This window comes from Ciconia boyciana, chromosome 3, assembly GCF_034638445.1.
Source record: "Ciconia boyciana chromosome 3, ASM3463844v1, whole genome shotgun sequence".
Lineage (NCBI taxonomy): Eukaryota > Metazoa > Chordata > Aves > Ciconiiformes > Ciconiidae > Ciconia > Ciconia boyciana.
In genome coordinates this window covers 60,876,357-60,944,406 of record NC_132936.1, presented here as the reverse complement: position 1 = coordinate 60,944,406, position 68,050 = coordinate 60,876,357, and the positions used below count along the sequence as shown (strand labels likewise).

General features: G+C 42.1%; 2 protein-coding genes across 8 annotated transcripts; both read left to right on the top strand.

The window, feature by feature from the left end:
• The first annotated feature begins 7,434 nt into the window (after positions 1 to 7,434).
• Positions 7,435 to 42,125, top strand: MTCL3 (MTCL family member 3). Of its 4 annotated transcripts, none has more exons than XM_072855820.1 (8): positions 7,435 to 7,961; positions 10,203 to 11,200; positions 11,560 to 11,784; positions 15,241 to 15,399; positions 38,677 to 38,748; positions 39,380 to 40,546; positions 41,457 to 41,471; positions 41,845 to 42,125. In XM_072855820.1, the coding sequence occupies exons 2-8, from the start codon at positions 10,277 to 10,279 to the stop codon at positions 41,953 to 41,955; spliced, it is 2,673 nt and encodes an 890-aa protein (XP_072711921.1). In that variant the 5' UTR covers positions 7,435 to 7,961; positions 10,203 to 10,276; the 3' UTR covers positions 41,956 to 42,125. The 4 variants fall into 4 exon arrangements, with proteins under 4 accessions (XP_072711921.1, XP_072711920.1, XP_072711923.1 ...); XM_072855819.1 differs by having other exon boundaries at positions 39,380 to 40,555; XM_072855822.1 differs by lacking the exon at positions 41,457 to 41,471.
• A 14-nt stretch (positions 42,126 to 42,139) lies between these two features.
• KIAA0408 (KIAA0408 ortholog) lies at positions 42,140 to 64,645 on the top strand. Of its 4 annotated transcripts, none has more exons than XM_072855825.1 (7): positions 42,140 to 42,180; positions 49,150 to 49,256; positions 53,397 to 53,540; positions 56,321 to 56,659; positions 56,996 to 57,075; positions 58,410 to 59,784; positions 61,715 to 64,645. In XM_072855825.1, exons 3-7 carry the CDS (start codon positions 53,406 to 53,408, stop codon positions 61,886 to 61,888), a joined length of 2,103 nt encoding a protein of 700 aa, XP_072711926.1. In that variant the 5' UTR covers positions 42,140 to 42,180; positions 49,150 to 49,256; positions 53,397 to 53,405; the 3' UTR covers positions 61,889 to 64,645. The 4 variants fall into 4 exon arrangements, 3 of the variants coding, with proteins under 3 accessions (XP_072711926.1, XP_072711925.1, XP_072711924.1); XM_072855824.1 differs by lacking the exon at positions 42,140 to 42,180 and adding an exon at positions 42,776 to 42,899; XR_012041474.1 differs by lacking the exon at positions 42,140 to 42,180 and having other exon boundaries at positions 45,548 to 49,256; positions 53,342 to 53,540; positions 61,715 to 61,947; positions 62,903 to 64,645.
• Positions 64,646 to 68,050: the final 3,405 nt, after the last annotated feature.

Sequence of the window (68,050 nt, the reverse complement as noted above, 5' to 3'; positions counted from 1 at the left end):
TTACGTTTTACTATGTCAATGTGACCCGGAGACTCACGGCCAGACTCCAATCTCACCTGCCCTGCCCTTACTCCACCAAGCCTGATTGTTATTTCACTTGTAATAGAATTACACCAGAGTAGATGTGCTGTGCTGAATAACGTTACTCCGTTGGGACTCCAAACAAGATCAGGCTATCAGCACCTTGTCTCTGCTGTGCTTCTGTGAGACGCAAAGCGTGCAGGAGGGTAGGGTGGAGGAGCCCAGCATCCGCCTGGAGCTTGCCCTGCAGGAATGAGATCTCTCCTATTTCCATTCTCCGATCCTCTGAGACTACCATAAAGGCTACAAAGGTAACGCACTAACTGTGATTTCCCAGGCTCCTCCTTGGAGATGCTCCTTCCTCACCCCCACGTCCTCGCTCCTCTCCCACCCCCTGCCAGCACAATGGCATTGAAGAGGGGCTGCTTGATGGGGTGACATGCGGGTGAAGTCACCATAGAAACGGGGACTCTGGCCTCATTCACGCACCGAGCTGCTCCCCGGCAGCCCAGAGAGAGCACAGAAGCTGTTGTAGTTATAATCACAGCCAATCGACACTGCCCGTCGCTCAAAACCGTGTACAGCAATATCAGTGTACACAAGGAAGGATATTTGGGGCAAATAATTTTCTCAATTGCCCTTCTCATATGCGGTCCCTGAATCAAAAGCCATAAAACAAACCTGTTATATGTACTTCTCGATGCACCTACAGAGCTTTTTCCATGCACGTGTACGAGGTGGAAAATCTGATATCCTGATTTTACTATTTTGATGTGTGCCAGAAGTCCTCTAATTTCTCCAAAAGCACTAGGGCATTATGTAAGAAGCTTGGATATGATCCAGGATGTAGATAGCAGCATAACAGGCTGATAGAAAGCCCAACAAATTGGTAAACAAAGGATCTGATTCACTATTGATTTATTAAATTTCAGCTTGCGTAAGTACAGTGATTTTTCCCTACCCTTTGCAAGTATAAATTAACAAATAAAATGTCAACTCATCATATTCAAAATCCATTAAGACATAGGAATGAAAAAGCTTATTTTTAAAATTACTTATGTTGAGCTCTCACAGGTGTTTAGAAGAATAAAGAGCAGAGATAAATTTGCCAACATTTTCAAAAGTTCCTAGTCCAAGAGTTATCTCTGAAAATGGCATTAAGCTCACAAACGACTTAGATATGCACAAAAATCCACTGATCCTGAAATACAAGTTACAGTGAATAATTACCAGAGAGACTAAAGACAAAATAAAAAGACAGATTATCATTTAGAAGATGACGATAAGGCAGAGAGTAATTCAGTAGGCATCACAGGTGGACAGGCAACCAATTGTCTAATACCAGAGCTTGGAAAATCTGTGTTGAATTTTGCATCTGGAAGCTTATGTGTATGGTAATGTGATGCCACCTGGAACTCAAAGTAGCAAGATACAGTTCCAGCCTAAACAATTATACACATCCATAAGTTATCAAAATGGGCATCCCAAATTAACAAGGAGGAAATAAAAATTAAATTAACATTAAATGAGCAATAAATAAAAAAATAAAACACTCTCAAGCCTCTCAACTAACAAAATGCAGACTGTTTCATCACCTGTTTCCTCATTTCAGCCCCTGCCTTTTCAAAGTAAGGGCCTAAGTCTCCTAGCAATCAAAGGAATTGGGCACTTCAGTGCCTTTAAAGTTGTGCAGCTTCATTTTACACTTGCCTGACTGATGCAATGGCCAACAGCTGGGCTGTAATGGATTAATCAAGAAAAAAGATCACCTACTGTGGAGACCTCTAGAAAGGACTTTGCCTCATTAGTCACCAGGTATATGAGGCTGGGATGACCCTGCTTCTCCCAAACTCTCTTTAGGCACAGAGAAAGGAGTCTGTAAACCCACCCAGATGCAGGCATTGCTGTTGTCACTTACTTTAAGCTGTGGTGGAGCACAATGGGGTAAGAACCTCTGCAACCTGCTTGAGCAAGTCATGATGAGGACTTTAAAGATTAAGATGAGCAACAAAACCCTTATATTGACCATGGACCACTGCTCGGTGCAATGCACGCATTGTGGCACAGCCTCCCTCATGGGAGGAAGCAGGCAGACCCTGCAGTACAGCCTGTTCATGAGTAACTTAAGATCATCCATTTAGTGCTAGAGAAGAGTTCTGAGGTTACCTGCAATCATTGTCCTTTATATTTGAAATCCCTCCCTCGAAATGGCTATTTGAACATATCGGTACTGTGTTAGTGCCCAAACAGGAATACTGTTTTTCTTCAGGAACCAGTGAGCATGTTATACCAAATGCAATGAGACAAGGTACAAGACTGATTAATCCAGAGAAATTTCGTACTTTGGCTTTCATTCCTACAGTCTTAGCTATAAAGTTTTCTGTACCATTCCTCTCCCATTAGCCTCATTAAGTAATCAATGTGCTTTAGATACTAATGCAACGTATAGACTCTGCAGATATATGCCTGCATGATAGGATTTACATGTTTAGTATAATCCTGTCCTCTGAATATGAAAAAGGAGAGTTGCAGGAAACACAGTGATACAGATATCTGTTTTTTTAGTGTAAATAATGTCTTAAGTTCCAAATTCATAAATTACTTTTTTTAAATCATTCTTGTAACAGAAGGTATAGCAAGTCCAGGAGAGACAGAGAGAGACTGGTAGAGGTTGTTTTTTTCTTTAGAAATGGTTGAGCAGCGCTGGCCTGTTTCAGGACATGCTCAGTTTTGTCATTATTTCTGAACAATAGGTACAATTCATTGCTGTACGAATAAAAAGCAGGAATATAAAACTTCCTGCAGCCTTCAGAAGGGCTGAATGCAATGTGTGACAGCAAAAATAGAACCAAGCCTTTATTTTATAAGGATTGAGTTCTAATAAGCAACAGACCTAATTTCACCTCGTTTTATTCTCCATTGACAGAGACAAAGATTCCTCTAATTTTTATTACAATTTCACTTTTTTGTGCCTTGTCACTGCCTGTGAAGCTAAGAAACCAGCCAGGTGTTGGAACGCAAGGGTTAAACCAAGACAGGTATGAGCACAGTGCATGACGTACAGCCTTCCTGAACTGGGATACAGGAAATCCTTTACAAATATGAAGGCTGAAGCTGTTTTCTTTACATAGCAGTGAAAAGGAGCACGACCTACTTCTATTGGGATGAATTGTCAGGGAGGGTGCAGATGGTATTACTGTCCCTTTGGTGGCACATCCTGTCCCCTTGGTGGGGTCTGTGAGAATGAGGACATAGATGAACAGAAGGTGCAGCCTCAATGTGCCATGCTATAGCCATCTCTGGCTGAGGAGCAGCCGCTAAAGAGGAGGAGAAAGGAGAGAGACGTGACAACCAGGACCACCATGATTTTACATAATGATCTGGTCAAACACGTATGCCAAAACATGCCTGTTTTAACAAACTATTTGGTGCTGTTAGCATGTTTCTATCTGATGAGTTGGATGAACTTAAAATGTTGTTTCTTAGCTTTGCTTTTTTACCCAAGTCTTATTCCTCTTTAATATAAAGCTTTCTTCTTTTTGAAATATCATTATTTGGTGCCGTGCAATTCTGCTACACAGTATGTCTGGAAAGCTCTTCCATTTCTAAGTAAATAAGAAAGGAGAACAGTTATAAAGTACTCATTGTTTATTCTCAAATTACTGCTTGGTACAATAGACATGAGGGCCATTTAGTCACCTTATTAGAAACTGGTGAGTTAAAGCCTCAAACTTTCAATTTTCCATGGATAGAGAGAAAGGGCTCTGGTCTGGTGTATAATTAGTTGTGTCCGGCACATCTCCTTGGGCAGGGAGATAAGCTGCAGCCTGTGCCAGCTGGGGCAGTGCCAGTACCATGAACCAGCACAGCACGCTCCAGCAGCTCCTCTTTCTGCCCCAGCATAACCCAGCATATTCCCAAGAGGGCAGAGGAGGTGAGTCAGCGAAGTGGTAGAAGCACAGCAAGTGCATGCCACCCAGGCATCCTCCTGGAAAAGAGTCCTCTCCAACCCGCTTCTGAAATCTGTTATTAAAGTATTCTCTACTGAAAGCTACGAGGTCACGCTTGGGTCATACTTTTAGGGTGTTATGTAAAGGGATTCTCATCTTAACTTAGGAAAAGAAACCTATATGGCTTAAACTGAAACTCTGCTTGGAGGAGAAATTCCTCCTCTCCTTTCTCTTCCTCTCCTCCTCTTTCAGTCTAGTGTCCTTTCACCTCTTGCACAACTACATACAACTAAATGCAATTGTAGGCTGAATAAAAAAATATGGCTCTACGTGAGCAAGCAATAATGGGGACTAGAAAACAAGGTATTCACAGTTCTAATTGGGGTCAAAATACTTTTAGCTATTGAAGGCAAAAAAGTACTGAAAAAGTAATGGGTGTGCTCTACCAGGGTGCAGCAGGTTACCAATGCTCTGCATGACAAGAAATCTAAGGAGGAAGAATGAAAAAGAAATGAAGAAAATAAAAGAAGGTGTAAAGAGAGAGAGGCAAAACTGGAGGGTGATACTAACGGGGTAAGAATTTTCATACGGAGCCAGATCAAAGATCTTTTAGCTTACTGATAGGTATCTGACTGTGGTCAATAGTGGATGCTAGAAGAGAACACAAAAACACATACTGATATCTCTCCCAGACACTTTCCCAGATCAAAAAAAAAAATCATCAGTAGAGACTGTTTTTGAGCTACATGTTTTGCCTTTGTTGTCCCCAACTGATTTTTCTTCCGTGACTTTGTTCAATCACTTTTTAAACCCATGTGACCCTTCTATCCACAACATCCTGTGGCAGGGAGTTAACAGCTTAACCACAAGGACTGTTTTCTTTTCTGGTTTTGTTTTTTTTTTTTTAATCCATCACCTGCTTGTTTCTTTCATTCACATTTGCATCTTTGCACTACTTGTGTGGGAAGAGACCGTGACTAACAGTGAACCTTTTATGCTTGTTTACCTTCCTTACTAAAGGTTGTAGGGACCTGCATCATATTTTTCCTCAGTCACACCGTTTTCAGCCTGAAGACTCCTACCGTCCCGAGTCATTCCTTGAGCAGAGCCACTTCAGACCATGGCCACCCCTCTCTGTACCTCAGCCCCTTCCACCATGCCTGGTTGAATGGGGGACCAGAACTGCTCCTGGTAATCAAAATCTGTCTGTACCATCGAATTATACCGGGGCAATAATGATGTTTTCTGGTTTGTTCTCTACTTCTCCCTAAATAATTTCTAATATTTTATTTCCGTTGGTTTGCCTGCCACTGATATTTGAGCCAATGTATTTATACAACTGTTCAGCATCATGTCAGTGCTTCATTCCTGAATGGTAATAGTCAGCTGAGAGCCCCTTGTTTTCTATGTTAAGTTAACATCTTTCTTTCTGTGTATTATTTCCATCCACAGGTTTTTAGAGAGTCTACAAAATCTGATCATAAATGGAACTTTACTGTATTAACTTTTCCGTATAGGCCTGTTCATACTGGACTTATTCTGGGGTAGATATAGTTATTGTATCTATTATATCATGACCTGCTGGTGATGTAAAATGCCTACAGAGATCTAGCAGCAGATTTCCTAATGGAAATACAGCTTTTATTAGCAAAAGACTGCTTTAGCTTGTGTAGATGATACCTATTCCTCCCAGAAGAGTAAATGATATGAGTAGAAGCATTTTTGTGCCCATGTCAATTTTTATAACTGTGTCAGCACTGAAGTTTTAGCCAGAATAGAAATTTTGAGAATAAAGTCAACATTCCCAAACAATACTGAGAGATGGGTAAATTTTTCTACCATAAGATTAGTCTCTACTATCAGACATATGGCCTGACAATATGGATTAAGATAGTCAAATGACCTGGTTTTTATTTAGACACTACTACGAGAAAATAAGGATCTGTATCTTCCCAAAAGCTCAATAAAACTTGTAGGTGCTATGAGATGTCATCACACCCCATTTTTGGTTTACTGCGGAAAGTCCATCCAGGGATCTCATCCACCAAGGGAGCAGAAAGGATGCTAATTGCTGTCCAGTGCTCAAAGGTAGGGACTGCTGTGCTTGTCCTTCGGGAGGATATTGTGTAGACGAAATGTTATGTTATTGTGATGACCTCATCACTGCTATTCTGTGTATTCACTCAGACAAGAAGCCTAGGTGTTCTAGCAGAATCTATCCACCACTTTCATAGAAAAATTTCTCAGCTCCAGAAATATTTTGTATTTTCATTCCTCATGTTTTCAGCCAATTATTCTGTTTAGTTGGTACGACTGCCGTCGATGTTTGTGAGTTTCAAAGGCCTAACAAATCATTAAATATTATGCATTTTAAAAGTAGCTTTCCATCATCCCAGTGTTTTTCTTCGTCAGCATAAATGTTCCATTTCCTATTTTCTGATTGTCCTCAACTCATCACATCTATATATATCCAGTTCATGCAGTCCCTGGGCTCAACGCTGGAGGACATGCATCTGCATGGGGGGGAGTACCTTTCCAAATCTCAGGATATGCTGTTTCAGACGTGTTGGGTCCTGCTTGTCGTATCAGAAGAGGTGGAGAGGACTGTGGGGCAGGGGCAGCTGGTCTCCCCTAAGCTTGTTCTCCGCCGAGCTTGTTCTCCCCCAAGGGCTGCACAAGGACCTCACAGATACGTATATATATGTACATACAATATATAAAACCATGCATAGATATGTATATTTTATATGTGTGTTCACATGTGTGTATGCACACACATTCACGTATATATGTATGTACAGTGTATTTGTGTATCTATATTTTGTATGTAGATGTATGTACAGATGTATGCATGTATGTATATGCTGGTATACCTATGGGCATGAAATCCTCAGTTAATTATCCCCTGGGAGGAATTTCCAGCCCGGAAACCCAGTCTCCCCCCGGCTGGAGCAAAGTGCTGAGCCAGGCGGGGCCTCCCACCGAGGAAGCACCTTCGGGGGCTGAGGCAGAGCCCAGGACCCCACCGGGACCTGCCAGCTGCTGCCGGAGGAATGAGAAGGACCCCAACCCGAGCACTGCTCCCCCCAGCCTGTTCTTGTGGGGTGTTCACGCAGACACACAGACACAGGTGGGTCCCGCGCACAGCCATCAGATGGAAATGCTCCCTCCTCGGAGGGCAGGGGCAGGCAAGGAAAGGAAGCCTTTCTTCCTGCTTTTCTTTGTCTCTATTTGGGCAAGACTTCAAGCGCGAAGTCTTAAGAGCCATCTAAGGTGCTTCAGAGCAAAGACAGATTCACCTCATGATCAAACGAACAGGTGAAAGAGATGACCACCTCTGGGGTTTGCCCACGACACGAGCAACGCCCAGCGGCACGCCAGTCCTGTATTCGCTCGGATCGCTACGAGCAGGGTCGCTCCCGGCCGCCGCGGAGCGGAGCGGAGCGGGCCGCCTTTGTCCCACCCCGCGCGGGCCGCTGCCGTGGGCCGCCGCCCGTGGGCCGCCGCCGGGACCCGCCGCGCTGCCAGCGCCGGCGAAGGCAGCGAACAAAGGAAAACCCTGTTCCCGTCCCGCTGCTGGCGCGGAAGGCGCCCGGCATCCCTCGGCTGGTCCGAGCAGGCTCCCCTGAAGGGGACACTAAATAATTGATCAGAATCGATCGCCGGGATGCATCGGGCAGGGAAAGCGGGCGCATCCCTTGCGTGCAGCCTGCTGCTTCCCCCACTGGCGCTGCGATCCTGTTCCACCATGTGCACATAGATGAGGGGACGCAACTCAGCCTTCAGGCCTGGGCGGGGTTCTTGCCGTTTAATCTTTTCTTTTCGCTGCTTTCCTCCCTCCCCCCCTTTCCGTCTCCCAGGCCCAGTGAGGTCAGCTCATGAATATTGCTTCATTTTCCTGAGAGGCTCTGGCAGCGCCGGGTACCTCGTGTGCGGGTGCCCGTCTCTCTGTGCATGCATTTCGCCAGCCCGGCAGCAGACAAAGTGGTGGTGAGTAATGCGGCTGCTTCAGACCCAAGCCTTTTTGTTTCGCCAAAAAGGGAATGTCACGCGGGGTTCAGACGCGACAAACCCGCCAGGTATGAAGGGGGACCTGCGAAAATCCCCCCGCGCCTTTAAAACCCGGACAAAAGGCAGAAGCGCTCCCAAACCTTAAGCCGCGGTTGCGAACCGGCATCTCGGAGAGGGAGAGGCGGGCGCCCGGCGAGGGGAAGGGGGCCGGGGCCGGGGCCGGGGCCGGGGGCAGCCCTGCCTGCGGGCTGCGGACTTTTCCCTTTTGTTGTTGCCGTTTATTTCCGCATTTTTCCGCCTGGGCAGCTGTTCCCGACAGGAAAACCTGCGGAGACGCCACGTCCTGGCGCCACGTGGGTTTGCCTCTGGGAAGGAGGCTGTGTGGCGGAGTTTGGTGAGGACGGAGATTTCGGACTTGGGCTCGGACGAGGCTTTCGCTGTGCCAGTTAAAAGAGGGGGGGAAAAAAAAAATCGGCCACCTGAACCGTAGGCGGTAGGCGGTCCTGGAATTGGGGGCATGCACGGTGCGGGTTGTGTTGCCGGCAGATCGCGGCTGAGCCTGGTGACTTTGCTGCAGTGAAACTTCCCGAAAAGATCCAGGTGTAGCGTAGGGTCCCCGATTATTATTTTTAATTTAATTTTGAACAGTAGGAAAAAGGCAGAGTAATGAGTAAGATCCAGGATCTAAGCTGGGTCCTGGCTTTTTGCAGTTTCTTCAGGTTTGGATTTCCAGCGTGACATTTTGTACCTGTGTAGCTCTGAACGACAGTAGTGTGGGAATCCTGTTTGTGATGGTCGGTAGAGATGCAAAGCAAATCTGTTAGAAAGTGTTGTGATACAAGTGGGAGTTTAGATAGGTTTACACTCCCATGCTCCCTTTTTACTAATTAATGCCTGGGAAGTTTCTGCCAAATTGTGTTCTTTTGAGCATTCATTTCCAGTATATTGGTTAAAATCAGGGTGATAATGACAGTGCATTTGCGAGGAAACCCTGTGCTCCTGCCAGTGAGAGCAGAGCGAACACAGCCTCATTGTCTAGTACGTTCCAGGGAGTAAACCAATTGTTAGGGTACGGTATAATGTCTACATTGACTTTGCCCAGTCGCGTTTCTTTCTTTATTCCCTGTTGTAGTAGGGAATGGTTAAGCCGTGTTCTAGGAGGGAATCGTTAGGCCGTGCTAGGAATGCTGTTGTTTCTACTTTTGCCCACGTTTTCCCTTTAAGGACAGTTGAATAAAGGCTATGTGAAAACAGTTTGTGGATCATAGCCATTATTTTCAGAATATATTAAAGAACATTAGCAGCATGATATGGCTTTTAACAGCCCTTTTTAATAATCTGTTGTGGCCATGAAAACTCTAGTTTTGTCGCTATGGAGGGAAAATTGCCATGTGAGCACCCTTTGGCGAATACCACATAACATCTCGTACTGGGTGAGGGTGTATTCCTTGCTTCCTCTGTTTTGAAAATCCGCTGGAGTGATTATGGCTCAGTCCTATGTCAGCATAACCAGTAACGAACCTGAATCAGTCTTAAGCCCTGACAGGGCCTCTGGAAAACAAACTGGGACAAATCTGGGTTTAGCAGCTGATCGAAGGGCCCCTTTCCTTTACGGCCCTCGATTCCCAAGTTTCGGAGGCCTAACCTTGTCCTGGAAGAGTCCCTGTCAAAGCTGAAGGGAGATCTGTTGTTGCTTCCACGTGTGCAGCCCTTTGTACAGCAGCCTTTCCCCAGTCGGCTGTGACAGACACCTGGAAGAGGCCTTTGAGGAGGCAGGCAGGGGCAGCAGCAGCCCAGACTGGTACTCGGCTAGGCAGCGAGGACGATCAAGGGGGAAGGTTGTGTGTGGATGGATGGAGATTTACCCGTGATGGGGCAGCCCCCAGGGGGAAGGGTTCGGCATCAGGGGGGGAAAACGCCCCTAGATGAAAGCGGAGTGGGAACTGATCTCGGCCTCAGCCGTGCAGCGTGAACTCCCTTCCGAAAGCCACGCACCCCGGATGGGCGCTGGCCTTCAGCCTCGGCCGGTTTGACCGGGCCGCCGCTCTGCCCGCAGGTGCCGCGGGACGCGGGGCAGGGCTCGGGAGCAGGCGGTGCACTGCGGCGGCAGGGAGAGGGCCCGCCGGCCGCCGGCGCCGCCAGAGAGCCCGTCTCCCCGCCGCCCCCGCGCTGTCCTCCCCGTCCCCACCCCGACCGTCTTCTCCGCTTCTCCTCCCCCAGCTCTCAGGGCGGCGGCGGCGGCGGAGGCGGAGGACGCCGCCGGTGATGGACGCCTCCCCGAGATAGCCGCCGCCATGAGCCAGCCGCCTGCAGGGGGCGCCGCCGCCGCCGAGCCTCGCCTGCATCCCGAGGGCAGCAGCGGCAGGAAGCAGCAGCGTGCCTCCTCCCCGGCCAGGGCCCGCGACAACCCCCCGCGCCCGCCGCCCGCCGCCGCCGCCGCCGCCGCCGCCGCCTCCTCCCGCGCCCCGGCCGCCGCCGCCAAGGCCGCCTCGGCGCGGCCGCCGCCGGGCCAGGCCCCCAGAGCCGCCCGCGGCCGCGCCGCCGACAAGCCGCCGCGCGGCGCGGGGCCGCCGGGAGCTGTCCAGGCCGGCGCCGGTGCTGAACCGCCGCCCGCCGCCGGCGGGAGAGCCGCCGCCGAGGAGCCGCCGCCGCGCGCCGCCGAGCCCGCCGCGCCGCGGGCCGCCGAGGAGGCGCCCCCTGCAGGAGGCGGCGGCGGCGGGGGGGAGCGGGAGGGGGCGGTGGCGCCGCAGCCGCCGCCGCCGCCCAAGCACTGGCGGGGGAAAGCGGGGCGGTCTCCGCTGAAGGGCGCGGGGGAGGCGGCCCCGGCGCCTCCATCTTCCTCGGGCGCGGGGAAGGGCCGCGGGGCGGCGGGCGGCGGCGGGTACTGGAAGGAGGGATGCCTGCAAAGTGAGCTCATCCAGTTCCACCTCAGGAAGGGGCTGGCGGCGGCCGCCCAGATGCAAACCAAGGGCAGCAACCACAGCAGCAGCGGCAGCGCTGCCTCCGCCTCCGCGGCCGCCGCCCCGGCCGAGCCTCCCCCGGCCGCCTCCGCCTCCTCGCCCTCTGCCATGGCGGCGGCCGGGGCGGAGGGGCTGCGGCAGGGCGAGGCGGGCGGCGGCGGCAGGAGCGGCGCTCCCGAGGGCGCCCTGAGCCCGCAGCTCCAGGAGGAGATGCAGGAAGAGATGGAGAAGCTGCGGGAGGAGAACGAGAGCCTCAAGGTGAGGGGCCGGGGCGGCGGTGGCAGCAGGGGGGGGCCGGGGCGGCGGCGGGGCTGGGGGGGAACCGGGGCCGGGCGGGGGCCGGGCGGCCTCGCCACCCCCGCGCCGGGAGGGGCTTCCCCCGGCCACCCTCTCCCCCGGCACTAGCGCTGGAGGCAGAGTTAAGATGGCCCTGTCGTGGGGCCTGCGGGCAGTGGCACTTCCCTGCTTCGTTGCGGTGCTTTTAATGAGCTGGGTTGTATTTAGCTGGTGTCCCTGCGGGGAGGAGCTCCATTTTGGCTGCCTTCCCCCATACGTGCTGACATTTGTGCTTTTGACCCACCTGTTGCGTCCCTGTCCCCTTCTTGCCCCGGTGCCAGAACGAGATAGATGAGCTGAGGACGGAGATGGATGAGATGAGGGACAGCTTCTTCGAGGAGGACGCTTGTCAGCTTCAAGAAATGCGCCACGAACTGGAGCGAGCCAACAAGAACTGCCGGATCCTTCAGTACCGGCTGCGCAAGGCCGAGCGCAAGAGGCTCCGCTACGCCCAGACCGGCGAGATCGACGGTGAGCTCTTGCGCAGCATGGAGCAGGACCTCAAGGTATGGACATGAGCAGGTGTCAAGGGAAGGGAGTGCCTCAGACGGAGACACGAGCGTGCTCTCGGTCCTCATGACTCAGGCATTTCCATCAGTTCTGTCGTACACCGTGCACCCAGTGCAGCTCGTAGGATAGCAATGGCCAAGCTTACCTTGGTAATAGAAGCCCTTTGGTATGTAGGTAGGCTGTTTTCAGCTTTAGTCCAATCATTTTTTGTAAAGTTAATGTGCAAGAAGTGATTCAAATACAAATTAAGATCTAGAGGTTTTGGATCTTTTATGATGAACGCAAAACATACTCTACCGCTGCAAAATTAAACCAACCTCACTGAATTGTCCCATTGACTTTGAGAGGATTACTGTACTCTTTAGTAAAGATTTCAGAGAACTGGTAGATTGAATACTTGCAGAGTCACAAGACGAAATCCTGACTCCGTTGGTGTCAGTGCAAAAACCGCTGTTATCTTCAGTGAAGGCAGGATTTTCCACGTCCACCTGAAACCATAGGCACATCAGATTTCAATGTGTAATCAGCTGTATTTCATCCATAACATCTGAATGAACCACAGCCCATTGTTGAGGAAAAGTTTCAGTCCTTGTTTAAAGATTGTTGTTGGTAAAATATCCATCATCTCCGTTCTAGATTGGTCCAGTTACAGAAAAGAACACCTTTCTTGCACTAGTTGGAAGTTGTTTAGTTTCTGCTTCCATCCACTAGACTTCGTTAAGGTTCCTACTGAATCAGGACTCCTAAACTTTTTTCAGTTGACTGGTGTCCCTCCATTTCTCCTGGAAGTACAGACCTCTGTGTAGCAACATTTGTCCTCTGTATAGGACTAGTTACCTATGTCTTGTTGGATTCAGTGGACTGTAGTTGAAAATGCTAATTTAATACATGATCAGGAACAAGGTCATTCTTAAACTTCTTTCTGATAAGTATATTGGATTGAGAGTCTGTTATTCCCAAGCCTGGTTTGCAGACTTGGATCATCTTTTCTGAAAATTTTGCAGCTTTTCATCGTTCTTATTAAAATGTAGACACCAGTCCAAGACATGTTCCAGTAATTTTCTCACTAATGCCATTTAAAATACCAATATCCTTCTTTGTATTTCTATTTGATATTCCTTTCCTGTGCATATTCAAAGCCCACATTTGCTGTTGTGGCCATGACAGTTCTGTAAGCGCAGCTGTTCATGTGGCTCTTGACAAAATAGCGTCTTCCTGATCAGAAACAAAATGACCCTTTTGTCAGGGGCCAGATGGAATTGCTGATTGAAGCAAGGGACATTTTGTACGCTCAGAATGATGCTTAGGTGAACAGTTGAGACACGCGCCTTTGCAGGCAGAATTTGAACGTGAGCCTTCATGTCCCAAGTGAATATTGTGATTCCAGCTTCAGAGCTGATTTCTTTGTTGGCTCGATGCTACTTTGTATTAGCAAGTAATACATGCGCAGGGCCTCAGAGGGAAATGGACTCTCTGGTGAGGTGCTCACCTGCAGTATAGGAGATATTAGCTAAGGCCTTAGGTTGAGCTGGACAAAGAGCTCACTGTAATTAGGATTTCTCCCATGCCTTTTGTAATAACCATACAACTGACTATTTGGAAAGGAATAGTGTTTTTGCAGAGTGTTCCCACAGATCATGAATGTGTTCTGCTTTGGAGTAGGGATGAATGCCTAGTGCCAAATTTCTGCCAAATTGAATTCTGGGTGGCTAACCATAATTGTAACTCATGTGCAGTTCTCTGCAGTTCCCAAGTCCCCTTCTGAAGAATTTCTATCCAAAATAATGTTGTCTATTTTGCATGGGTAATATATTAGGGGACTTAATCCTTCAGAGATACAGTCTTGCATATAGCTGTATTAAAATGCATCTTGCATAAGTGAGTCCCATTTCCCATGTGATCTAGAATGCTCTGTAGGATTTCCCTGCATTAATTGTTACTCCACCAAATTTTGTATCCAAAAATCACTACCAGTAATGACTTTGTTATTTGGTTATATTTACTGATACAGACTGTATCTATGGACTGAAGACAGATTCTGATAGGATGCTATTAAAAATGTCACCCATGATTTTCCATTCACTTCGGTTGGACAACCAGATGAGCAGTTGAATACCAACTGTAGGAAAAGACATCCAGATATAGCCCTGTGGTGTGATTCTCAGCTCATCCAGCAGTCTCTTTGGAGTATGGTTATAATTGAAATTGCCCTCCACTCTCTCTTTCTGTTGGGCATTATGTGTCTTGAGTGTGCGTGCAGTGGGGGAGGTTATTGAATGATCTTGTGCTACACTGCAGGGTTGTATCAGTAATTCACACACACTGGGTTTCCTGTCAGGGGAGGCTGAGTCACTAGCTGCTGCTGTTTTCTGATAGATCGGATTCTTCTAGACTGCTTGCTTGCAATTATTATTTTTTTCTTTAGAGTTTTAGTATGTCAAAGAGAGTTCTTTGACATACAAACATAAAGATTGTTCTAGTGAAAGCCATGAAGGATAGCTCTCTTAAGCTCCCCTACCTAATGCTAAGAAGGATTAATTATACTTTCCAATGTTCTAAAAAAAGCAGAAAATTAGGCTTTTCGAACTATGTGTCTAAATCACCATCACAATAATGATTAGTGTATATTTAAATATTTTTGGTGCATGATTATAGTTTCTGGTGGTTTCACAAAATACAATACAAGTGGCTTGAATGGCAAAAGTCTCCTTACTTTATGTGAAGAAGAGGAATTAGATCTTGACATGTGCCTTTTAACTCTGTTCCTGTGAAAATGCATTTTAAAAAAAAGAAAAAAGCAAAACCCTTAGTGTTCGTTTTCATTTAAAATATTGGACGTAATTTGGGTGAACACAAGGTCAGTAAAAATGTTGTTTGTTCATATTTTACTCTTTAAATTAACCAGTAGTAGTAAATACCAGATATTTAGATTAACTGTCCATGAAAGAGATTGAAACTAGCAGGGTTGAAATAAAGATGTGTCTGTTTGTGGTCCTGTACAAGACATAGGTAGGGTAGGCCTGGAGAAGGTGGGCCCTGCTTTTAGATGCTTCTGCATGTCGAGTATTGGAAGGGCATATGCCTTAGTGCATTGAAAAACATAAGCTAGCAGTGGTTGAGAGAAAATAGATGCTGCACTGTCTCCAGGAATAATGCAGGTCCTGTTTTACTGTCAACGTAACAGAACCTAAGAAGGAGTTGTGGTTTAGTGTCTAATGTGGTTTCCAGTGAAGTCCATAGCAATAATATACCATTTTTTGGAAGGAATCTGCTTGAATTTGGAATCACTTAAAACTCTATCTGTGGATGTCCTTGTCTACATGTTTCCTTTCATACTGCTTCCATCAAAACATACAGAATTAACGTGTAAATTGTTGTTTAGGCACTAAGCATTGCAGCAGTAATTCTTTTTTTTTTAATCTTTCTTTTGAAATATCATTCATTTCATTTAGGTTGCAAAAGATGTATCGGTGAGACTTCACCATGAGTTAGAAAACGTGGAAGAAAAACGTACTGTAACAGAAGATGAAAATGAAAAATTAAGACAGCAGCTTATAGAAGTTGAAATTGCCAAACAAGCACTACAGAATGAACTGGAAAAAATGAAAGAGGTTAGTGTTGCTATTTACTTCTACACAGAGTATTTGAAGTTCTCAAATTCTTATTGCTGAACTAACTGGTTTTCTTCCTATAACTTGTTTTGGGGGCACAAAATATGGCAGGCAAAAGTTGAAAGCTGCTAAGAGTGCTGAAGTACAGCTTGGTGATTGGGAAGCCGAGAACAAAATAAAATATTCCGTGTTTCCTAGGCGAAACAGAAACCAAACTGTGGCTTTGTTTTTTCTATACAAGGAGGGAAATGTGGAACTGATGGTAACAGAGGCTTCGAGACATTGTACTTATGTTAAGATACATGCAGAAAGAATGCTGAAGGCAGTCAGAGACACCTAACTTTGCAGATTATGTTCCCCATGGGTTTTTACGAAGACCAGTATTTTTCCCTTGCTAACTGCTACTAGGGACTAGCAGGCACACTGAGTTGGGGATCTAGCCACCTCCCCCCATCTTGTTCACTCATGCTCTTTTGGGAGCATTGGAGAGTGAGAGACTCTACCTGGCCTTTCATTCTAAGCATAATTTTACATTATATCTAATTTATCTTCAGAATTACTCCATTCGCCATTATATAGATGCAAGATACTGCACCATTAAGTAAACAGAAAATTGTATTACAGCAGTAATAGCCTGTCTGACAGAGATAACAAAGCATGCAGTAAAAAGAGAAACTGTTGACTAAGAATGACTTCTCAGAACAGATTTTAGAAACAGCTCTCCAGTTCAGTGTTTGAAGTTCAATGAATGCCACTGATTTAGACTTTTAGTAATATGCCCTAGCAGGAATGCCAATGTCTACTTTGATCTTGTATGAAGCAGAAGAGATGTACCTCAGTTGTTAAGAAAGGCAGGAAATTTTCAGTTGTATGATAAGTTATAGTATTTTTAGGAACTGCAAGTGCTTACTTTAAGTGATGTAGTATTAAAATATTCATATGTTTTCTTTACAGAACTGAATTTCAAATGTGCTAGTAGAGGATAAGCAAGTATTTTTTTCTACCTTCTACTGCTTTTTCAGATAACTACAGGTTTGAAAAGGGCATGAAATCTGAGCCTTATTCGGCTTCCTTCTCCTCTGCCTGAGACTTTCTTCTGTTTTCACTCAGGTTTCTGCCATCAACTACAACTCAGTTTCCGGGACCATCTTCTTTATGAGAGCATGATCTTTCTGTAATTATCCTTACAACTTGTTGTTAAGCTTGGCTTTACTCCAAATTTTCCATTATTCCTATCCGTTCAGACTCTACTTTCTTGTAGATTCCCATTTCTGGATCCTTTCCTCCTGCCCTGTGATAGGTTGTACCACAGTAAGTTTCTGTTGCCTTGCTTCTTCTTATGGATCTTCAGATTACAATGAAGTGTAGTGGCAATTTAATAGCTTACACTCTTTGGGAGCTAGGTACCTGCAGGAAATTAATCCAATAAATAGGCTGCTTCGCCTCTGTCATCAGTAGTCACTTTCTCCTTATCCTGATTCTTCCCTGTGGCCCACTATGCTGAACTATGGTTCTGCTGCTCTCATACTGCTCTCCACTTCCTTCTCTAGCTTGGGTATTTGCCCCTTTCTGTCTTTGCTCTTGGTATCAATGGAAGGATACTTAAGACTCCAGAAGAAAGGAAGGTTTCATGTTTAAGCTAGGGGCTCTTCTACACAACACTATTTTCATGAAGCTGAAACAGATGGATGATTCCCATTGGCACAGAATGGGAGCACTGAGTCAGGATGGAAAAATGCAGGAAGACTTTACACCAGAGCAGAGGTGGAGTGGACAAAGAGTCAGAAATACATCCTTATACTGAACTGGAGAGGAGAACTGCCTTGCCCAGTCATTATATGCGTCATCATAATTAGGCAGGAGTTTTCATTTATGTATTTCAAACAGGCTACTGAGTCCCTTTCAGTAGGAGAAGGCTGCTTTTCAGGCTAGGACTTTCAGCACAGCATGGGGGAAGTTGGAGGATGGTTGAGGAGGTGCAAGTCAGAGAAAAGCAAGTTTGAAGTGAAGCCAAATTATTATGCACTTTGCAAGCATGCCATGACTTGGGGGACTGATGGAAGGATGCTGGTGAAGAATACTAATTCTTACAGATTTTAAATTTAGAATCTGTGAAGAAGCTATGAAAATATTAACATGAAACAACCATGAGAACAACCCAAAGCAGGCTGAAGTGCATTAGAATTTTTCTGTGACAGATACCTTTTCTTCTTCTTTGGCAATCAGAGGTTTCATGCATCTTAAACGTCATTGTCAGATAGTCATAATGTTAATTTTCTCTTTGCTTGTGAGTTATTTCCTCCAGTTTCATGGGTTTACAACCCTTTCTTGTTTCAGTACAGCCATTATAACTAATGCAACCTCCTGCTTAAGGAAGTTCTACTCAGCATAAATAGGAATGCAGAGTCAAGACCTTTTGTCTGAATTGTGATCTTCACTTTACTGAGATACGAATTTATGGGAGAGTTAATCTCCAAAGACAATGAAGCATTTTTATTTTATAGCATAGTAACAGTGCTCAGAGTATGTAATGACTGATTTCTGTACTTTTATGTCATCAAATGTACTGCAAAAACACAAACCTTCCCGCTCTTCTTAAAATCTTTTTATGTATAACTGCCATGGGAAATTTGTTCTCCTTTTCTAATGAACAGTGTGAGATAGCAGAGAACGGTTAAAAGACTTCATAGAAAATGTTGGAGGCAGAAGCATAATTTTTTGTTAGGTAGTCTCTAGAGCAGGACCAAAGCCAAAGTTCTCTGAGTGTAGACTCTGTATTGTTTTAAAAAACATGGTAGACTTGACTGGAAACATGTATAAAAAGGTAAATGCTAGCAGATGTGTTTGTGCAGAGACAAATCTAGAGTTCTCCAGTGAACGTTTTTATGTATATACACTTGTGAATGTATTTGCCATTAATACAGAGAGATAGTTTCTGTTTACTTTCTTGGTTTGGAGCTTTTGAAAAAAATAATTATGACATATTCCATGACAAATGGAAGTTGTTGTTGATAGCAGCAGAAGCTTGCAAGCATCCAGGATTTTGAAGGTGTTTCAGCAAAGCATACATTTTCTATCAGCTACTTTTACTTTCGGTCCCCCAACCTGCAGCTATTTCATTTAGCATTATTCCTGCATACATCCACACAGAAACACATGATTTTTAATCTGCATTGTCACTTCTTGGAATTTATTTGTAGCAACTGCTACTGATTTCCTCTTTATTATTTGTTATTATTAATTGTAATGCTTTTTGGGAAGCTGAAAACAAACTAGAGAAATTGTTTCCTAGAAGAAAGAGACACCAACTGTAGCTAGATGTAATTTTTTCAGTTAGAAAAAAAATTGTTGATGAGTTGTCCGTTAATTAATTAATTAATGTTCATTAATTTGATGGTAACTGTTTGTTAAGGCTTAGCTAACTCTTGTAGAGCTTTTCATGGTAATAGTATGAACTAAGAATTCATTCATTTGCTAGAGCTATGTAGGAAATGCCCAGTTAGCCATGCTTTAGATGGTTTGTTGTGAGGCAAATTAAGTAGGGGAGAAAATGACAGATGTACTGGACACTGGGCTTTACAAATCCTCATTGCAATGCAGATACATAATTGCAAGAGGCACAGTGTTTTTCAGAGACATATGTCTTTCTGGATAGAAATAAAGTGCTCTGCTAGTGCTCCAAGCTGGGCAGATGCAAAACAGCTCAGTTCTTACAGCCACGTTAGGGTCATGTTGTCAAGCTACCATTTTCTTCTAAGCATAGGTTATTGGCTCAGATACAGAGCTTGAGATAACCATGGCTACACGTCACGTGAACTAGAGATGTCTTTTGTCCCATCAGTTCAGACTGCAAGCAGAGGAATTTATGCCTCCCTATATGGGTCTGTGTTTTGCTGGAGTGGTGCCTGTCTTGTCAGTCAGTCTGTTTTGTACGCTGCATGGAAATGGAAGAAGGCAGCAGGTCCGGAGAACTGGGCAGTGGAGCTGGGAGGAGGGATCTGAATTCTGTTCCTGATTTTGATACTAACCTGCTGTGGGACCACGGGAAAGTAATTACACTTTTCTGCTTACTCTTGCAAGCTTTGCCTGCCCTGTTTATGCACAGATTAGCTCTCCATACATCTCTCAGTGCTCAGGCTGCACAGAAATCAGGAGGGTAGCTGGAAATTTCACAACAAAAGCTTCTGTTAAAACAAAACCCCAACCAACAAAAAACCAAACACCAACCCCCGCCCCAAACCAAAAATTGGAGAGCTATGAAAAGAACTGGTAAGGGATGATCCCATCCCAGTCCCCTTGATCACCAATATCAGCTTGCCCACTATGTCTCTTTGATAAAAATCCAGTGTCTCTCCTTTCTGACAGCCCTTTCTCTCTCTAAGCATCTTCTCCTGCCATTTAACTACAACCACTTATTTCTAGTCTTTCTCCTATAACTCACAAAGTCTCAGATTCTCCAGGTTCTCTCTCTCAGTCTTGATCCTGTGTCTATTTTTTCTTTCTTTTTTTTTTGGTGTGTCTTGTAGCAGTGGCTGTTTTGCTGTCTTCTGGTTCCCAAGTCCCAGTCTTGTCCTTCCCCCTCCTATTCCCTCCTTCCCTGCATCCTTCCAGCTCTTCATAAGTGTCTCATCTCCTCTCTGGATTTCAAGTCTTTTCCAGTTCATTTTCCTCTTATTCTACTCCAAGTATATTATCCTCATTTCTTCGTTACAGCTTCTCTCTTCTGCAAAATTTGTCCTTTTCCCCTGATTCTTCCACCCCCTCATGCAAATCTGTCAGCTTCCTTGGTTCGTTGTGTTCCTTTCCTTGTTTCCAAGCCTTAGCTCTTCACTTTTGCACCTGGACTGAGAGCAGTGGGGGATCACTCACTGTGCTAGGAAACAGCAACTGTATCACTGAGCACTGGAGAAAAGGTTTCCGGTTCTAATGCCTAGCTTCAGCTTTATCTAGACCCACATGGAGCAACAATTGCAGGACAAGTTAGGCTTTGCCTTCTGGCCTGGAGTTGGAACATAATCTATCACCTGGAGAAAATGTGCAGATTGATAGCTGGGGTGGGAGAGGATGTGGTAGTTTGTAAACACAGAATTTTCAGCAACTTAAACTGGTAAACTCCAAGAAATAATTACCTGGTAGTGTATAGGAATGGAAGATTTCTGAAAGGTTATGGTTTGGCCAGTCATGATTTGGATGAATTAGAAAAGTATGAGGTATATATTGTATACAGATACAAAAATGTTCCAGAGCACAGGCATACTGGAACTTCTCAAAAGAACAGTTGCTAGAATAATTTGATATGAGCAAACCAGGATATTCTCTTCTTGGAAAGAGCTGAATAATTTTGCTGAAATTTTACAAAATATTAACAATGTTGATAACTTCTCCTGAGACAGATGCTCGGCGTGGAAAATCTGCAACATTTAAAATGTGGTGAGGTTGTAAGGAACTGGAAACAAGTCTCATAATGGGTAGTGGCTTGCAGCATTTCCAACAGCAGCATTACATTTTTGGATGCCTTCAGAATCAAAACTTTCTCGTCCGCTATTTGTCTTGGTCCTTTCTCTCAGGACCTTAAACTTCACCATCTCACAGCTGGGGCTGCCAGTGCTACCACTGGCCGTCAAACCCCTGACCAGTGCTTCCTTATTTGCAAGAGGTCCATCAAAATGATTCTCACAGCTGACTTGTTTATCAGCTGTGCCAAAAATTGTCTTCAATCCATTACAGAAATCATGTCACTTCTTCTGGTTGTCTGAAAAACACTTTATCTATTTCCTCTTATTCATCAGATGGTCTGTAGAAGATGACCCAAATGATGCCACCCATGCTTCTCTGTCCTCTGATTCTTACCCATAGCTCGCAGGTGGCCCATCACCCGTTACAAGGCAATGCTATGTGCAATTGAATTGCTCTTTTGTGTAGAGCACAACCCTTCTTCCTCACCTTTAGAGTTTGTATTGATCCATGGCCGCACTCCAGGCATGTGAGCTGTCCCATCATGTCTCTGTGATCCCAGTGAGGTTACAGCTCTGTAACTGTGCATGGATTTCTGGCTTCTATTTGATTCCCATGCTGCATGCATACAAGTCACTGGAGATGGATACTTGGTTGTGCTGCTTTGAAAGGGAAAGTTTGAGCCTCCTGCATCATACTGTCTCTCAAGCACTTCCTAATTGCATCTCACCTTTTCATTTCTCTTCAGAGTTTGAGCCTCATTTCAGACAGCTAGTGATGGAGGGAGTAGGGACAAGGTAGAGAGAGATGAGACGCTAGTATGCCTGCAGATGTAGCTGATCAACTTCACAGGATCAGTGTAGTAAGCGGTACTCTTCGAAAAATTACAGTAATTTACTTGCTCCTGGCACCAGATGGCAGCAGGGAAGGATTTACTAAGTCTCTCACAACCCAGTTCCTTCCTGGGGTCTGTTGGAGGACCAAAATACCAAGTCTATGAGCAACATTTCTACTAAAAGTACCTTTAAGCAGAGGGTTTGTGTGATCTGGAATCTCAGTTTGTTGCCTCATGAAAATTCAGTTTGCTTTGGTGAAAAGAACAACAGGATAATGAGGAGGCTTTTTAAAAAAGAGATGAGAAACAAGTCTCTGCCTGAGTTTATACAGGAAAAAGCAAAAAGGTCCTCTGTCCCCAAGCGTGGCTCAGTGCTTCTCTAAGCGCCACATCTCTGCAGATGCAGAACCCCCAGTTACTTCTGTCAGACTTGCTTAAGTGAAATTCTGTTACCTTTGGTATCCTGCCCAAATATTTTGTTCCTTTAAAAACAGTACTCAGCAGGGATGCTATTCATCATCTGTGAGGGTGTGACTCTGCCATCTTTGCTCAGAGCACACTGCGATTTCACAGTGAGCAGGATAAGCAGAGTCTGCTTCAGTTTAGTTCTTTGAATATGAGAAAAGAATCATAATGGAGAAATAAATTAATTTCTGTTACAAAATCTGTTGTAATTCTCTGAAAATGTCATGCCATAAACAGGAAAAAAAATACGTGCATTTGAGAAGTAGTTTACACTTAAACCTCATAAAATTACATTTTAATTATGTATCAGCCATCAGCAATTCACATGAGCCATTTGCTTCAAGACAGTTTATCAAAACTGAAAATAAACAGCCTAATGGTCAATAATAATATAGCTCCAAAACATATGTAATAAATAGTGAATGATTTCAAATGAATAAAACTCCATAAATATCTTATTGTGAAGAGGTTTTGTGAGTAAAGATGCCTCGAGGGGATTTTTTTTCAGAGTAATTGAAGCTGGTGTGCTGCTTTGTGGATTCCTATTGAATTGTCTTAAAATTTGCAAGGATATGTAAAAGGAGTGGCAGGATTGCTTGCTAATGGTGAAGTAATAATGAAAGAGTGGCAACTGTAGTGAAAGAGAGTGTATCTATCTGGAATATGTTTAAAACAGAATTTAGCCATCACCAAATAAAGTTACGTTTGATCAGTTCTTTTGAATCTGTAAACATAATGCTGCTACTCTGGTTTGATGGGGGCATGGGAGTTCCTTCCTTGTGGCAGCATGTTACCTTGTTTTCCTTCCTTTCTGTGATGGATATCAGCAGCCTTAGATTTGCAAGTTCTCTTGTCAAAGTTCTTATTGATACTACATACAGTCTTCAGGTAAAATCACAGTCTCTTTGCAGTAAGCTCTATTTTAAAGAAAAAAAAAGTAATGACCATCTTAAAAAAAACCTGACCAGAACGGAAGCACAGAATAAGAGCTGAGTTTCCAAACACATAGAAACTATGTTTAGAGAAAGGACATGAGTCCCTACATCCTGGTCTCAGGACCCTTTTTGCTTGGATCATTCTTCTCAAAGTTGTTCTTTGCTACAGAATTGCTTCCATTAGTCAAAAACTATATTTGTAAAGTAAATCAGGCTAAGGAAGGGCCCACACACTGACAAGTGATTGCTAGCACATCCCTTGGATGGTTTTGGCCTAGATCAGCTACCACTGCTTCAGTGCTTGGGCATGACTTGGGGTCTAGCCTGGGTCAGAGCTTATTCCTGACTGACAGTTTGGATGTGGTCCTGCTTGTTTGGAAGGAAGCTGTAGGGAAGTTTAGCTGTATTGTCATTTTAGCTGAAAGGAGACTGAATTGTGGAGTGCCAGCTGGCATCACGTCCTGAGAACAGTCCCTGACCATTTCATTTGCTAGTGTAAAAACTAGGCAAAGGGTCTCTGGCTTGGTATAGAGACAGATGAGATGGCAAGTGAGACACAGAACAGCAAGTCCAGTCCATTGCTGCCATGTGAATTCTTACTGCTGAGAATTACTGGCAAGGGGCAATCACCAGCAGTGACAAAGCCAACACAACTGGCATGTCCAGTTGTCTGTGGGAGTAATGGACAGTGCGGTAACTGTGGCTCAGGTGGTGGATGGTAACTAGTTACTAGAGAAAATGGTTTGTGAGCGTGAACTCACAGTGGGGCAGGCTGGAAAAGATGTTATCTCTCTTGCTACAGACTTTAGGGTATGAATTCCTTGAGATCTAAAGGAGAAAGAAGGCCTTTTATATCTTATTACTGAAGTACGCGATCTTGCTACTGAGTTCAATAAGGTCCTCAAAGTACGATACCACATTAACAAATGGAGGACGGTTTGGGAAATCCAGTTTTGCTTGGTTTATATGCAGTCATCGCCTAATCATTTGTTGGCATTGTGCTGTTTGTAAGCCTGAGAAGTTTATTTATTTTCTAGGAAAAGACAAAGGTTTTAGGACTCTGTAATGGTCCTCAATCACAAAAGACAAGTTTTTATTTTTGCACTTTCCTGTTTCAGTATTTCTTTACTCAAATGGACATTCAAGTGTCCATACACGCAATTTAGACATAGAGGTACCAACTCGATTGCTCAGATGAAAGAAAAAGTTGTCAGGTAACCTAAAAATGTAAAAACGAGCTCCCTGGTATAGCTGGCTTTTCGATAGCTATCATGCTACCTTTCACAGTTGTATCCATAGTTGTATCCATAGACAGTACATAACCCACACTGGTTCTTTTGTTGTTGTTTTGCTTAAGTTTTTTAATAATATATTATGCTTTTTAAATTCTACTATCTTTAAATTCAACTATCATTTTATTTATGCCCATTTTGTCATTTTTGGTAGGTCTCTGGAATTTTTTTGTAAGACACTGTGTATGATTTGCTTAGTTTCTTAAAGAAAGAGATTGCACAATAGAGAGGACAAGTTCAACTGCACGATAGAGAGGACAAATTCAACCTCTTCGTACTGCTACAAAAGCATGAATGGGAGTATAGAGGTAGGCCAGGATTCTCTAGATTTAGAAGAAATCCAGATGACTTTGCATAATTGCTTTCTATCAGCTGGAAGGCTTTATGGAGGCAGAAGAGAGACATTTTTCAAGTGCTGTACCAGAGGTCTAGTTACATGTTTTTGTATGGCATCAATATACACCAAATGTCATAATCTGCCTGGAAGTCTCACCAAGGCTTTGATGAATAATAGTAATAAATGATTTCTGTCCCTTACACCACTGTGTTCAGTCCACTGCTTAAATGCACCAGTCCCTTCAAAGAAACACCTGGAAAAACAGAGCATTTTCAATGTGCTGATACAGGTCAAAGCTGAGCTTGTTTCAGACTGAAAGGAAAATTACCATAGCTTTGTTTCTCTCTAGTGCATGTGCTCACTGCTGGCTTCAGGGCTGTCTTTCTCATAGTCTTAAATTGAGCTCTTGAGCAACCCCACATGAAACAATTTTCTGTGTTTACATTCTCTGGTGCTGCTAGCAAGTCTACAGCTAAAAAACCAGGGCACTCTGTAGCCTGATAGATTTACTAGTTATTCTGCAAATAGAACTTCCTAGGGTGTCTTTCAGGTGCCTGTGTTCCTGATGGCTCTTTGGCAGAGCCTCACAGCCCTAGGTAGCTTGTCCTGGCTTTAGGAGAGTAAGCAGAAAGTAGCACCATGGAGGTAAGCACTGTCCTGTGTTTTGGCTGAACTCAGCTGCCAGTGTGAGGAAGGAGAACGTTGTCATGTCATAGTACAGATGGCTGTTCTGGAGCATGTCATGGACCTTCAGGGAGTAACCTCAGTGCAGTTTCCAGTGTAAAAAAAGGTCAGAGATACTGGCAAGACCTCATATGGGAACACAGACAACAGAGCCATATGCAACAAAACTATCACAGAAATTGCCATATTTACTGTTCAATATATTACTCATTATTTCTTCAGAATTATGGTTCTGAGAACTTAGGTGGCTAGCATAAAGTACCCACTACTTACAGAATCAGAAAAGCCAAGTGAAGCAAGTATAGCTTCTTTCTGTGCTGCTATACATGATTAATAAGCAGTTCCTGAAGGAGAGATGATACTGTTTGATAACTAGGATCCTAATGGCATATAGTAGGATGCAAAAGATGTAGTGTGCTACTCTGGGCTTCTGATTGGGCTGTAAATCTTGGTCCTTTTCTTCCAAAGTTGTTGCCTAAGCCATCTTTCTCCCCCCTCCATAAAAAAGAGGCAACCCAACTTAAATGTTTTGTTGCAAATGCTCGATGATGTCTCTTGCATTCGTCTCCAGTGCACTTAAAAATAAAAGATCATGCAGTGTGGTGAGGCTATTGGTTGCAGCATTGTAAATTTTTGAATGCTCCATCCTAGTGTGCAGGAAATCAAGTGAAGGTGATCCTAGAGGAATGTAGAGACACTGTCACAACATATGGGGTGGGGTTAGAAAAGCCAAAACCCACCTGGAGCTGAATCTAGTGAGGGACCTTAAAGGGCAACAAGAAGGGCTTCTACAGGTATATCAGCAGCAAAATGAAGATGAGGGAAAACGTGTTCACACTGGTGAATGGTGCAGGGAACCTCTTCCATAACATTCTCCTACACAAGCTGATGAAGTATGGGCTCAATAACTGGACAGTGAGGTTGACTGAAAACTGGCTGATGAACTACCAGGCTCAAACAGTTGTGATCAGCAGCACAAAGTCCATCTGAAGGCTGGTGACTAGTGGTGTACCTGTCAGGGAACAGCAAGGGCCAGCTGCTCTGAGGGACTAGGAGCCAGGAGCCAAGCACAGTAACACAGCCCATAGACCCCACCAGCCAGGGCCCAGTTCAACAGTACCTGAGCAAAGTGACCAGAACAAGCCTGGGGACGGCAGCTGGGATCAACCAAGAGTCCAGATCATCTGACAGGTTTGTGGTGACAAGGCAGGTCTGAGATTAAGCTGGGAAGTCAATCCACAGGTCTGGTGATCATGAGGCAAGTACAAGGTCAAGCCAGAAAGTCAGGCCACAGGTGACCGTTAAGATCAAGAGGGTCCATGGTCATGCACAGCTATGACAGAGCTGGATACAGCCACAACATAGTTCAGGTAGGGACTTAAGGTCCAGATCTGAGGTTAGGTGGAGCTCCTTGGCCCACGGGCAGGGCTGTGGGTGGAAGGCCCAGGTGAAGCTCATCTGGGTAATGAAGGCCTATTAACACCCTCAGGGAGGACTCCAGGGGTCAACACTTGGCCAGTGGTGTTTAACATCTTCATTACCGACCTGGATGAGGTCAGCAGGTCACGGGAGGTGATCCTTCCCCTCTGCTCAGCACTGGTGACACCACACCTGGAGTGCCGGGTCCAGTGCTGGGCTCCTCAGTACGAGAGACATGGACATACTGCAGCAAGGGCTGTGAAGACGATTAAGGGATTGGAGCATGTTTCAAATGAGGGGTGGCTGAGAGAGCTGGGACTGTTCAGCCAGGAGATGTTGGGGAGCAGCAAGGGCTGGCTGCTCCCTGCGGGATGGGGAGTTCTGGGGGATAACACAGCCGGCGGGGCAGGGGTGTTGCCTGCCAAGGCCCAGTCCCACAGTACCCCAGCAGGGTGAGCAGGGCAGACCCAGAGGTCATGGCCAGGTTCAAACAAGAGTCCAGGTTACCAGGCAGGTTCATGGTGAGGCAGGTCTGAGGTGAAGCCGGGAAGCCAATTCACAGGTGGATCAACGGGGTCCATGGCTGGGCACAGGAACAACTGCAGTGAACTGGAGACCAGTACTCCTCTCACATAGCTCAAGCAGGACCTGAAGCCCCCGGGCTGAGCTGAAATGGGGCTCCTGGGCCCATGGGCAGGGTGTGTAGGGAGGCCCCAGGCAAGGCTGGTCAGGGCCAGTAAGTAAGGCCTGTGGTGCCATCAGGGCCCTGACAGGAGAAGAGTAGGGGGCTGTGCGTGTGGGGTGAATCTTATCAATGTGTATAAATACCTGATAGGAGGGTGTAAAGAAGAAGGAGTGAAACTCTTTTCAGTGGTGTCCAGTGACAGGACAAGAGCAAACTTTTTTGTGAAGGTGGTCAAACACCGAACACGTTGCCTATAGAGGAAGGAGTCTCCATCTTTGGAGATATTCAGGAATGCCCCAGGACATGGCCCTGAGAAGCCTGCTTTAGTTGACTCTGCTCTGAGCAGGGAGACTGGACTAGATCTCCAGAGGTCCCTTTCAGCTGCAGCTGGTCTGTGATTTTTCTCAACTCTGTGGTCTGTACTTGTTACAAGCAGAATCTAGTTTCTCATTTTGCAGCAGAGCATACAGGGGTTAGAAAAGGTCACTTCTGGAAGGGGAGAAAGGAAATGGTTTGCAGGTTATTTCTGTTAAACAGGGAGAGTTCAAGGGCTGTCCAAGCTGTCTTTCTTCTCAGGCAGAACACAGCAAGTGAACAGGAGGTCAGAGGCAGGTACATGCTATCAAGCAGGGCATTTTTCCTGCTGCACTGGTATGCACAGTGTTCTGTGCAACTAGTTGTGTTCTGTGCAATACAGCTGTACGTGCGTGTGTGTCTGTGTGCGAGGTACTAAACCTTCCATCAGGCAGATACCTCACATGCAGTAAGGGGAGTGCTGTACGAAGGGCAAAGTACAACAAAGAAAGTATTATACACAGTACAGTGGTTGGGAATACTGCTCAACAAATTGCTTCTGTGGCCGAGCTGGCCAGGAGTAGAGACTGTGTGTGATTGTGCAAGGCAGCCAGCTGATTCTTCATTGACTACCACTGTGCTAGTTGTGCTCTACCTCTGACCTGCCCTGTAAGTACTACACTTACAGAATGGCATGAGAGCAGAATGGCATGTTTTGAGCCACCTCTTCAGACCCTCTCATTTGCACACATTTATAGCCACATTCTATTGTATATGTCACTGCATATTAAATAGAGATGAGTCACTTGACAGGGAGAACACCCAGCTATAGAGTGTGCTGGGCTCTGGGATTCGTCCAGCTGCTCTTATGAGTCGCGTGGAATCAATGCTAGCCAGGAACAAGAACACCAGGCTTTTGCTGTTTGTTCACTACAACCTGCAGGTTTATTTTTCACTTACTGCAGTGTTCATAATATCAAGAAATGCAACCCCCTGGCATTTTAGCAGATTCAGGTTTTGATAATGCTCCATAGTTAAGAGTTCCAAGCACTGCATTTCTTATTTTGAAGTAAAGGGCAGTGGATTAACCTTTTAGATGTGCTTTTCTGAAGTGTTTGTTTCTGCTGTTTTGACATATTATGTGATTTTTCCCATTGCTAGTATTAACAACAGCATATATTGAGATGTGTGGAATGAGACCTGCTTTGTCTGATCCTAGTTGTATGATTGTGTTAATTGACTTTGGCTATCTCAGCAATGATTGCTTAGGTCACAGATGAGTACTTGCACTTAGAAGGTATTTGCCATGCATCTGTTTCCATCAGTGTTGTGTGTAACGAGAGGCTTCTACATCCCTGTAAAGCGTGACTGATGATGACATCCAACTGGCCTAATTACCAAGAGTGTTTTATATTACAGGCTTGGCTGAATTATTTTAATTTTCACAGATGCTAGCAGTTTAGATCTTTGATTAAATGATTAATTAGAAGCACTAGTAACAGTGCCCCAGAAAGAGTTTTGAACTGGAACATTGCCTTGATGGTACACATAGATACATTCAAAGGTTCTTTTTCTTTGTGGTGTGCTTCTAGAAGTATTGTTGCTGAGTTCCCAAACTTTGGTCAGGTTTCATGCATTCAGAAATTATGAGGCCAGAACTGTATAATATGATCAACCAGCCTGGCCTCTTGAATAACATGGGTCATAAAATACCCCCAGCTATTTTATTTAAACTGATGCCTACTTTTCAGAAAAGGTGCTGGTCTGTGTTAAAAATTGACAGCTGAGAACAGTCTACCACAACTCTTCCTGAACTGTCCCAGGAACAGTTAAAAATTTGCACCTCCCTTCTCATCTGAATTTGCTGAAAGCTAGGAAAAGTATGTTCTTACTGAAAAGTATGTCCTGGCTGGAAGCCAGGAAAAGTATGTTCTTACTACCATGCTAAATTCACAAGTCCAGCATCAATGCTTTGGTGTTGGGTTTTGTTTTTTTTTTTTAAAACCTGCATGATTAGGGTTGATATCATTTAGCCATCTAAAAATTAAGCATTTAACCTAAGTTAGGAATTTTACCTCCCTCAAAGGAGAAAGATGGGCACTACTTGGAAGTGATTCATTCCACTTGTCTGAGGGTGGTTTGACTCTGTGGAGAGGCACATCCCTTTCTAGTTATTGCACAGTGAACCTCAGTGTTGACATCTACATCCTAGGACTAAATTGAGCCTTTTGGTCACAAAATTACATTTGGACATTACTTCAGCTGATTATCCTCTATGACCCTGTAGTCTTTTTCAGAGATGTGGCTTTTCAAGAGATCTTCTCTATTGTCTTGGCATAGCTTTCACTCCTTGTTCTTATATGTGTATCTTCATATTTAGTCATATTAAAACAGATATTATCTGATTGCACCAAGGTTTGTATCAGTGACCGTCCTCTTCAGTATTTAACATTTCTCTAACCTTTACTCTATCTGCAGTCTTTATCCAATATTATTTTATGTTTTTTCCAGGCAGCGGCAAAAAATGTTAATTAGTGTAGGACCAAGAATTGAATCTTGCGTAACCCCATTAGGACTGCTGTGGCATTAATTTGCAGGTGATTTGCTGGTTCAGTGGCATTTGTGATAAATGCTGAAGAGTCAGATGTTTATTCACGATAGCTAGTTAAAAATGCACCCCAGTGATCAAATATTTATAATGAGCTGAAGACTGTCAAACTTAATTTCGGAATGAGATTTTCACATTTGTAGCAAAGGGAACCTTTAAATAACCGTCTTAAGTCAATTTCTACATGAAGGTTTTAAGTCAGCCTAAGAGCCACAGCCCCTTCCCTTGCTGGGAATAAGCATTTCCCTTCTTAGGAACCTGAGCAAGTTTCATTTAGGGGAAAGAGTCATCATTTAGGAGGATGAGGCATGGGGATCAGTCACAGGTCTTCTGAGCCTTTTGTAGTCGTTGAAGCCACTGGACACTCTGCTCCAGCTAGCGCTGCAGGATTCTCCTTCCCCTCATCTCCATCTTTGTATGGTCGAAATACCAGGAAAAGCACTGGGTGCAGGCTTATGGGAGAGCAGACTGGTACCAGCGTGAGAAAGGTAGGTGTGGCCATGTCCAAACTGCTAATGTCTTTCTTCCATTTTAGCTTTTAGCCTCCATGGTTTATTTTTCCAGAGCACCCCCTTTACATAGGCTGCTCAACAAAACTTAGATTAAAAGTTAGATTTAACTTGTGGCAGGATCACACTGGCATAACTTCAGAGGACTGAAGAGTCTGATCCTCTGTTTTCAATAACCTAAGTTCCCAAACACCTTTGAAACTTCCCCCTATGTTGTATTATGGAGAATATTTTTCAGCCAATTTACAAACGGCTAGCTTAACAATAGAACTTTCCCAAGTAAACACAGTCAAAAGAAGAGACAAAGAGTAACAGAAGACCCCTCCTTTTAGTCAGAGGACAGAGTGGTGATTGCTGACATGTGAGAGATGGATTTCTTTCTTCTGCTCACTGCTCAGGCTTCTAGACCAAGTGTAGATTTCAGAGTTTTTCCTACCTGAATCCATCTTAAATTTTTGCATCCTTTCAAATTAACTCTAAAATCTGATTTTTTGGTGAGCCGTCCCTCTAACTGGAGGTGTTGTCCAAGGAGCACAGTCTTGTAGGGCGAGCTGCAAAGCTCCTTTCTCTGCTGTGTGCCTACAAACCTACACAGACGTGCATGTTCTTGATGCCATCCTACCCTGTGAATCCAGGTGAGGGACTGTAAGAGCTGTCTGTGCATTTAATACAACTCTTCAGTGTGAAACGAACTTGAACACAAATGTACACATGCGATCAGCCCACAACTTTGCAGAACTGGCTTCTGTATGCATTTCCAGTGAGCACTGTAGAGGTGCACACTGTGTGCAGAATCATTCTTACTTTCCTTCTCAATACTTTTCATTTTCAGACTAACCTTTTTTGTTGGGATATGGTAACTATGCTTTGGTTTATATATGCATTTTTGTAACCAAGGCAATGAACCTAATCTGGTTGCTTGCACTTTCCCATTCTCATGAAAATTTCTTTGGAATCTCTTCTGACATATTCTTCTAAGGTGACTGAAAAACTCTACATGTGATAGTAGATGTGAGAAAGAAAACTATTTTTAGATTTGGCAAAATCTCATATGTATTTAATTCATAATTGCTACATCTATGTCTGTGACTGTGATTATTGCTATTGTGTTGCTATTGTGGTGGTGTTTTGAACTATGGTGACATACTGTCTGTCATACTGGCAGTCCCAGGTAAAGTGCATTCTACTAGGCATTGTGCAAACCCTGGCAAAAAGACTGACTCTCTTCTCCCAAAAAAGGCAAATAGCTGAGCTGACAAATAAACAGCAACTTGGGAAGCCCTAGGAAATAGGCTTAACTAGAATCACTATGCAACAGAATACCTTATTCCTGCACTTTCACTCCAAAATATTCATGGTGTTCTGAGATTTGCTTTTGCATTTCAGGATTAGGGAGCTGACTGTAAGTTGGCTGTGATTTCTGCATCCATAATGAGGCCTACTTGGATAGTGCTGGTGAACTAAGCACGTCTAGCTCTTCCATCTTTTGAAAGGTTCAAATGGCAGGAGACCTCTTCCTCTTCAGAGAAGTTGCTTCCACTATTTTGTGATATCCTGGTGGATGAGGGAGTATGTAATCACAGAAAGCAAAGTATCAGAGTTTGGCCAGCTATTGGACCAGGCCATATGGAGAGCTTTGAAAAGGCAGCTTTCATCTTCTACTGCTCAGGATTTTTTTCAAATAAGAAAAAGAAGGAAGCAAATGTAATGGAAGCATAATTGTGCTTCTTCGTTTTATGCATTGCAAAGAATGCTTTTACCTCGTTGTACCACAGAGTTGTCATTATTTGCTCTAGCAATGTGGTTTTGGTTCAAAATGCAAAAGGTTTCTCTAAGTAAAGTGCAAATGTTGTGTATCTTTTTCTCTCCTTTTATTTTTTTTTCTCATTTAATTGGCAAATGAATAATGGTAAAGGATCTGAAAATGGTAACTGAAATAACTCCTAAATAAATGCAAATGAAATAATACAAATATTGGAGGGCAGCTCCTCTTTTCTCTTCTGCAATATGAAGACATTAAAAAGTCTACATAAGAACTATTTTTCTCTCCATGGCAAAGTAGTAAAGACTGCTTTCATTTTGTATCATTCCTCAGCAGTGTTTTCAAATACGCCAGTTTTAATATGAAGAGGGCATTGCTAGAGCTAGTAAGGATACGCTTAGCGTTTGCTTCATGAACAGGGGTGCTGTGCTTCTTTGCGTTTCACTTATTCTCTGCTTTTTCTTTCCTACCTTAATTTTGCAAGCAAGTAGAATACTGAAATACTCAGGACTCCTCCTGCCCTTGAAGAGGGGTGGAAGTAGTAAAGGGTTGTATCATTCTATGTACTTGTGCCAATGACAGACAAAGGCAGTGTCTTGAGTTTGTTGCTGGCAAATTGCACTGATAGAGTTGCAGAATAAGGGAGACATTTTAAAAACAAAGATTTTATTTGAGGAGAATATGCATTTTCAATTTGCCAACATGGATAGTGTCCATATAGTTTTTACTACATATTCTAATACATTGAATTAGAGTTGGTGGCAGTAAACTAAGAAAATCTGTCTGTTTTTATCCAGCTCCATGAGCTACCCGACCGTATTGAGTGAAGGGAAAATGTAGAGAGAGTCTTAGGGCAAATTTCTATTTCCCTGGTCATAGCCACTCTGCACCAGACAGAGGTAAGTTTGTGCAGCCCAAAAGTTGTTCAATATTCAGCAAGTTTTCAAGACTGTAAAGATGGTGTTAGGTTTGCTCTGATTTTTGAAAGCTCTGCAGACCTGTCACAGCAGTTGGGAGGCAGCTAACCGTAACCATGTACAGTACAGTTGTGTGCAGATGCGAAGGTTTGGTTGCAGCTGTGGAGATTCAAGAAGCTGCACACCCTTTGCCTTAGCCTGCTGTATGAGGAGGGATAAGGGCTGTTATGGGGGCTCTGTGCACCCATAAATCCCTTTCTGTCTCAGGAATTCCTTCTGTGGTTGCCTACATTGATTTTTAGATCATATATCCCCAGATCAGACTCGAAATAATCAAACCTAAGCGTCTTGAAAAATCTTGGTATGTTTTGCTTTGGGCTTCTTTATTAATTGCTGAGAGATTTACTGTAGCTTAGGATCAGGTAGCGAGAATTTGAGTTCATTTTACAGCTTTCCTACTCAGCGGAGTGTGATGCTATTATTTCTGCATTGTGTTACTCTCAGAGTAGATTTCAGGTCTTTTTACACCTCAGAAGCACTGAGCAGCACAGGTGATGTTAGGACTGCACATTTGGCTTGCGGTTTAGGGCTGGCAAGAGAAGGATTATACCATCTGGTCTTGCGAAGTGCTTAGCATCTCCAGCAAGACATTGGATAAACTCCAGTGAAGGTCACTGGAGAACTGATGCTGCTGAACATCACAACGGAATTGTCCATTGCATGTGATCTGGTGTGCACGTAATACAAACATTATCTGTGGTCTTATCTAGACTGTGGAAACTTCTCAGCATTGCCAGAACACACATGCAGCCCCATGTGTGCTGGCTACAGTGAATGCTAGAATAGTCAGGTCAAACCTAGTTTTACCTCCTGGTCTTTCTGAGGTAAGCAGGGATTATACAATATAATGATACATGCCCTAGTTGCTGGTCTTATTATCCCCAGTGCTGTTGAAATGTTTCATTAGTACTTGAGCAGTTTAGCAAACTCCCCACTGTAGAAACTGTATTATATGCATTTTTTGCTTATTCTTTTCTCCTGCAGATGAGCAACTTTGTTCAAGGTTATTAAAACTGTAACGCTGTCTGGTAAGCATTACTGATCAGCTAGTGCAAAAGCAGTCTTATGTTTCTTACTTTACCTGTGTCTTTTTTTAACTCATAATCATTAAATAGAGTGAACTGAATATGATTTTTAAAAGTATATGGAAGAAAAATTACCTGAGCCCCCAAATTATCCTTCACAACAAACTCTCAAAACCAATTCTAGAATATGAGGGGCGGATTTTTTTGTTCCAGTTGAGAAAACAGCAGAGGTGGCTTTTAGTGGCACTGCAGTATGCTTTGTGGTACACTGTGACATGGGAAAAGGATCAACAGGTGGTGAATTATATTAAAAGGTGATCTAACACAAACATTTTTGAATAAACAGATTTTGTACATGAAGGTGGCTGAATCACTCACTTGGCCTGTCTAACATTTGTTAGTATGTCAAAACAGGCAACATGCAGACAGTTTTAATAGTGTCCAGCTGCAGGGATAATACGAAGATTCACTTGCAGGAGTCTGGGTTGCTGTTTTTGTTTTTGCCATATGTTTATTTGAACTTTTTTTCCTTTTTCCATTTTGCTTTGATGAATTTCTTTTCATTAGCAGCAATGAATTTTTTTAATGTTGAAAATTGGATTGGAAGAGTGGACTAGTACAAGGCTTGAGAGAAATGATTGAAAGAGTAGCCACTGCAAATTGTGAAATGTACCTCTGAAAAAACTCTCAAAAATTTATTATTTATAGCAGGATATACTGCTTGCTATGCGGCATTCTTTGTTCAGTATGAGTATTGCCTCAGTGCCCTAACATGATGTTATGGGGCACTGTGATTTTGCAGATGTCATGTCAGCTGAGATGCGCAAGTGAGATCTTAACCTCTAGCGATCAGAAATTTTCTCGTGGTGTTTTTCACAAGAAAAGAGATCATACCAATTCCAGCTGGGCCTAATCCACTTACCCAAATCATCCTGCTAATTGAATTGTGCATGTTCTTCGTTGCTTTCTGCTATAAAATTTTGTTGCTAAACACCATAATTTCATTGGTGAATAATACAAGCTCCATGGATGGTTTGTTGTAATTCAAGTAGAGCAGAATAGAAAGTAGTGCCTAGTCATTACATAGCCACAACTATTGTTGTAATTAAAATGTTGCCTACCAAAAGGAACACAAAAGATATATAGAGAAAGGAGAAAAACGGATTCTTCATTTTATGTCAAACCTAGAAAAATATTTTTTGCTCTCTGTAGTTTCTCTCTTTTTTTTTTTGTCATGGGAAACTTTTTCATTTATCTCTTATTTTCTGAAAAGTTGTAGGGTGTGCAAGAAGTTGCAGCTCAGCCTTTCAGAACCCCATTATATCTGGAGAGATGCTGAGCTCGGCAGGGTGAATAGAAGTAATTTAGGTAATCAAGCAGAAATATAGTTTAACTATCCCTTAGTTATTTTATCAGTGGGTGGTATTGGCAAGAATCTGGACCAAGAAGTTTGCAGTGCTAACTGATTTGAAAAGGGTTTTTTCAAAGTGATAATACATAGTGGTATAATTAATAGTAATACAGAGGAGGAAGCTGCTCCTCTGAAAGTTTAACACTTTATAAATTTGCCAATTCAAAAAGAAAAACAACAAAAAAACCACATGCATATACCGTTTCTACAATAGGATAACTGATGGGTGACCCTGGAGAAGAATCATTTTGTTTGTAGACTGGATCCCAAAGTTGTTTCCTTTATATTTAAAGGGGAAAAGTGAGTTAATTTAACTATTTTTTGTGTCTTTTCTGGATTCCTTTAGAAGCCTGTGATTCACAGTGTCGTGGTTTAACCCCAGTCTGCAGCTAAGCACTCCACAGCTGCTCACTCACCCTCCCCCTGCCCCGGTGGGACTGGGGAGAGAATCGAAAAAAAGAGTAAAACCCGTGGGTTGAGATAAAGACAGTTTAATAGGACAGCAGAGGAGGAGAAAATAATAATAATTATAATAGTAATGATAAAAGAATGTACAAAACAAGTGATGCACAATGCAATTGCTCACCACCTGCTGACCGATGCCCAGCCTGACGCCAAGCAGCGATCGCTGCCCCGTGGCCAACTCCCCCCAGTTTCTATACTGAGTGTGACGCCCTATGGTATGGAATAGCCCTTCGGACAGTGGGGGTCAGCTGTCCTGGCTGTGCCCCCTCCCAGCTTCTTGAGCACCTGGCAGAGCGTGAGAAGCTGAAAAGTCCTTGACTAGTGTAAGCACTGCTTAGCAACAACTAAACCATCAGTGTGTTATCAACATTATTCTCACCCTAAATCCAAAACACAGCACTATACCAGCTACTAGGAAGCAAATTAACTCTATCCCAGCTGAAACCAGGACACACAGCTATCCAGCTATCTAGCTATCACAGCTAATGATCTTTGATTGGTTTTATTGTTTTGTTTACTGAGTGCGTTCAATGTTTCTGCAAGAGACATAAAAATTTTAATTCTGGTTCTTAGTAGACCCATCTGTGAATTTTAGTTCTGATTCTGAATCTGAGGTCATTTTTCCTAATTCTTTCATAACTCTATAGAAAATTTGAGCAAAAAGCCTCATGAGAAATCATCTCTTGTGGTTGCTCAGATTTATATGTGAGTCATTTCTATAGTGTTGACTTTTCCTTTGGAGTGAGCAGTCCATTAGCTTAGTATTTGTTACGAGGATGATCTGCAGAAGAAAGAGAACAATTGGTACCCGCAGAGAAATAGTGCACAGGATTGTTATGTACAGCATACTCGCCCACTGTATTCTGTTCCTTGAGGATTATGAACATATTTTAATTCCCACTGTATGGAACTGGATGGCTTTTAGATAGAGTTGGATTCTCCGCTGGCTGGTGCAGGGAAATGCATGTTTCTCAGTGGCACAAAGGATCCTTCTACCAGAGAATAATCTCAGAGGGAGATGGTGTTGGTTGTATCACTGCCCTGCCTCAGGGCCTACATTTTACCTGGGGAACATAAAAACTGGGAACAGCTGCAAGTGGGATGTTATGCATTAACATATTCTCTCACTCGCTTTCCTCTCTCCTGCTGTTTTCTTGATGATCTGTATTGGGTGTTGACAGTGGGATGGCTGCAGTTGTTTTCTGCTGCTACCGCTTGCCCACTAATGAACTTTCTACTGTCAGCAATTACGAGATGTTTGCTGGATACACTAGTAGGCTTCAATCCCAGTGCATCCTGCTCTAAAAGCAGGAGTTTCTTTTCTACTCACTTTGGCTACATAGCAGATGAGAAGACACCAAAGAAGCTTGCTCATATGGTGGTGCATACATGTGTTTGTGTGGTGCTGTTCTTAAGCTAATATGCTTTGTTTCTCACTAGGACTTTGTAGTCCAAGCAGTTTTAAATTGTATTTACTTGAATATGTTCTGAAAACAGAACAAACCTAGTGACCAGATCTACGTGTGAGTCTGTCTGCACAGAGTTTGTCTACAGTATACACCTACAGAGGTGCGACCGCAGTACACTGCAAGCTTGACGCCTGTGGGTGGGACACAGAGAAAGGTGTGCTTGTAGATGTACACTCAAGTCAGCTGATGGGATCGCAGTGACACTGTTTTATGTAGCTTGCCTACCACAAAAGCTACGGCTACCTGTCTGGCTAGATGCATCTTTAAGTGCCTTGGCCCCATTAGGTTTAATATCAAATGGGCAAGCTGGGTTTCACTGCTTGCCTCAGCTTTCCCGTCTCTAAGTTACCACTTGGGATACCTGCTTTCTTACCTCTCTAGTAATGTGTTAAAGATTTGCTATGCACTAGTCTTAAAATGTGTTGAATTAAAAAAGGTTACAACAGATTGATTAAACCAATACTTTACTTGTATAACATTGCTGTGTCATTTTTGGGCAGCTGTGTTTTCCCTCTGTATTTGGTATCTCAAGGATTACAAGAAATTTATTCTTTTATAGTTGCATTTGACTTCCTATGTTTTAAAGGAGTGACTGAATTATATACCTCTTTAGTGAAATATTCAGTGCATCTCATTTTGTTGTTGTTGCAGCAATCACTGAAAAGAAGAGGGAGCAAAGACCTACCAAAATCAGAAAAAAAGTCACAGCAGACACCAACAGAGGTATGTTGTAATAACAGTAACCTGGATTCTCATGTGGCGGCTTCAGGAACACTATGGAAATGCTGTACATGATTTGTAGATTTGTACTTTGCTTGCTTGTTTGCTTTGCTCTTTGTTTGCCTGTATGCTGTGAAATGGAGAGCTCTTACCCCAGATCTGCAGTCAGACAACACTGTGTCAAGGATCACCTAAAGAAACCGCTGGTGCTGCAACAGAACCCACCAGCTTTCATGTACTCTATATTTTAGGCAAAATAAGTAAATGGGAGCACTAGTGAAACAAGATTATAGGCCCTTTGTGTGCTGACTTCAGGATTTTTGAACACTGTAAAGTCTATTACAGTGTTGCAAGCCTAGAAAACATAAGGATTTTTTACAAGCCCCCCATCCCCACAATGTATTTTCTGGGGACTGTGCAAACTTTAGCCGCAAGTAAAATAGTCTTTTCCTCTCTTTTAAATTTAAGTATTTATTTCCCTCTCTTTAATTTATTGATCAGTGAAAAAATGATTGCATCTTAGTATCTAAAGCTACGTACCTGTGATTGTTAATCTTGTAATTTAAGACCATCCACTGGAGGTCTCCTGTTTTTCATCACGTTTCTTCAAAAACTACTTTTTCTTTTTTCTAAGGAGGACAATGAAGACCTGAAATGCCAGCTACAGTTTGTCAAAGAAGAAGCAGCCTTGATGAGGAAGAAAATGGCCAAGATTGATAAAGAGAAAGACAGATTTGAACATGAGCTACAAAAATATAGATCTTTTTATGGGGATTTGGACAGTCCCTTGCCAAAAGGTGAAGCAGGTGGGCCACCTACCACAAGAGAAGCTGAACTCAAGCTTCGATTGAGACTTGTGGAGGAGGAAGCTAACATTCTTGGGAGGAAAATAGTGGAACTAGAGGTAGAAAATAGAGGACTGAAAGCAGAGCTTGATGATTTAAGAGGAGATGATTTCTCAGGGACCGCTAACCCACTCCTGGGAGAGCAGAGTGAATCCCTGTCAGAATTACGACAGCATTTGCAGCTAGTAGAAGATGAAACAGAATTGCTGAGGAGAAATTTAGCTGATTTGGAAGAACAAAACAAGCGCATAACAGCTGAGCTGAACAAATACAAGTACAAGTCTGGGGCCCATGAGAGCTCTAGGCACCATGATAATGCCAAGACAGAAGCGTTACAGGAGGAGCTAAAAGCTGCACGAATGCAGATCAATGAGCTGAGTGGCAAAGTCATGCAACTCCAGTATGAGAACAGAGTCTTAATGTCCAACATGCAACGCTATGACTTGGCTTCTCATCTTGGGATCCGTGGCAGTCCCAGAGACAGTGATGCGGAAAGTGATGCAGGAAAAAAAGAGAGCGATGATGATTCCCGTCCCCCTCACCGCAAAAGGGAAGGCCCCATTGGTGGGGAAAGCGACTCCGAAGAGGTACGCAATATTCGGTGCCTGACACCCACGAGGTCTTTTTATCCGACACCATCTGGGTGGCAGAAAAGCTTCACTGACAGGCAGCAGATGAAGGACATTCGCTCTGAAGCTGAGCGGCTGGGCAAGACAATAGATCGCTTAATTTCTGACACGAGCACCATCATAACAGAGGCGAGAATTTATGTAGCTAATGGGGACCTCTTTGGACTGATGGATGAGGAAGACGATGGCAGCAGAATACGCGAGCATGAGCTTCTTTACCGGATCAACGCACAGATGAAGGCCTTCAGGAAAGAGCTCCAGGCTTTCATCGACAGACTCGAAGTTCCAAAGTCTTCGGATGATCGAAGTGCAGATGAACCTTTGTCAGTGAGTCAGGTAGACTTTTACTTATTACGGCCTACAGGTAAAAAGGCTCTGCCAAGTGAATTAAGCCTCAAATTCAATGTATGGCACATGAAAATTCTTTATTCTAGACAGTGGACAAAAATTGTTATTTCTTAAATTATTTTAAATCCTCATTTGGCCATATGAAACCTTGTTCTACCAATGGGGCTGTTTGTGAACAGTGAGTAAGTTTGGTCTCCTGGAAATTAAAAGAATTATGCTCTAGAAGGTGGAAGATTTTACTCCTTTCTGGCTTTGCAACTGCATTTGCCAGAGTTGTGCCTTCATAGCCAGTATAGGCAGTGCAGACAGTTTTTGGCACATAAATGAACATGATTGTTTTCTTAGTGGTTGGGTTCCTGTTAAAAGAATAAAAAGAAAATCTTACTAATTTTAAACAGGAGGAAACATTAAATTTCCCAAATTATAGAGAATATGACAAACCACAGAGAAAAATAAACCATGCAAATCTACTTTAGAGAGTCACAGAGCCACACGGTAGTGCGAATGTTGGAATTGCTGTAACTGATTGCGTCTTGTTGAAGGCCTATGGGTCACTGCTTACACGCAGTAGTGACTAGCATCTTTTCTGTAGCTCATTTTTATGCAGAATTATTCCACAGAGGTTTTGGGGAGCAAATTCCTTGCTGACTCAAGATCTTTTGCCATGAAAAATGAAAATTACCTGCCCTTATCTTATCATGCAGTCCTGTAGTTGTCAAATCGTGTTATTGCTCATGGTATTATCCAATGTTTTAGTAAGTCTCTTGCTGTGTTAATTTACTTTATGCTGTCCTGCTAGTTTACAGTCAAAGTAGTTACCAGGTGAAGCTGAAAGCTATTATTTCTTATTCCTATGCTGACTAATTAGTCTTTTGTTTCCTTGTATCAGAAAGTCACAGACGCAGTGAGTTTAAAGCTAATCAATTACTATACATGTATTGCATGAAATCAAACAGAAACGGCGTTTAGCATGCTCACTTTCTGATCTAGCAATGGCTCTGAGCTTGTAGAGCTCCCATTAGCTTAAAGGCGGAGCACTGCATGGGCTTATATAAATTTAAAGCAAACTAATTAGTATTTTCTCTAAACAAATAACAGCAATAGTTAAATTGGACATTTCAGGGCTTGACCATGCAGAACTCCTACTGAAGTCAATGGGAGATGGGCACTTGGTCCCTCCACAAGCATAGTCTGATTCACTATTTATTTTCTTGAAACTTTGGACTTGCTATTCCATTAATTGACTGTTCTCTTTGTCTTTGTATTTACTTTCCCAGATGTTCCAGCCTATCATTTTACTTATTCTCATCCTTGTATTATTTTCATCCCTTTCATACACAACAATATTTAAACTTGTCTTCCTTTTTACACTGTTTTTTGTACTGTAAGCCATTCATCATTTACTGTTCATTGTAGTATTATTTTCAGTTTGTTTATTTTGTCCGCCCTCCAAGATAAGAAGTGCAGGAGACATAGTTTCTGTAATAGCCACTGCTGTAAAAACACTGAAGACTACTTGTTTGCCAAAACCAAACCAAAACCAAAAAAACTGCAAAAAACATACCAAAAAGTCACCCAGTTGAATAGGAAACCCGCTCACCATGGTGTTCCAGGTAAGCAAACAGAAAACGGTATTTTTCACTTTATCTGGTTTTATCATTTTTGAATTAAAATTTCCTGAGTGACTGGAACCAATTTAATATCCATTAATTTGCACCAAATCAGAAGCAAAACAGAAGTATGCAGAGTGGGCGTGAGGAGTCTGTTCCTTTCCTCTTCCCACTCCCAGAAAAAGAATTTGTATTCTAGCCACATATGAATAGTAAAACCACATTCAATGTGTATTCTGCAATTGTATGTCACAGCTTGTATATATTTTGCATGATTGTGATGATAATGTTTTTCAGCATTGTATTATGTGGATTAGACACCACGGAGGGGACAAAATCAGAATGGTTGGTATATAGAGCACTATATCTGGAAATGTGGCAAGGAGCTGGAGCCCCTGAGAATGAGATGCACAAGGAGGAGGTATCAGAGTAGGCGAGGAGTCTTCTGAGAGATGTAGGCTAGCTGTATTCTCTCTGTGCTCTAGAAAAATGGCCACACTACAGTCTGACTTGAACTGAAGAGACTGATGCTAGTCACCTTGTCTGGTGTGAAATATCTTTTCCTAACAACCTGGTTTATCAGATAACATTTTACAGTCTGTAGTCGCCAGGGCTCTGGATTCTCTCTCCAGGTTTCAGAACGAGTTTTGAATGAACATGGTAACTCTTGGCTTGCTGAGTGACCCCCGTCTAACCATGCCATTGGTAGCGAGAGACCATAGGTAAGGGAAGCTTGTGTACATAGGTTTGTATCAATAGTCACTGAATATTCCTGTCTTGTTTATGAGAGGCTGCACTGAGAACGCAGGCGACTCATGATCTTTCTGTCACACTGAACACAGGCAGTTCCTACAAACAGTAGATCTCCCACTATGAAAACCTCATCTGAAATGCCCAATGGAGCTCAGTTTTCTTTTCTGTTTTATTCAACCTATGTTGAAACCACTGAGTCCCACAAATGTGAATTCTCCCAAGGTGATCATTTACAAGTAAGTGTATTAATGAAACTTTTTGTGCAGATGCCATGATAAAAAAATCTAGTAATAAATAGTGGTAATAAATAAAGTAGCTGTTTTTCTACCTGGCAATAAGGATTCCCTTTGATTTATCATGCTAGCACCCTGTTCACTTAACCCATTCCCCAGTAAGAACAGTTCATCTCCGTGCCTGGGTTTTGCTCTGCTACCTGAAATAGTAGAGACACACTGTTTTGAGGGAAACCCCTCAGAGGGAAGCAGAGGTTGGGCAATAAAATTTATTTTATGAGAATGAAAAAAATAGTAAACTCAAAATATTCAGTATTAAACGAAGCTTGTTTGTCTAACTTTCCCTCAGCATACTCTGCAGTTGTAGTAACCTTGATCAGTTAAATCACTTAACCTTGATTTAATCCAAATACTTATTCTTACCAGGGGATGTTGTCGTCATTATTTATTTTGTTATTTGTTAGCAAGATATGTCTAAAGGAAATGATAATCAATATATGTGAGATTAATAGATAGCCTTGCCTGGTGTCCTGATTAAAGAGAAAGTCAGGCCCAAAGTAATTTTGAGGAGTTTCTAAGCTGATCTAATTTATGCTTAGTTGCCTGAAAGTTAAGTTCCACATATTAGAAACTATTATGGCAAGATGTGGTCAAGTATATCATCCCTTCACAGTGAATTTCTGTAACTGTAAAGATAGTTCTCAAATCACTGCGAAAAGGCCCGTTTGCTGCTTTTCTCTCAGTAACTGCTGAAAGAAATTTTTCAGCAACTGCTTGAGAAATTATTTTTTTTCCCCTGTGGATTTGCAACTTGGACATTAAAAGTATAATAATTTGAGGCTTAAACTTGTCATATCAAATCTTAGCATGCGACTGACTTTTTGAGTTTCTTTCTGTTTTAGTGTCTCCCTTGGGGGAAGAAAAGATCACTTGGCTTTTGTCAAATGTTACTGCCTCAATCCCATAAAAGAGAAAAAATCACACTTAAATCTGGGCTTTCAGGTTTTAACCCACACTTGTTTATACCTTTCTCAGCCTTGTATGTAATAAAGATGACCAGAGAGGGTTTGATTTACAGTGAGTGTATCAGTAAAAGTACTACTGTAAAGTCGTAAGAAAGTTTAATACACTGAATCCATACATTGACTACATCTTGGAAGTAATGGGGAAAGATTTGCTGCTTTTTCGGAAATCAGAAAATGTGAGGATGAACCTCTTGAGAAAAGGTGGAGAAAACCTCTGTAGAGGGCTAGCAATTATAACCCCATTGATTTCTCACAGTGTTTTTTCTTGTTTATAGCTGGAGCTTTCCTTATCCTAATTCTGTCAGGCATCAACAAAGCAAATCAAAGCTGAGACCTCTTTGGGACATTTAGGGAGCTATTGCTCAGGCTAAAATCTGAAATTAAAGCATACCAAAGCATACAAAATCATTTTAGAAGCTCCCTACAGTCTTTGAATCTGTGATGAGCAAGGAGAATGGTGAGGACCCCTGCAAACCTCAGAACAGAGAAATCTCAATGAGAAATGAGATGTGTTTTTCATGTCCTTCTGCATTCAGCTTGAAGGGAGCGATTGGAGCTGCTTATCTGTTTCGCACCAGGTATTGCAGAGAAGTTCACAGCCCTCCATTTTTCACTATTTTAAAAGCTGCTGAGAAAGGTAATAAAATCAGTATGGACATCTATCCATAGCCAGAAGATAACATCTAGCCAAAGAAATAAGTGTTCTGTGTCTTGCTAAATTGAAATAACTTGGTCTCACAAAGAAATGCAGTAATTATACTTGCCAAGAAAGGAAGCAGATTCTCCCCACTCAGTTACTGGCCTGGTGGGCAAAGTTCACCTCACAGGTGAGTGAGTAAATGCAGCTGAACACGGCCACATCCTCTAGCAGGAGTGCGTGGGAGTCAGGCAGGGCAGAGCCAGACAGAACACTGCTGATTCACTAGGTTCTGTCTGCCGCATAGCATCTAATTCTGAAGAGCGATAATAAGACCAATATAAGATTTTGCTTTTATGTAGCAACACGCTGGATGTGCCAGGTTACCTATCAGTTCAAATCTCACTTAATAGCAGATTCACAGGTCCCATTTTGGAATATTCTGGTGAAATATTAATATTCTGGCAAAAATGTCGTCGAATTTGAACCCTGAGATTGCCTTAATTTTACATTTCTCTGAAAGATTAAATTTCTGTTTCCTGTGTTCCCAGGGGATTCATTCCATGTTCTTTCAGAAAGAAGAGATCTTGCATCTATAGATCTAATTCTGACATTTTTACACTTGTCTAAATCGGCAGTAACTCCAATTAATTTTTATGTCATTTAGAAAATAGATGCATTTTTTCCTTTAATGCAACCAGGTAAATTCTATTAAATTTGTTTCCTATTTAGGGTCGGCTCTGAATGCCCTTACAGAATACCTCTACAAATATTTTCTTTACTGCTACTGAAAAATTCCTGTGATACTAGAATGATCATCTTGTCCAGGATCAGAGATATTTCTTTCAACCAAAAATATCCATGCCTGAAGCTCCAGTTAGAGATAGAATAAGTGTCTGCTGACACATGTCACCAGTGCTTCAGAATCAAACTAGAAGAGAGCAGGTGCTATAGTGCAGAAATATGCCTGGCAGTTGGAAAATAGAAAATTGCCAAAACCATGGCTGTCTAAATATGTGTTATAAAAAGAGATGAACTGCACATGAACTTTGGGAGTTGTTTACGAAAACAAGTGGAGCTTTAGGATATTAAATGCCCTTCCCCTTAATCACCCCAGAATTTGATAGGTGGGTAGGAGACTTCTAAAGGCATCAGTATCAGGGATGTAATTCCCATTGGCTTACATTTCTGTCTCTGATTTAATGCCAGGGGAAGTGATATTCAAACCCTACTTTTGCCATTACACATGCAGTTGCCTATGGGGAAAATTACAGTGGCTCTATTTAAAGTAAACATCTAAAGTATCTGCCACCGATTTCCAATGTAACCTTGGAGAAGTGACATGGCATAACACTTTGCTGGCTCTATTTCTCCACTAAGTTACATGCTATTGCAGAAGTGCACAACAGTAAGAGGAGACAGAATTTGTATTCCCTTCTGCCCATTTCCTGATTTATATATCCACTCCTGAGATGTATTTGCCAGGATTATCAAGGTGTAAATCATTCGGGAATCTGATGTTGAGGTTGGGTTGATTACAGTGGCAGCAGTGCTGTTCTTCCTTCTTGTTAGCAAATTTATGTGGACATAGCAAAATGGGTGTGCCATAACCAAGCTAGTACAGCAGAACTGAAGATGCTCTAAACTGATCTTGAGCACAGACTATTAACCAGAATACGCACTACCCTGAGTATATAACCAGATTATAGCCTGTGCTGAAACTCATGCTCCTTTGTCTTGTACGTTGAAGAGAAATTTAGCAGAGGGCTTGTTTAAAATGCCCTTGCACCTTTTTCGTTGAGGTGCCGACTTTCAACACAAGCACAGCTGACACCAGGTATGGACAAAGTACACCTTGCCTGTGGAAGCAGGGTGTCGGATGTAATAAACCTACGATAGCCTTCCTGCTTATTTTGCCTGAGCCAGAGGCCAGAAAGTCACATTTGCTGCTTTGTCTGCTGCTGTTGAGGGAGGGACAGTCTCTGTTGGTTAACTTTTTTTCCTCAAAAGCAAAAGTCACCACTGCTGCACTTAAGGGTGTCCGGAGCAATGAGCCCAGGTTTTTAGAGCTCGCTTCATGTTTTCTTTGTCCCAGCTTTTCTCTGCCTTTCCCATATTAGGATGAGTTTAACATGGCCCTTTGACCGATGTGTGGGGTCCAGCTCTTGTCTCCTAATGAGCCCCTCAGTCTCACACATTTCTAATTCCTCACACTGACAGAAATGTAGGATTTTGCCAGAGTGAAAATTCAAGCCTGGGATTTAGTCCATTGTTTTCTTTAATTTTACTGTGTTTTACTTCAAAAAGTTTGCATAACAAGATGAGGAGCATTGAGTTAGCAATGTTAAAGACACAAGAATAATAGCCTATGTTGATGGATAAGAGTAGAAAAACATGTCTTCAGAGTCTGTCTTCATTTGCAGTGGTGCAACTGTGCTGGCTTTGGGGAGGAGGCAGTGCTGTGGCACCCAGCCTCCAGCTGTCAGTTCAGTTCTGCTCCCAGGCACTTGGGCTTCGCTCCCAACCATGTCAGCTGGCATGTTGGGATGTAACCTCCCAAAAGAAAGTCACACTGTTGCTTTATGAACAGGGAATTTTTAAATCCTCAGAGTTTAGAGGCTGGGATTTTCTTCAGGAACATTCAGTTGTGTACTTGGGCATCTTTTGTTCAATTTTAAGATCATCTTTGAAATTTTCACAAATAGACCAAGTCCCATTATTTATGTTACACGGGAGCAGAATAAGCACCCCAGTAATGTATTCACTGAGATGTAGAGCTAGACCATATAAGGAGAAAAAATGTGTTTTCCTTGAAACCTGCTTTGGTATTTACTATAAAATGCACCCAGAGCTAAAATTTTCATGCTGTGCATGGATTTTATCACAGATAAAACGCTATTGTTCTGAAGAGGAGAGTACTGACTAAGCAAAGGATGTGTGAATCCTCATATCGTGTCCTTCATCTCACTGATCCTCTTGTCATCAGCTGCTCTGCCCACAAAAATACACGTCACTCCTGCTTAGTGCATTCAGAGACACCCATCTGATAGCAGAGTTTGTCCAGAGTTTTATGCTGCATGAGTCAAGTACTTTGTGGCCCTTCTCCAGGTACACGTGAGGACAAATGTTCCCTGAAATGTGAATCTTCTGACTATGGGTGGTATCAGTCACTGTCCACAGACACATCCAAGCACAAGTACCCAGCAGGGCAGTGGTACATGGGTGAAGCTTCTGCCCGGGGGTCTCTCTCAGTGTGCCAAATTAAAGCAATTTAACACATAGTGCAACAGGAGTGTTACTGTGGCGGGCAGAGGTGCAAGGAGCAAGCTGAGCTCCTCGTGCCTGCGGCTCAGCAGGGGGAGCAGCTAAATTTCGCTACGCTGGCTTCAGGGTCTCCCGTGGACTTCCACTTGCTGGATCATTTTTGTCTCATACACTCCCTTCCTTCACCCCATGCTGACACTTGCTATGGGCACTCCCAGTGCTTTAAATCCAAGCCGAGGTGGTTTTGGACCTTTCTTGCTAGCTTTATGCCAGGGATGAGTTTCCCTCCGCAAGGGAGATTCTCCATCCAATTTCAAGCACTTTGCTTTGCTGAGACACAAAGTATCTTAACAGACTGAGGAATCCAATCCAGAAACCTTATAAAGTAGCAGGAATATTTGGGTATATCTCAAAGAAACCATTATCACCATTCCCAGAATGCAAGACAGTAGGATTACACAGTGCCCAATAATTCTGCACTTCATAAGTGATAGCATATTTAGAATACAGAAAAAGATTTTAGGGAGGAGCAGTTTGCTTTTAGCTCTTTAAGATAGCTGTTAACCAACAAAACTGCTGCTTTAAACAAACTCCCTTTACAAAGCAGTTTATGAGGATCAAGTTGCAAAGCTCAAAATGATCATACTAAAAAATATAACCCTGAAAACTGGGTCTGGAAGGCAGCAAAGAATCTTCCTTTACAACATGGACGCTAATAAAAGAAACCTAAAATTGCCTATTGTCATAGCTTTAATATTAACACTGGCTGCTTTGGCAAGCTTTAAAGACTGGACTGCACTATAAAACCTAAAAATGTCCTGGACTTGGAGTTGTTTACACAAAATACGAGGAGATATAGAGTTACAGAGCTGGGGGTTGGAAGAGATGGCTTTAAAACCATCCTCCGTGCACTGACGTCACGTGGAAGCCAGCTGCTGGGATGATGCTGAACGGAACTGTTTTTCAGTTTGCAAAAGTTGCGGAGTTATTCAAAGAGAGTTGCAAATGCTGCCCCAGTTGAAAGTTTCTGTCTTGCTTAGCTTTCTTATTTCTTTTAAAGATCGAGATTTGCAGAACTGGATCCCAGCTAGCTATGCATTTCATTGCTTTCACTGCTGTTTAGAAATGGACTGAAAAACTTCTAAAGGATTTCTTATTCCATGAAAGGTATGGTTATGGTTTATTTTAAATCAGTGGGTTTGAACAGTTAAGATTAAAAAAGAAAGCAAATTACTAATGTGGCAAACAGTTATTTAAACATCTCTCTAATGTTATTTATATGTAATGTGGTGTTCATGGATGTTATATATGGTCTTTATTCTTAGAGAAAGACTCATCATTAGTTCAGTCAGTTTCTTCAGAGCAGGCACAGATATATCAACAGAACAGAGAAGACAGGTAGCATTGGGAGCACTCGAGTCTCTTTCCTTCCCCCCCCCCCCTTCTTTCTCTAACTTCCTTTTTTCTTTCTTTCTTCCCTCTCTTCTTTCTCTTTCTTTCTTTCTTTCTCTTTCTTTCTTTCTTTCACTCTTTCTCTCATTTCTCTCTCTTTCTTTTTTCTTTCCCTTCTCTCTCTCTTTCACTCTCTCACTCAATTGCAGTTTCTTTTTATGTATAAAGTGCACAGTATCGTGACACACGGCACGCTTTTATAATTTAAAAAATACTTAAATTTACGATTTCCTTAGTCATCCAAAATACATCACTTTGTTGGAAATATAATTTAATCTCTTTTTTTTCTGTAAAATCAAGGGAAGGTTTGTGTATCTGAATGGTTGTGCACATCCAATCTAATTAATCTCTGTTGAAAAATGTCTCAGCTGATGTCATTGCAGATTCTTTTCAGAAGTTGATAGAGGTTGGTTGCAAACTAATTTTTATTTTTAATATGTGGATAGAAAGGGCATGGGTAAGACATGGGGGAATAATAACATTAACATCAAATAGTTGCTTAAAACATTATTTGCTTGAGAGGAGGGAGGGCTAAAGGAAAAGTTAGGGGAAAATGCAGCTGATGTAGACAAAATTGATTATTTGCTTGAATTTGATTGCTGTAATGAGCTTCTGACCTTGTCTAGGACATGCAGAAAGTGCCAATACTGCAAGAGCACAGATACTGTTCTGATCCACACAGCAAATTATAATGTGGCATTTCATATCCCTTTGGGTTGCTTAAGCCATGTGAAATACCCATGGGGACATCTCGATGCACTATACAGACAGTGGGTATACTACCAGGACTACAAATTGGATTCTATTGCCAGTAGGGAAAAAAACAAGCAAAAAACCTCCAACAAAAAAAACCACCAAACACCAAGAAAAAAAGGGGGAAAGAGTCATAGAAATAGGAGTTAAAACTCTCTGAGGAATTTATCCACTGTACAATAGCAGCAAAACTGTATAGTCATCCAGCTGCTAACATCAATAAACATGACTTTTCTTCTCAGACTTTATGTCAAGAGGAAATCGGAGAAGCATAAGAAGCAATACAAGCTTTTTGTGGAGCTTAGAGCTACAAGTGACTATCTGTAATGTCTGTAACTAACCTCTTCCAAGACTTGGATTTAATTTTGATGGTCTCCAATCTCTTTTTATAATCAGAGTCCCATATGAAACAACTTGGAAATTGTTAAGATGAATGCAAACATGGCAATAGTAGTTCCCAGCACTAAGAAACCACCAGTGGCCTTTTCAATGCTATATGCATGTTTGAAAGGAGTACATATTATATATCTATTCTTCTATGTGTAAAAAAATATGCTATATGGTATTGACTTTCTAGTAATATGCTGCTGATTGAAGCATGGTCATTATTACTAATAGTGCACTAGCAAAATCACCATTTGTGCAAGTTGTAGACAGATTATGCCTGCCTGTCTTGTTCATGACTTTACAGTGTTTATACGTTTTTCTATTTCTTTCTGACATGTATTTGAAGGATTCTAGTGGAGCAGAGAGCTGACTTATGTTTATTTCTCAGAGATGTCTTGAAAGGTTATAAAGACGTAAATGTAGCAAAAAAAAAAAAGGGGCAAAAAGCAAATGGCTGTACTAAAAACTGCAACCTTTGAATTAGCAAAGTGAGTAAGTATTGAAATGGTTTTAAAGTTCATTAGCAATAGATGTTTAGATTGCAACAGGTCTTAAGTGCAGTGGAATTTGTCTGGCACAAAGCTGAAACGTTGGCCTGGAGAGGTGCAGTCTACAGCCTGGCTGCCTTCTCTAAGAAGCCATGAGCAAACTAGTGCTTGACTTCTTTCGTGACAAGAATGCTGTGTTGTCTTCCAGAAGCTCTTAGTTTCAAGGAGTTTTATGTTTTTATAAAGCTGCACTGTATGTTTTTAGGCAGGTGGGAGAAGGGTCTGAAATCTGTAGACAGGTGAGGGACAGATTGCCATTTCAGAGTTCCAAGGCAGGTATGAGTCAGAGTTTGAAAGAGTAAGCTCCAATACCACATTACATGGTGACATGGTTACACCATTGTGAAATGGGCTGACAGAGATTTTTGAAGAATAGTCAGCCTGTTCTCTACGTCCTCCGTCCAAAATTGCTTGTGGTAAATGGTTTTGCAACCCCTGAGTTAGGATTGGGCCCATGATGGCTGTCAGTTGAGAGATCCTGTAGCAGGACTTCCTATGACCCAAAGACCTGAGTAACTGTTGGGCTTCAGCTGAGCTCTTCTGCTTACTTGTTCATGAAAGAAGCTAACTCCAAGTTTGGCATCAGCTTCCCAGTCAGCTGAAATAATGCAGACGCTGGTAAGCAGTGATTACACAGTAGCCACAGCTGAATCAACAAGGCTTGTCCAATAAAATACAGGATTGGGAAGAACCTTGTGTGAAGCTCAAGAATTATTTTTCACTATATCAAAGAAAACGTGGGCAATAAAATGGGCAGTTCCTGTGAGTTGACAATCACTGACCATCAGTCAGAGAAATGAAGAAATTCCAGGAAGGTGAACTGGGCTCACCCCCAGTTAACTCTCTGATAATTCGTCTGCCCATACGCTTTGTTTCTGGCAGGAGACCAAAGCAATGCAGAAGCGTTTTGTGACTAGAACTAGGTGCCATGTCCACCTAAGTAACACAACAGCTGGCTTTGAGAGCCAAAGTTAACAAACTCAAGTATCAATGTGTGTGTACCAGCCATTATACCACAGGAGCCATCGTAACTGAATTAATGAGTGTTATTTTGGCCTTGCTGGCATAGTAAATGTGCTGATGGTAGTGAAGTTTCTATTGTAAAGCCTAAGAAAGCAAGAGGAACACCAGGCCCATAAAATCTGTAACTGTTTTGCTCCAAAGTCAGATGAGCAGATCCAAAATATTTCCCTTAAAATATACATATTTAGTGGTTCAATTAATAATTTTTCATTCACAGATACTAAGATACTTAAGACTTCTGAAGGGGAAGGAGAAACTGAAGCGCAAATTAGTTAAATATTCTGAGCAAGGTTTTGAACTAGATTTGAATTAGTGTTGTTGGGGAATAGTTTCTAGTTTTCCCTATGCTGGTCCTGGAACTAACATTTATAGATTTAGATGTGTAGATCCAAAATACATGAACTCTTTATAGTGACCTGTAGTCCTTTATATAGTAGAATGATACTTTCTACTCTATATGTATGTTTGTTACCTGTTATTAGCTTTCCTGTCCTGTTTTCCTTGATGTATGTTAAAGCATTCATATAGCCATGAGAATCTCTGCATGTATCAAGTTTACAGTCTTCAATTGCCAAAGAATGTCATGGTCTTTGTCGTGCTACATGCATGTGTGAAAGGAGTGCATGACCAAACATGATACCTTTACACTTGCAGTTGTCTTTTGAACAAACGTAAAAATAGCTTTCACCCTCAAGGACAGATGTTGCAGGATCCCAAGGTCCTGAAGTGCCGTTCAATATCATGCAGACTCGAATTTCATTGAGAACAGGTTTATAGTGAAGAGTAATGGCAAAGATGCGAAGTCGCCATGGTACAGAGCCTGCTGTGGCAGACGTTCCTGAATTCTGTGATGCTGGATGCATGTCTCTCCTCCGCTTTCCAGAGTGGGCCTCTCTGCCCTTGGGTTTGTGTCCTATAATGCTTAGTTCGTCCATATTCTAGTCACACTCCAGATATGTATCATGCAATCATGTGACACTGTCTCCTGCAAGCACATTTTAGTTAATTATTTTGGGGTTTTGCTTGGTTGTTTTTTTCCCTGAAAGCTAAAATCAAACACAAGTAAGACTGATTCTGATAAACTTCCAGGAAACATTCAGGGAAGAACGAAAAAAAGCAGAGCTATCTTCTTGCTGTTACACAGACTGTAACCATGGACCTGCGTAAACAACTGGAGAATACTGAGAGGAACTGGAATAAAGAGAAGATGGAATTGCTGGAGAGATTTGACAATGAAAGGAAAGAATGGGAATGTCAATGGAAGGTCATGCAGAAGAAAATAGAAGAGGTACTTTTAAACAAAACTCTGAACACTAACATTTTCACTTGGGGTGAAGCGACTAGGGATCACTTCAATTTTTTTTTTTTTCTGAATTATATTCTATTTGTTATCTGTCACTGGGAGTTTCTAATAGCTGACGGTAGGACGGAAAGCCTGGGGTTAAGCAGTATTTGCAATTGCTTATTTAACCATCATGAATATGAAGCAGGAGGTTAAATGTCACTTTGTGTGAAGTTTGCTACGATATTGGCTGTATATACCGCTGCCAGTTCTGCTGGGCATGAGCCACGCTGCTCATATTATACATGCTTTTTTCAAGTACATGCTGAACAACTGCACACATGGGGTTTAGGAAAATTCATATTTAGTAACAAAAAATCTAGGTATCATAATTCTCTGGCAAAAAGGAATTAGATGGCACAGGTCTGCTGGCGTAAAAGGTAATATTAAAAAGAATGTCATACATTAAACGCTGCATGATGCAGAATCGTTCTGGCTAGAACCTGCTCCATTTATGGACAGCTTTTAGTAGAGAAAACAGCTACAGTAAATAGCGTGAAAGTCCTGACACCACTTGTGTTTACACATTCTAACAAACACTCACTCCCTGCCATTTCTAATGCATCTCCTTCCAGAAATAGTTAAGGTAATTATTTATTATTCTTTTATCCCCAAATTGTCCCTGCAGCAGAACCCTCTGGCACTCTGTAATGCATAAATTGAATCTGCCTTGGCAACATATAGAAGCAAGTTTTTTCACCACTGAGCTTACCACATTTTTCATTCTAATGTACACATGGAGTAGTTTTGCTTGCTCTCTGCCAACACCGTCCTGTGGCTGAGCAACACAGGAATGTATGGCAGAGATTGCTCACATGGAAGTATGAGAAGGAAAATGATCAGCGCCAAACGAATTGCAGCCATACACTGCCCATTAAACCAGCCTGCAGCATAACTCCATAACGTCAGCTCTCTTATATTTTACCTGCAGTTCTTGCAGACTTTGGTATGATAGTCTTTGCCACATTTTGTTTTTTGTGTTAGGACATTTCTGTGCAGTCTTACCTAATTTCACCACCAAGGTGAGAGTGCTTCAGAAGGTAGTAATGTGATCTGTGTGTGTAGTTGAATTTCAGTTTGTTAGGTATATGAGCTGTTTTGGAATGACAGTAATGTGTTGTGAAAAGGTATTCTGGCTATTAGTAGTCCTGACAATGGCAGCGAACACCATGTTTTTTCCATGTTCTTTATTAGCATATGGATTAGGAAAGCATGACAGAGATAGAAAAAGAGATAAAGAATGGAATAGGGCTGAGGGGAAGAGAATGAAGCAAATCACTGGGTACTGCAGGACCAGACAAAACTGCAGATGATACCCCAAGGTTATCGGTATCCTAAGGTCCCCTCTTAAGCTGTGTCTATGGCTGCCCTTGATTTCAGCTGCCTGACATTTCTTCGCCAAAAGCCACATGGCTGGAGAAAAGGGGAGATACCTTTTAAATGCCATCATCTGTAGAGGGATTTCCTCAATAAAACTTGTGCTTCCTTATCAGCTTGTATTTTTATTTGGTAGTTTTCTCTAGCCCACCAAAACCTAACTTAATTCCTGGATTCCTCCAGGAAGACTTATGTGGTTTAGGAGATGACATTGTCGAGTTATGAGGTGGTGTCCTTCCTTCTTACTGCTATGCTGAGTCCATATGAGGCCCTCATTTCTTGGAAATGACAAAATTCAGCCCCCAGGTTTCATGAGCAGCTGGACTTTGGGAGTGAAATCTGAAAGCCAAGGATGAGGTCAAGTGTCAAGTCTCTGAACGTGAGAATACCTCTAATCCACAGCACTACCCATGAAATGGCCACATGTTCTTCATGTTGTTATTCTTTTTCACTGTCCTTCCAAAAGCTGTTGTGATGGCCTTGTGCACTGCAAGAGAGCAGGCAGATGGCTGTTCAGAGGTGCCTGCTCTGCGCTTTCTTCATAAGAGCAAGTTAAGAATGAATGTTTATAAAGAGCTGTGGGATTCTTGGCACTGGAAATGATACTGTAAGCAGAAGAGGTTTTTATGATGTTGCTATTTTTTCTAATTTGTAATTTATCACAGTTCCCTAGTTTGAATGTGCTGGGTGACAGGAATTAACACCTTTTCATTTACTAATGAAGCCACTGGATCCCAGCAGATAGCATGAAAGAAGATAAGAGGGTGACAGCACATTGCCAAATAATACCATTCTGCAGTACTGATTTATCACTCCAGTCACAGGGAAGAATTCCACCTGCCTGAGAACCAGAAGAGTCTGCTCTAGTGCAGATGGTGCTGTATGTGATGAGAATTCACTTCCTCTCCTTAAACTAATATACTTTAACAGGCTGTAACATAGCCAGAGCCCTCTTCCTCCCTCACATTCCCCATCCATCAGATCAGGGCTGTGTCCACTACATAGTGTGCTGATATTACTTGGAAGACAACCATACAGCTTCTGGCTCAAGGCTGGGCCATTTACCTTGTGAGATCTCTTCCAATCCCATCCTATGGGTGGAAGCCATACATTAAAACCACGGCAAAGAGTTTGTGAATGGTAACAGCCCCTTCCTCATCCTGTGACAATAATGGTCTGTGAACTATCACACTGTGTGACTCAACAGTTTTCTACTAACACATGTATAAAATCTTTGTACTTGGTGCTACTGAGTGAAGCATCGTTCCAAACAGAAGATTAGTATGTTCTTTTACCATAAAGTTCATCACAGTACCATGATTTAATAGAAGGTTCTATTGTTTTTTCAGCTTTACCAGGAGGTAAAACTTAGAAGGGAGAGCAATATGAACGTCCATGACAAGGCCATTCAGAGCAAGATGCTGCAGCCATCCATGCATTCCCCTACTTTGGAAGAGAATGACACAGTAGAGCTGAACTATCAACACAATGTGGCGAATGACAGGATGGAAAAAGGGAGTTTGCTCGGTAAAACAGGACACGAATGTAAAGAAACCAGAGCCAAGAGCAGAAACAATACTCTGTTAATGGACAATCTGGCCTTTGAGAACCGTGAGGAACCTGAAGACAGCCTCAGCATCAAAACTTCCAAGAAAAATGCCAAGAATTATATTGGTGATCTCAATGTAGTAAGTAAAGTATGAGCATGTTTCAGTTACAAGGGTGAGGAAAATACTGAGGGCTTTGGCCTGCCAGGTTAACCTAAAGAACTGATCTCCCTGATTTTAGCTTTCCAGCAAGGCACTTCCTCCTTGGTTTGCTACTGATGAGTGTCTTCTCACTGTTTAAATGTGTTAACAGCACGCTCTTTACCTCCGTTCGTAACCTGGGGCCATTTTTTATCTTTCCTTGTGCTACTTTCCTCTGCTGTGAGTCTTAAATGCAAATCACCACAAGTTTCAAAATAATTCTGGAGATACCATTTAAAAGGCTTATATTAAAGGACTATTTTTATATTTATAAAGGCTCTTAAAGAACTTGCCAGAGTCAGTGAAGAATTATGCAGCTATCAAGAGGAAGTTCGAAAGAAGTCCAACCACAGAAGGTAAAAACATATTTGGACTCTTTATATTAGAGGAAGAAAATGAATAATGAGACTGTGCTCCTGTTCACTTTGAAGGGGGTTTTGCTGTTGAATTTATTAGGAGTTGGGCAGTTCCTATCCTCCCAGTGTTGCAGTGCTCAGCATAAAACATTCAAATGAAATATACTGAAATATGAGACAAGGGCACATTTTACTAGCAAAGTGGAGTTTATCTATAGAACCTACAAAATGAAATTAGTATTTATATGAGACTAAATTGTACTTGTTTCTAATGGCTATAGAGAGGACTGGGAAAGTGACCAGATATTTCTGTTTGGCCTGGTCCCATTTCCATGCAATTCTATACAACACTGTATGGGTCTGTTAGGCTGGGAGGTTTCTAAGATTAAGCCCAGATCTAGCCTTAAGTGTGGGGGACGTGTCACGGACTGACAATCTAAGAGTGCAAAGGAGGTAAGAGAAGGAAGAACAACCATACATTTGTACTAATGAAAAGACGGTAAGCCAGGCCCTGAAAAGTATGGCAAATGAACATTCCACCATCTATTAAAAACTCAATGTTCGTGGTCTCCATTAGCAAGCTAAACACCAGTCTTCCTCTCAAGTCGTGCAGAAATTCTCAGAAGGTAAGACTGAACCTTCAGGTGCACCTGACAGGGTGCACACCATGAAAGAGATTGAAAAAGGCTATGTCTCAGCTATGCTGAGACCCCATGGAAGTCTGCATCATGTCAAGCTCTTCTCAGATGCTCCCAAAGAGCAGAGGGACTTCTTACACTCCGCCATGCAATAAGTCTGTCACTAATTTATTATTGTAGCTCGGTTAGTGTTTGTATCTTTAAAGCAAATAGATTCATAGCTGATGCATAGTTTCTAAATCCTGGCTGAGAAGGGTGATTTTTTAACAGCTCTCAAAAGGCACATTTGTACTGTCATGTGTAATGTTAGGAAACCTACACAAGGAATGCACTATGTCCTAAAGCTTTCTTCATTCAGTTCATAGTCAGGTAGACTCTCACTGGAGTGATTAGAACTCGTAAGATCCCACTGTCCTTACTGTAGGATAGGTGAGAAAAGAAGCAATCAACTACAAAAACTCAGAATTTTAGTGGCAAGGGAAAGGAATACAAGATTCCCTTTGTTGAGCTTTCTTCAAATTCTTCATGTATGTTTCAAATATGTGGGGTGTATCAGCTGCAGCAAAACTGCTCCCTAATCTTTTTAAGCAGCCAGTGTTAAAACACCTGTTCATGGGGAGAATGAATCCATGCTGAGGTCCCCTGGGGGAATACCCGTATTGCTCATCCCTAAAACACCTCTCCTTTTATTTCCAGAATGAAGTCACTTCCTTTCCTGGGGGAATTTGAGGAAACCCAAAACACAGTTATTCTGCCTGAGATGAACCATGTGTGCAGCAATGAATCACAGACTTCAGTTGCTTTTGAAACAGAGGAGCATAATAATAGGAAGAATCTGATGAGCTCCACCAAGGCTTTGAAGGACATGTCTTATGGTGGTCTTACTGGTGACCGAGGAACAGACTTCAGATCTTGGCAAAAGAAAGAAGCTCCACCAGTTCCTCCACGGAGCACTTCTCGCCACCTAACAAACTCACTTTCTGCAGTTGTACAGCTTTCTGAAGCACCAGTAAGAGATCCAGGCATCAAAAGCAATTGCAAGGCTCAGGACTGGAGGAGTGGAAGGAAATTGATGAATCCTTCACCTATAAACCAGAATGAGACTGCAGCAGCCTGTGCAAATGAGGGGCAGGCTGTGAAAGGTCCTGTGATGGTAACTGCTGCAATACCTGTAACCAAAAATGAGTGCAATGTACCAACAAGTTTCTGCCACAACACATGGGCATATGATGTGGGCAAACTTGGAAAAGACAATAAAAGTGAACCTTCCCCACTTTCAGCCCAAAAGAGTTGTTCAGATGGAAATATGGCCCAAAGCAACAAGACGCACCAGAAACAAAACCCCAAGTCTCACAGCAGCCCTTATTACAGTAATGACTTTTATGCCCCTGCTACCCTGCACAATGATTTTTTGGAAGACTGTAGGTATACTTTAGGAAAGACTCAAAGAAACGAAACTTTAGCAGCAAAGATCGATGAGTTTAACCGGACTGTATTTCACACAGATAAACGTAACAATGCTTTGCAAGAAAACCAGGTGCCTCGAACAGCATCAGAAGATCACAAACCCTGCGGCCCACTGTGTGACTCTGCTATTAGCAGGGCAGAAACTGTAAATACATCTTGTGTTTCAAATCCCAAATTCTCTGCAGCAAAGGAGCAAGAAACTAGCACCCCCAGCAAAGCTGTCAGAATGGCAGGGCAGCAAAAGCAAATAGATGGACTTCCAAATACTAGTGGTTATAGGCACATGCTTCATGAGCATGACTGGAGACCAAGTAATTTATCCGGTCGCCCGCGTTCAGCTGACTCAAGGTCAAACTATGGCGTTGTTGAAAAGCTTTTGAAAAACTATGAAAAATCAACAGTGACTTCTCCGATTAATGTGAAATGCTGCAAAGATAAGTGGACACAGGCAAATTCTGAATTCACCGATGGGGGTTGTGAGACATTGAGTCAGTATTTAGAAACGCTCCAGATTGAGCAAGGAAAGCAAGAATTTCCGAGGAATTCAGCCAGGCATATTGGGCAGCAACTCAAGCAAGGAAAAGAAAGACAGAAGTTACCAGAGGTAAGGTTCATAAGAATGGCAAGAACAAAATAATTCAGTTTTATACCAAGCTTCAGGTTCTAAAATGAAGCAGGCTAACATGATATTGTAAATAATTATGTAAAAATAGACGCTTTAGGCCAGGATCTGGATGAATCAGGAGTATTTCCTCTGAAGATAATAGAGTTGTGGGAGGGTAGAAGCATGTAAGTAAGAATGACCAGTGAAGACGTGTGCCAGATTCTGATCTCTGCTGCTGTTGTGTAAAGCTAGATTTTAACTGCAGTGCAGTTATTCAAGGATTGAACTAGTGAGAACTGCAATCAGGTTTTAACTCCCCCCCTCCTTCCTTTAGCTGACAAGTTATTTCATAAGCCTTCCCAAAAGGCTTAAGCATACTTGGCCATGTCAAAATCCTAGAGGGCTTAGATAGCATTCTTCAGCATCCAGGGTGCTGCTTGGTTCAGGATTTCCTTACAACTGCCTATGAAAAGGGGTACTGTAGCTCCATAAAGTTTCGAGTAATAAAGTGACCTCCTCTTACTCATGTCTCAGTTCCAGGCTTCTCCTGTATATTCAAGCATAGGCTCACAGAAACAGAAGAGTATGGCATGAATAATTAATTTATATTTGGCTGAATTTTATTTGCAGAAGTTTAGAAATATTGCCTTTGCCAACATTCTTTCTTAATGAAAAGAGAAACAGATGGTTTTGAAAATACACTATAAGTTGCAGGTTCTGTAAAAGGCCACAAAGAAAGAAAAATAATTTTTCCTGAAGAGCTCCTTCGCCAATGAATAGAAAGAGATATACCCCTTAGTGTCTCAGAAAAGAGAAGGCAAATGCATTTGGAACTGAGAAAATTAAATGGGTTCAGACTGTCAGCTGGTATGCTTTAAACTGTCACAAATTCACAGACTTCAGTGGAGCTATGTGGATTTAAACAGCTGAGAATCCAACCATGCAGATTTTCTTCTGCATGTCTTTCTGACAGCCTTGCAGTGATGCAACATCTTGCTTAGCAGACATATCTTTACTACAGCACAGACAGAAAAAAACATGAAGCTTCTGATTTCTTTTTCATCCAATGAACTTTTGATAGGAAAACAAATTTCCATCAATGAATATGTAGGGAAGAAATAACGACTAGATAATGACTGAGTTTACATTGATGTAAACACAGAATAACTTTACTAAGCCAGTTGTATTTTTTTTCTCCATAGGCTCACACTTTATGTTGTCATTTCTATCTGTACAAACTAAGTGTAGAATATTGCTTGATTATGGGGTACCATTTTAGGTCCCGTAGCATTCATGTCACAAAGGTGTAAAGAACTACACATGGCATGAGGCATTTGGTTTATTTTCATTATTTCCAATTTACATCACTGTAGATACGATCAAAATCTGTTGGTTTTCCTGTGTGTATAAGGCTCTGCATGTAGACATGACACAGCATTAATACATAACCATTCTGAATTAGTTATCAAGTGTAAACAGCTTCATGTTGCAGTAATGGAAACAGAGTTCTTGGCAATATGTGACTGCTGAAATAGGATCTACCAAAAAATACCTGAAAAGTATGTAGATCATACTCCAGTAACGTAAGATGATATTCTGAGTTCTACGTTTAGAACAGTATACAGTGTTCATTGACAAAAAAACTTCCAAAAATGAAAAGAAATGAGAAGTGAAAGTCAGTTTTGGCTTGCGTTAACATTTTATACCTTTCCTTGTGTCTGCACTTGTCTCCACATATTTTAAACCACAACCAATGTGAGAATCCCTATACATAGAAATAGCCATTCTTTTGCATTCTCCGCATTACTGTGCTCCTTTTAATAGCTTCAGACCACCTGTTCTGAGGTCACCTCAAATGTCTTCCTACATTCCCGCTGCATTCCACAAAAGCCGTAACTTGTTAAAGCAAGGAATTGCCTTTGTGTTCTAGATATCTGTGCCAGCTAAATGTTCAAGTAGGAAGGGTTTCTCCCGGCCCGCTCGGCCAGCAAATCGACGCTTACCTTCCAGATGGGCATCCAGATCACCATCAGCACCGCCTGCTGTGAGAAGAACGGCATACAACTGCTCTGTCTCCTTTCGGTCAGAGACCTCAGTAGTCTGAACCCAGAGCTGGGTTGAATGGTGTTGTGAAAGCTCTATGCCTCATTATAACTGTGTTTGGTATGTGTTATAGCAACCAGTTCTACACTGTTGTATCTTGTCCAGGAGTGACCCCCACCACATGCCGGACAAAGTGTTTTGAATCTTAGGTCATCATCACCATGGTCTTCAGTGTTTTTATTGAGATGAAATAACTATACCCCTGTTTTTCTCTGTTTTTTCGTAATAGCTCACAAGTAATTTCTTTTGAATGGCATCTTCCTTAATTTGCCAATCAATTTTGAGTTGAAACAATGTATAGTGCTGTATATTCTGACTCTTCTGCAAACAGCAGAACATAAAGCTGTACGCATGATCATGTGTTTGTAGGTGCATGTGTTGGACTAGGAAGTATACAGGTCTGTATTTAGAAGAGAAAAACTGTGCTAGTGTTGACATTGAAATTACAACCTATATGCCTACATATATATATACTTTGTGTTTATTTTAAAAAGTTTGAAATATACAGTCCTGATGACATTTATATTTTGTATATCTTTTACATAGGTTCACAGGTGTAGTATTTAATGTACAAAAACTAAATATGCATTTTTGTGACTGATTGCAGCGGTAATGCCTTGCACAATATGTATCTGAAGCAGACTAGCTCGACTGATTCGTCAGTCATGCTTCATGGCATCCTCGTTCAGTTTCCTAACCCTTATGATGCTAGGTCAAAATACCCAAACATATTTTTTCTGAATTAAAATATTATATGATTTGTAATACATTAGCTTTTTTCAGCACCAGAGACATTCCTGAAATGTTCCAATCTCTTTAAAAAGCTTAAATGTGCCATTATATATATAGCATACTGTAAACACTTCGGTAGTTTCAACTAGTGTAACATACAATTTATGAAGGGAAGAAAAGGGTTGTATATGCTCAATTCTGTAAAACTTATTTTTCCTTCTAGCATTATACTTTGAGGTTTGGCAAAGTCAGATAACAATGGACTTGTTTACTTTCACTCAAGGCAGGAGAACAAGGACCGTTGTTCCCAGTGCTGCAGCCACACTCCTTTTTTATTCTTCTCCTAGACTAGAGTGCCTGAGCCACTTGCTAATTTACTGCTCCTGGACTGACTTGTGGCAGTCAGTTACGAAGTTTACGTGCACTCTGGCAACAAGCTGCATCTAGTACGGAAATATTGCATTGAGGTATGATCACAATGGTGCCCGAAATCCTAGACACATGGCGTTGGAAGTATGTTTTTGCCATCAACTGACTTGGTATTATGGGCCATCTGAATGACGTGCACAGAGCCTGGCTTGTTCCTTCCCACAGCGTGAAAGAAATATGGATGCTACCCAGACTCTTGCTGAACTTTCAGAAAGACAGTGTCCTTCATTCTGGAATTTTTGCACCCTTCTCTAGGCTGTTGCTGGATGCATAGTGCGGTAATGATGATAAATGTTACCTTTAAACAGCATGTCTAGGTTAAAAGGAGTAAAGAGGCACTTCTTCAACATCAGCCTGATCTTGTCTTGCAACTTTTCTTCTTCTCCTGGAGAAACATATTGTGTTCAAAGGAATTTCAAAAATCATCCCAGGATCCATTAATGTGCCCATCTTCTTATGTGAATGTAAAAAGGATTTCAGAGAGAGTGTAGGCTTTTGTCCTAGTGAATTGTATATGTGGCAATATAGGGAAAATTAATTGTGCTTAACTTGATAGTGATCTATTGTCCTACTCCAGTCATGTTGAGAATCCACACCTTTTTCCTTCCTTTTAGGGCCTTATTCTTCTTTCCTCTGCACAGCTTTAGTTTTGCAGAGAGAGAAAACAGGAGGCCATGCGTTCTGAGCAATATAGCCTGTATGGTAGTATCAGTAACTGTTCAGGCATGCCAGTATTGGAGCAAGCAGGCATTAGAGCCATAAAGCCCACCTTATCACATCATTGTGGCTGCCTGCATGGCAAAAACATGCTCAGAGTAATTTGCCCGATCTAGACTTCTGGTCTTTTCTAGGTGTGAGTGGTGGGAAAATCCCACAACAATATATGAAGGCTTCAAACAGATAAACAATTCATCAAAATTTACTTAGACATTATTGCAATGTTATTACTGGAAAAGATACAAGGACAGAAAATCTTGAAGAAAATCTTGAAGAAAATTTATACAGTTTGGATAGAGACAAAAATCTGTGTGCTTGGGTGAAAAATCAAGAGTACTATAAATTTGCCTGTTTGGCCTAATTTAGAGATTGCACTCCATTAACTTCTTTAGAAGTAGAAAAATTAGAGATGATTCACAGTGAATTTCGAACATGGCTTAAGATTCTAGCTAACTGTGGACATTAGAAAACCAAAATGCCTTGCAAATTGACCTTTTAAATGCCTAAGTAGCTGAGCAGCTTTAAATGCCTAAGGCTGAGGAAAGGGTAATATGAGAGAATTGTAAAAAAATATGGTTCTTAATTTCAGTCAGTGTTGACTGCAATAAAACTTCTTTAAATTATTACCTTCATGGTAAAGTTAAGCAGTTTTGTTCTCAAAAATGGTGGTGCACTTTTGTTTGAAGTATGTGACTACGGAAGCATTTCCTTTGATTAGTCAGTGAAGGTGTTTCTTTAGTTCCCTTCAGTTTCTTTGATCGCCTCTGACATATATCACATTGTTGAATAACAGAGAAAGGATCAAATATCTACAACATTCCCTGATGTATGTAAGTTTAATGAACACAAGGTTTTTGAAATAAACTAATAGGTCAAGGACAAGTCCATTTTGTCAAGATTTTCTGTGTCCGTCTAATTACAGACATTGGTTCTGATGCCCAAAAGTATCCAAACTGGTGATTTTGGTCTGCAGGTGGCTAGTTAGACATACCAATTTTAGAAATTGCCACTGACACTGTTTAAAAATTCTCTTCGACAGCACCCGTAACAGGGCCAGTGCACTGTGGTGACTTTTTTAGTTCCCAGACCTGTGATTACTGAAGCATAGTAATGGCTTTGTTGCACTTATTTGCTATAGGGGGAAGAGCTCTGTTGGACTTTCAGGTTCCCCCATGTTATTTCTGACAAGGAAATATAGTTACCTTGGAAGCTCTGAAGCAAGACACTCTCTACACACACACACACACTCATGCAAGAATCACTAATGATCTAAGTATAACTTGACCTTTCTGTTAATCCTAGCGTCACCTATGGAAGCGGTGTTTTGTAAGCCTGTTTTTAAAATAGGTTTTTAACATTATTCCTCCATATGCTGTCTAAAATCTTAATGCAGATATAGTTTCTTCTCACTTGTGCTCTGAACAAGTCTAAGACTCTCTTTATTGCATGTTTGTGGGCTTTAGTACTGAATTAAGTGCAAAACTCCCTGCACACACAGTCAGCTGCCCATTGAAATGGCGATGTCACTAGGAATCAGCTGGCTGGTACTTAGTTGACAGAAAGCATAATTCTTCCTCACGCAGGGAGATGGAGCCATAATTTTTCTCTGAGACCCTTTTAGGTAGGAGCGTGGCAGGGTAGAAACACATAGAGAAAAGTCAGTTAGACACAGCAGGCCACCTGAAGGCTAGAAAACTGGCCTGACTCAGAGCCTCTGCTAGAGGCAGAAGGAGTAGAGGAAAAACATTTCCTTTAAAACCTCTGGATATCATTCCTCGAACTCAGAGTACATTTCCACTAAAAGTTTTGTCTTTCCAGTGTTAGTGATGGACTTCTTATGTATCTTTAAAATGTTGCTGAAGAGATGAACTTTGCTTGTTCTCCAGCAACAACACAATTATCTTTCACTATTACACATACTGTAAGGGAGTTAGCTGTTATATGTAGCAAAGAATTGGCAATCAGTGTAATATAATTTTCCAGAGCATTCAGAGCACCAATTTATTTCTCCAGTTGTCTATTTAAAAAATTGTTTCTGTAAATAGGGATTTTGTATCCAAATAGCTTCAGCAGCATTTTAGCAAAGATCTACAGCGACGCAGCAGGCAGGCCATTTCCCTTAGAGTTTTGTTATTTCTGGACCAAGCCTAAATTTCCTAGCATGCAAGACCTTATGCAATTCTCACAGTGCTGCTATGCAAAGAATTTCTTTGGCTTTGAGATCTGTAATACTCAACTCTAGCCATTATACTACTGATATTCTCTATTGGACTAATCTGTAATGGTGTCTTTGGTTGTGTACATGCTCTTTAAATTGGAAGGCAGAATGCATTTGCTCTAAATGCACTAAATCAAAGCCCCTTGTTGCCTCTGGCCTTTCCACCCCTACTCAATTCCCAGTGGATGTATATTTTTATGTGGTTTATTGCATTGGTCTATATGTATATGCCATACCATAGGACTTTCTATCTGTACTGCAGTCAAAATATTTTTTGGACAGCCTATTCTAAAAAGTGCTGATATTACTATTGCCATTCACAAATATATTAGATCTTGATCTATTGTTTTGCATCACTGAAAATGCACTTTCTTCATCAACTGTTAGTGGCATACATTATAGAAAACTTGTGCTCTTGTTTTTTGAAATGACTATTAATCTGCTTTTGAGGTTTGCTTCTGCCCCTCTCCCTTGCACCTTTTCTGTTTTGCAAAGTACTTGCATCAGCAGAGAAATGTTTCTGTTGTGTATGGTTGGTCCAGTTGCTGTGTGGCTATGGGAGCTCATACCTAAGGGTGCCTTGCTAACTATGTTACTCTCAAAAGAATTGTATCAGAATTTCCATGGGGTAAGAGAGATCGAACCCTCAATATGATCAAAGCAAAAGTGTGCAAATAAAAATCAGAAAGAAAACAAGAAAGAATCAAAGAGGAGGGTGCAACACTTGTAGTAAATGTTGTGGCTAGTTCTTTGCTTCTAATGGAAGATCCCTTTGTGCTGCCTACTACATACCACCTGAAACTTCCAGTAACGTACTGTCTTTTTTCAATCAGCATCTTTGTATGTACGCTTTTCCTGCTCTGTGAGCCCATAATAGCAAGAGGTACTGAAAGGCTGATGTTAGTAATGTCAGATTAACACCAGTCCTTCCTCTTCCTATATTTGATGGTATGGTCGTTATTGAAGAATGCTTAAGTTTCAGTTGTTAATCCTTTCTGTGGCAGCATCGCTTCTACCAGGAGGTGCATGATGGTGCTAACAGCATGAACATTATGCAATGCACAACATATTGTGTCTTCCACCCATGCTGGATTGCCAGCACTGCACAAGGACACACGCTGTCACACTACTGAAATGGGGAGATTCCTGGAAGATAAATGTGAACCAACCTTGTGCTTGAGTACAACAAGAGCCAGACTGTACCTCAGTTCCACTGGTAGTGCCAGGCAGCATGACTAGAGTACAAGCAACTTCAGTCCTCAGTACAGGATGTTTTTTACCACACTGGGACAAAAATACAATCTTATGGTCTTTTCTGGAGGGAGGGATGGATGGTTTTTACCACACTGTGACAAAAATTACAGTCTTATGCTGTTTTGCAGAGGGATGCCCTTCTCTAGGGACAGCTGGGGAACAAAGGAGAAGTAGAACCTGTCCTAGGATGGGGCATCTCCTGAATTTGGATCAGATCCATTTCATGTAGTGTTAAATCCCCTACTACTTTTGAGGGAAAAGAAAAATGAAGAAAGAAAAAAAAAGTGAGTGCAATATACCAATTAGTGTTTATTCTTACAGTTTTCCTAGTACCTATCCAGGGGCTTCTGGTTTATGTCTTTTCTCTACTACCCACAGTCTGCAATGTTTCTGTTTAAGGGTCCAGAGTTTGATTCCTCCTAGTGGTGCATGCTTGCGTGTATGGCCAAGATTCACTGAAAAATGACACTGTAGGGGAGAGTCCATACATCTTACACTTCTAAATCAGATTATTTAATGTGTGAGCCCAAAAGATACTGTTCTATTGTATGAGATAATGTTTTCCTTTACTATGGAGTAGATGTGATCCCAATATGAAATGGGGGCAAGAGAGCAGGCACTGCACAGATATGTCTAAGGCATGTAATACAGGTAAGCAAGCTGTACTGGCTGATATTAATGAGTGAGCTAAAATCCCTTGACTAGTTACCCCAGTAAAGCCAGAGGTTCTTTAATATTTGGTCTCAGTGGATGCATAGGCTTCTACTAACTTACTAACGTGTCCCAGGGATCTTAATGCTAAGGAGTCTGGTT

Coding starts and splice junctions, on each gene's coding strand:
- KIAA0408 (XM_072855825.1), top strand. CDS start 53,406: ATGGACCTGCGTAAACAACTGGAGAATACTGAGAGGAACTGGAATAAA. Junction 53,541..56,320: donor TGCAGAAGAAAATAGAAGAG/GTACTTTTAAAC, acceptor TTGTTTTTTCAG/CTTTACCAGGAGGTAAAACT. Junction 56,660..56,995: donor ATATTGGTGATCTCAATGTA/GTAAGTAAAGTA, acceptor ATATTTATAAAG/GCTCTTAAAGAACTTGCCAG.
- MTCL3 (XM_072855819.1), top strand. CDS start 10,277: ATGAGCCAGCCGCCTGCAGGGGGCGCCGCCGCCGCCGAGCCTCGCCTG. Junction 11,785..15,240: donor GCATGGAGCAGGACCTCAAG/GTATGGACATGA, acceptor CATTTCATTTAG/GTTGCAAAAGATGTATCGGT. Junction 38,749..39,379: donor CACAGCAGACACCAACAGAG/GTATGTTGTAAT, acceptor CTTTTTTCTAAG/GAGGACAATGAAGACCTGAA.